This window comes from Panthera pardus, unplaced genomic scaffold (genome assembly GCF_024362965.1).
Source record: "Panthera pardus isolate Hobbes unplaced genomic scaffold, ASM2436296v1 HiC_scaffold_17, whole genome shotgun sequence".
In the NCBI taxonomy this organism is placed as follows: Eukaryota; Metazoa; Chordata; class Mammalia; order Carnivora; family Felidae; genus Panthera; species Panthera pardus.
The window spans coordinates 106,474,389-106,546,477 of record NW_026526732.1 but is presented as its reverse complement, the minus strand read 5'-3'; the positions used below and the strand labels follow the sequence as shown (position 1 = coordinate 106,546,477).

Here is a 72,089-nt window from a genome sequence, read left to right as displayed (position 1 = left end):
AATGAAAATAAGAAAGAATAGTAATCAATGAAATTGAAAAGAGAAAAGCAAGATAGAAAAATCAATGTAACCAAATGCTAGTTCTTTAAAAAATAATTAAAATAATAGGCCTCTAGCAATACTGACAAAGAAAACTAAAGGGAAGATAGAAATTAGAAATATAAATAATAAAATATCAGAAGCAAAAGATGTCAGCTCTTACCATTTCTATTCAACATTTTACCGATGGTCTTAGTGCAAAAACGAAAAAAAAAGGTTGAAAAGGAAGAAGTAAAACTTTCTTTATATTTGAAACATAATGTTGCCATAAAAATGCCTTTGGAATCTACCAAAACAAAACAAAACCTACTTGAAATATGCTGTGAGGTAACTCAATCAGAAGAAGACAAATACCATACAATTTCACTCATACGTGGAATTTAAGAAACAAAACAGAAGATATGGAGAGGGGGAAGAGAAATGAGAAGGGAAATAAACCACAAGAGGCTCTTAACAGAGAACAAACTGAAGGTTGATGGAAGAAGGTGTGGGGGGGAGGGGCTAGATGGGGAATGGACATTAAGGAGGGCACCTGTTCGGATGAGAACTAGCTGTTGCATGTAAGTGATGGATCACTGGACTCTATTCCTGAAGCCATACTGCACTGTATGTTGCTAACAAGAAATAAAAAGACAAGACAAGAAGGAAAGGAAGGAAGGAAGAAGGAAGTAAAGAAGGAAGGAAGGAAAGAAGTGGAAAAGGAAGAAAGGCAGACACTAGTAAGAAAAATTAACAAGAGGACACCCAAAGAAAGTTGCTTAGGTCATACAGACAAACTGTATTTGGAACTGATGTCTTTGAGAGATAAGACTACCATTGATAGTCTGAAAATTTTGATGTTGGTGAATCTTCACAAGAAGGACAAGTGAAGAGAGCTACACGCGCCCTCATGTTAGATGCGTTAACTGATGGATGCCAGGAACTGTGGCATTTCTTAATTGTATGCAGAAAGGCACACATTTTCTATTTCTAAGAGTTGGAGAGGTGTTTTTTTTTTTAAATCTAACCAGAAAATAAGATGTTCTCATCTTAAAACTCGAGGTTTGGTGAGATAATACACAAATGCATTGATTCCCTTCTTCCAGACCCCGCACCCTATGCTGTAGGTAAAGGAGAAGACTATGGGCTCACTTCCGGGAAGTTGTGAACTTGGTTAGGCAAAGAGCCTAAACCCCTGACCAACTAAATAACATATTTTGCATACTTGTATTGTTTTATTTTTTTAACTTTTTTTTTTTACTCATTTTTTGAGAAACAGACACAGAGTTCAAGTGGGAGAGGGGGGAAAAGAGGAGAGAGAGAATCCCAAGCAGGCTCCTCACTGACAGCACAGAGCCTGAGGTGGGGCTCGAACCCACAAACCGCCAGATCATGACCTGAGCCAAAGTCAGACACTTAACTGACTGAGCCACCCAGGCACCCCTGTATTGTTATCTTTTAAATGTATGTGCTTGAGACTAATACAAAATTAGTTCATTAAAATACGTTACTGGGGAAAAAAAGAAAAATTAACAAGCTTTCAGTAGATAATATTATTACACAAAATCATTTGTGTTCCTGTATTTCTATACACCAGCAACAAACAGCTGCGAAATCAAATTTAAAGAAGAGAACCAGAAGCAAGAGCATAAACACAAACCATAAAATATTTTGGAATCAGTTTCACCAAAACGACATGGAAGCATCTCCACACTGAAGACTAGAAATCAGTGCTGAAGAATTTAAAAAGCACAAGTAAATGGAGAGATAAAACATGCTAATGTGCATCACGTAACCTAAACTGGGATGACGTGGATCCCAAGGGGGTAGACATTGGCTCTTGGGATACAAAAAAATTCTTAGATGTCACAATGACTCATGTCCCTCCAAAGGCCACAGTCCATGAACAACTACACAGTATATCTGAGATATGAAAATGTCATGGGGATGGGATGATTAGGGGGGAATAGGGTAAAGCCTCCTTAGGGGGATAATTTCAAAAGATCAGGAAACACTGCTCTATATAAAGTCTCTCCAAATTGATCTATACTTTCAATGCTTATAAAACTCCAGCAGGCTTTTGAGTAGAAATTGATAAATTGGTTTTAAAATTGATTTGTAAATACAAAGATACTTGGAATGACCCAAACATTCTTGAAAAAGAACAAATTGGAGTATTTAAACACCTACCTCAAGACTAACTACAGAGCTACAGTAAGCCTGACCTGACTATGTGGGGTCGGTAGATGAATAGATCATGGGACCAAAAATAGAAGAACTTGTGTGGGAGAGAAAGAGTGAAAATCAGCTTGAAATGATGAAGGAGAAAGCAGCCTTGCAATTATTCATGCCGAAGGGCAGACACGGATACGCCACCTGCAAAGTCAGCAGGGCATACAGGAGCATTTCAGGGGACGGCTGCTTTCTTCTCAGGAGCACCCAGATTTACTACACCATCTCTGGCTGGGGCACCTAACTGCTAAACAGGCCTGGCCACAGGAGAGCACCGAGCCTCTTGTAAATTCCTGCTTCTCCCAAGCCCTTCTCCACAGCACACCCCATTTAGAAATCACCCCCGCCTCCCGTAGACCCTGCTCAGATTTCTTCAGATGGGAACCACACCTTACCAATGACACTTGCTTCCTTTCTGTGGTCAAGTTTGATGCATACTGGTTGCTCTGGAGGGCCCTCCCTCACTGCAAATCAGTAAATCTGATTTTTGTCAGGCTACAGGTTACACCTGGTGGTCTTTGGCTGGCTAAGCTTAAATAGAACAACATAAAGCATCCACATAGAACAAGATATATGTGCCCGATTACCTTTTACCAAGGTGTCAAGATAATGCAAGGTGGAAATGGTAGTCTTTTCTGCAAGGTGTGTGGCAATAACGCAACAAAACACAGGTATGTTTTCAGAACAAAAATAATAACCCTCAACATTACATCAACCATTAATTTGAGTTGGATCATAGACCTAAATATAAAAGCTACAGGAAAGTACTTTGTGGTTCTATGGTGGGTGAAGATGTCTTAGAGTACAAAAACCCAAAGAACTAACAGTCAAGGAAAGAAAAATATGATGACCAATTGGAATTCATCAAAAGTAAACACCTTTGCTTTTTAAAAGACACTATAAAGGAAAATGGAAAGCAAGCCGTAGATGAGGAATTGGATGAAATAACTGGGAATATGAATCCTGAGCCCTGAGTGGGGAAGGGTTATTCACAGTTTCTAAAGGAGATAAGGTTGTAAGAAGGCAGTTGCTAGAACACCGAACACACAGGCTGCAGACAGTTGTCAGATGAAGACAGGGGGTCTGCACAGAGGCACGGTAGGAGAGGGCCGCAGAAGGGACAGGTGCGCAGGGACAGGTGGCCAGCGCAGGCACTCCGCCAACACCAGACAGGACACAGATGGGGAATCAGGACACCGGCTAGAGGCGTGAGCCACTCATAGGAGCAGGAGAAAGGTGAGGGATGGTGGCCCCTCCACCCTGAGCCTCTTCTCCCCACCTGCCAGCCCCCTACTCCCTACGTTGCAAGCGGCTTCTTCTCCTCACCTCCAAGCCTCTGTCCTTATCTGTCATTTTTTCTCCCTTTCCTGTATTTCTTTCCTGCACCATTTTGCCTGTCCACGTGTCTTGCCTTCATGTCTGTCCCCTACATGGTGATAACACAGAAAAAGCAGAAAGTTAGTACCTTCACTTTTAACACATGTAATTTCTACTCTCTTGTCTAACTATAGCTACTATGCAGCAAAGAGTTTCTATTCCCCCCAAAATCTGAAGTTACCTTTCTGTATACTTTTCTCTGATTCTGTGTTCTAAACTTTAGATAAAGATTTCCTGAATTCAAAGTACCTTACAATATAGCGAACTGCCGTGGGGGCTTATTTCTAGAAAAATTCCTTTAGCATATCCCACTTCTGGGACAGAGTAAGGAAGATAAACTGGAATTGAGAAACCATGACTATCTTCTTTCCAGCATGAATATGAATGGTCACGGACCCATGCAGCTGGTGGCTCACACAGCACTGTCAAAACCACTGTAATGTGAACTCAGTTCTGGTTACAACGCTTTCTTAAGAAGAACGTAATACAGAAAGAAGAGCCAAAAGCATGACTTAAGTAATAGGAAGAGAAATATAACGAACGCATAGGAACATTAGGAGAAAGCGTTTCACATTCTTCAACATGTAAGAGGTCGTACAAAAAGGAAGGAAGCACCAGGACGTGATGTCCACCAAGCACATATTGCGTGAAAGAGTGGCATCGTCTTTAGGATGAAGGATTTGGGAATGGACAGTCTCGCGAAGAAGAAAAGATCTAAAAAGAGCAACATCCATGTCTCTCGCACAGGACTAGCTGAAGCTCAAGAATACGGTCACTAAGGCTTCATTGTGTCAGCTGGTCACCCTCTGTCCCCAGGCTGCAGTGAACTTGTAGGTTGAGTTTCAGTACAGACAGCTGCTGGGAAAAGCTAATTATCTGATACAAGAATATTGGTTACAGGTGAGTGAAAGTTACATCTCAAAAGAAGGGACGGGTGGCTTCCACCTTCTCCCCAACACCTTCACGGCCCCTTTGATGTCCTTATTCCTCAGTGTGTAAATTACAGGGTTTAGCATGGGGGTAATGACACTGTATAACACAGAGATTAGTCTGTCTTTCTCCAGTGAGTATGTTGAGATGGGCCGCACGTATGTGAAGATGGCGCTGCCGTAGTACAGAAGGACGATGACCAGGTGCGAGGCACAGGTGGCAAATGCCTTTTGCCTCCCCTCTGAGGAGCGGATCCTCAAGATGGTAGAGATAATATAGAGGTAGGAGAGGATGATACCCAAGAAAGGAGCCCACCCGATGAAGACCCCAATGGACAGCAATGCCAACTCATTGACAGAAGTGTCCCCACAAGACAACAGCAGCAAAGGGGGGATGTCACAGAAGAAATACTGAATCTGGTTGTTGCCACAGAAGGGCAGGTGGAAGGTCAGTGCTGTGTGCACCACTGAGTTGAGGAAACCCCCAGTCCAACACGAGGCGGCTAAGCGGCCATACTGGGCCCTGTTCATAATCACTGAGTACCGTAGAGGTTTGCAGATTGCAATGTAACGGTCATACGCCATGGCTGCCAGGAGGAGACACTCTGATCCCACAAAGAAAATAAATGCAAAAAGCTGTGCCATGCAACCCAAATAGGAAATGCTCTTCTTCGCTGACAGGAGATGCACCATCATCTGGGGGACGTTGGTGGTGGTGTAGCAGATGTCAAGAAAGGCCAAATTCCTCAGAAAATGATACATGGGGGTGTGTAGATGTGGATCAGCCACAGTCACCAGGATAATGAAGATATTTCCTCCCAAAGTACAGATATAGGTCAGAAAGAAGATGGTGAAAAGTAAAAATTGTAAATCAGTTAGATCAGAGAATCCCAAAATGATGAATTCAGACAGAACTGTTTGATTCCTTCCTTCCATGCCGCTGCCTGGTTTCCTTTTGGGGATTGGGCAAAAAGAAACACTGGCTGCAGTAATCATGTACTGCAGCAGCAATGGTCTGCAAAACAAGAGAAGAGTGTTACAGAGGACAGTCATCCCAATGACTTCAGATTCCAGCCCAGAACGGCAGCGTCCTCCAGAGCTCAAACCTACCACCACACACAGACATAAGTGTATCCAGTGTTTCCCTTGTAAATAAAACCTCAAACATACACAACACAGGCAACATTTAATTAGAATAAAACACCATAAGGGGCACCATACATCCTAAGAGCCCTGTGTTAACAGTAACGGGTCAGGTCCACCTGCATCGTCTCAGTGAGCTGTGAACACAGTGTGTGCAAGTCTCCAGACAAAACCCTTCATTTCTCCACTAAAACCCTTTACTGGTGATTTGGGTTGTGTCCTCCTAAGCAATTTTCGGTGCATAAATATTTTTTAAAAACATTTATTTATTTTGAGAGACGGAGACAGAGCATGAGTGGGTGAGGGGCAGAGAGAGGGACATAGAATCCAAAGCAGGCTCCAGGCTCTGAGCTTTCAGCACAGAGCCTGATGCGGGGCTCAAACCCATAACCTTGAGATCGCGACCTGAGCCGAAGTCAGACACCTACCCAACTGAGCCACCCAGGCGGCCCACGGTGCATAAATATTTAAAACAAGGCTCAGACGCTCTGGAAAGCAGTGTGGAGGTTCCTCAGAAAATTAAAAATAGACCTACCCTATGACCCAGCAATAGCACTGCTAGGAATTTACCCAAGGGATACAGGAGTACTGATGCATAGGGGCACTTGTACCCCAATGTTTATAGCAGCACTCTCAACAATAGCCAAATTATGGAAAGAGCCTAAATGTCCATCAACTGATGAATGGATAAAGAAATTGTGGTTTATATACACAATGGAGTACTACATGGCAATGAGAAAGAATGAAATATGGCCTTTTGTAGCAACGTGGATGGAACTGGAGAGTGTGATGCTAAGTGAAATAAGCCATACAGAGAAAGACAGATACCATATGGTTTCACTCTTATGTGGATCCTGAGAAACTTAACAGAAACCCATGGGGGAGGGGAAGGAAAAAAAAAAAAAAAAGAGGTTAGAGTGGGAGAGAACCAAAGCATAAGAGACTGTTAAAAACTGAGAACAAACTGAGGGTTGATGGGGGGTGGGAGGGAGGGGAGGGTGGGTGATGGGTATTGAGGAGGGCACCTTTTGGGATGAGCACTGGGTGTTGTATGGAAACCAATTTGACAATAAAATTCATATATTAAATAAATAAATAAATAAATAAATAAATAAATAAATAAAAAAGAAAAAAAAATAAAACAAGGCTCAGAAAGTACATGTTCTAACCTGCTTTTTCCTCAAATGCCATATTGTCATGATTTCCCAGGAGTACAAATATTCTCCTGAATCATGATATTTGAGTTATATACAGGTCTTCATATGAATACAGCAAACTTTTCATATACCCACCCTTATCAATGGATATTTATATTGTTTTCTTTATTTAATTTGTTATGATAAGTTTTAGTAATAAGCACACTGAATTAGAATACCTGAATTGTGGGTTAGGTTACCTATATTTTAAAAAACTTTCCAAGAGATTCATTCCAATAAATTAGAGACTGAGTGATCTGAAAATTTGAAGAGCCATTTGGCTAATGCAGGATTCAGCGTCCATACGGACAGTCACCACAGGAGCCACGTGGAGGGGGTCTTGTGTCCATGTGGACAGTCACAGCAGGACCCACACGGAGGGGGCACTCGTGTCCACACGGACAGTCACGTTCCAGTTTCTAGATGAAAACACTGAGTCTCAGCGAAATAAATGTCTGGCAGAGTTATATAGCCATTGGGTGGAGAAGAAAGACAGTTTTATCTTTCTCGAGCTAATAATATACTTTCAACTGAGTGTCTAAAAATTAATTTCCCTTAACTGATGAGAATAGAATGTTCTCTAAAAATACTTTTAATATGGTTTATATTCATACACTTGGATTGTTTTCATTAGTTTCAAACTTTTTATGGCTTATATCTCTATTAATGGTGATATACTATCTGTAGTGTCTTGATGATTGAATCTAACTGGTACTAATCATCTGGTCTTTTACTTGAATATGTTTATTTGAACACTGGCTCTCAGTAGAGTTGTTATCTCCTGGCCCAGCTGTACATTAATTTAATGTTTGTAATCATGCTATTAAAGAATACTGTTCTAGACTTTGTCAGTTAATAAAAGCCCTTGGTAAAATTCAAATGGTTACACAAAGAATCCCTTAGTTCAAAAGGCTCAAGTTCTAATTCAAGAATTAGTTTTGCAGTCTGATATCAGAAGCAAATTATAGGATCTAAAGAGAGAAGTAAACTGTTTAGGAATGAAGGGGGTACTGGGTCTTTATTCAAACAGCACTGCTTCGGCCATCCTGTGCCCGCGTGCCAGGTTGCTGGTGCTGTTGTTTTCACTGCAGGCTCGTCTCCCTGTGAACTACTCTGGACATTTCCAGAAGAGTGATAACACGCCAGATAAAGGCTTAAATTTCCCTGAAGTCTCCAGGACAACTTTGTTCCATCAACAAAAGAATCCCTAAGCCCTGGTCCCTAGTCTGTCCTTTCTCTCATCCCTAAACTCTGCCTACACTTATTTTTGTAGCCCTGCCTCCTACTTCTGAGGATAAATTAGACCAACCTGCTAGGCTAACCCACCCTGCTCATTTTATTCAACAACTATGTTTTGAGAAACTACTCTCTGCCGGTCCTGGTGGTTTGTGCTAAAAATGAAAAGATGAACAAAGCGGAATTTGACCATACCTTCAGGAGAATGCATATTGGGGTTAAAAATTTAGCAAAGAGTTTTTTTAAAAATATAGTAAAAACTGTAATAATTGATTTAAAGGAAAACAGCATAAGGTCCACCCTGGTCCAGAGATGTCATCAAAAAACTTCCCTGAGAAAACATGGATTGAAATGTCAGGTATGAGCAGGGGTTAGGCAGGTCAAGGTGACTTGGGTGTGAAGTCTGGAGGCTGGAGGCAGCATGAAGCTGGGAGGCCCAGGAGCCCAGAATGAGGGGGAGGGCCAGGAGGTCCAGGAGGCGCTCTGGTGGGGTTGGAGTCATTCAGGATCTAACGGCAGAAGGAGAATAATTCAGGGACCAGAGATGTCCATGTTCCGGAAGGCCCTTCTGGCCGCTGAATGGACAATGGACTGGAAGGGGGAGTAGTGGACAGAACAAGGTCACTGTTTCAGTTGTCCAGATAGGAGGTGATAGTATTTCAGACTATAGTGGTAAGGACTGAGTCAGAGGGAAAAGAGGCAGTGGAGGGATATTAGGAGACACAATTTGTGAATTTGGGATACAAAGTGAGGAAGACAGTGAATTAGGAACAATAATCGCCATGGACATACATGGACTGACCAGTGGCTCCACAAGCCTTAAAGCCTCCCATTCTGACACCAAACACAAAAGCCCATGAAATAGCACATCATGCCCATGTTACAAGTCCACATTAAAAAAAAATAAGCTTCAGAGAGATTAAATAATTTGCCTAAAATTACGCAGATATACATTTCAGTTAGCGACCTTGAGGACTGTGCTGTGCTGACCTAGGTTCCTGGTTTGAGCGGCTACATGGGTGGCAGGGTCAGTGACCAGCACAGGGAAAGCTGGAAGGGGCCTGGCTCCAAGGGAAAATCGTGGGTTCAGTGTCAGCTGTGTGGTGTTTGAGGAAACTTTGAGATAATGCACGGAAATACGTCAGAGAAATAGTGATTGTCTTGGACAAAAGGAAAAGTGGTCCTAGAGAGACAAGCTCTAACAGGTCAGTATGACACGGTTGGTGTGGATGGGACAGCAGGGAGCAGGGAGTGAGCACTGGCTTCCAGAACTCATGGGCTGGATAAAGCAGCAGCAAACCGGGACGGGGAGGAAGGAGGAGAAAGACAGGAAGAAATACAGGCAGTTCCTTGATTTCAGTTAATGCATGACAACGGCACTGCCATCACAGGACCAACTTTCCTGCCAGACCAGCCTTCGAGGAAGGTTTCCCTGCTGGAAACCCACGTCCCACACAGCACAGGTCTAGGGAGGGAACAGGAGTCAGCAGACAGAGGGGCTCGCACCACCCCAGCCCCTTCCCCAGGTCTTCTTCTCCCTCACCACCCTGTCATCTGAGTCCCCAGGCTTGTCTGCCCCACAATCATCTGGTCCCCCAACCATGCCCTTCCCAGCCCCATGTGCTGGTGAGCTGTCCTGCAGGGGCGGGTGACATAATTCACACAGTGCTCCGTCCTGACAGGACCACCTGGAAACCACAGTATCTTTTCTTTAGTTTTTCAGGATCCACCCTTTTCATCATTTGCATCTACTGAGCCCAGCTGTCCTTCCTCCTGCCCCATTTCTATCCGCCAATCTTCATTTCCTCAAAGCTCAGCTCAAAGGTGACTGTTTCCTTCCACTGAAAATTATGTTTCCCCCTTCCTGGGAACTACAGGCTTCTGTTTAGATCTCAACTACACCCTGAGTGTATTTGTGTGACTTATGTCATCTACGTGGCCATAATCCTGGGGGACACTTGTCCTGTTTCACTCATCTGTTTCCTCACAGGTTACTTGGGGACGCAGTGGTTTCACATTGGGTAATGGATCACCACTGTGGGAATGCCAGGCACTCCAGCAGAATTTCCAAGAAAAAAAAAAAAAAAGAGAGAGAGAGTTCCTTCTCTTCCTTACACATTCATAAAGCTGTAGAACTTAGAAAAAATGTTTCACATCTGCCAAATCATTTTATTCCCATATAGTCATGAGTTATTGTTGAGGAAACTAAAAATGACAGAAGATAACTAATGCTTTTAAGCTCACACAGTTAGCAAACTAGAAAAAAAAAAAGAATTACCCTTCCTCCAAATCTGGAACAATGTCCCCCAGGTGGCACTCAAGTCACTTTACAGGTGACACCGTGGGTGTGGATCGGCCCCAGCACAGACGAGACCACGGGTCATAATTCTCCAGGTGGAGCACAGATATTTCACACAGACTTACAGGAAAACATCTCTTCCCTCTCTTATCCAAGATGAAGAAATCTAGTATAATACAAGAAAAAAATAAATGTTTCCAGGGGTTCACAGCACACCAAGGCCTCAAGGATGGCCACTGAGGACCCATAAAGAATTGCCCTCAGAAAATCCATGAGAAAGTCCCGACTCCCTTGCTTCCTTCTAACGGACTCGGTGCGTCTTCATTAGACAGAGTTCTCAAAACAGGAACCTTAGAAATACAGTGTTAACTGGCCAGGATTATCGAAGTATATTATCCAATCCCTTACTTACAACTGATTTCACACAGCAAACACAGAAACTGCTGAGCACTGCAAGGGCCTCAGAAATAATACCCAGCCCGCAGGGACACGTGAGAGAGTCTGCTTGTGATGAACCCAGGCAGTGCGTGTTTCTGACACTTGTCCACAGCACATGGCACTTTAGTCTCTTCTCTATTTTCGCAGAATAAAGACAGTACCTTTTATTTAATAAGGAGGCAGCAAACCAGTAGAGGGACCTTCTGAGTGATATCAAGTCACCCGAAAGGAAAGAAGCCCCTGGTTCGCACACAGTCAGCCTCCGTCCTCCCTGGGCTCATCACACTCCCCTTTCCACCCTCTGTCACCCCAGAGCAAGGCATGGGGGAGCGCGTCTTCAACAGAAGAGGAGATCCAGCTGGGGGATTAGAGAACACTTACTCGCCCGTGATGGAAAACATGCCAAAGGCGTGAAGGTTACCGTTCAGACTCAGAATGTGCCATGGAACTGCTTTTATGAGAACAAGGAGTGGCGATAATGATGGCCCCCGGAGACCGAATGAGGGGTCTCGTACCTGAGCGTCTCCTCGGTCCCCGAGGGCCAGTGCAGCTCGCGGGAGCGGATGCGCAAGCCTGTGACCCTTGATGCAGAAGATCCCGTATCTTGCGGGGCCCCTTCCAGAGCCTTGGAGAGACACCACCGGGACCTCTGGGCACAAGTCCTGAGACACACTCGCGGTGATTCCTGCCGCGGAGGCTCCATCCAGCAGCTCTGCTTCCGTCATAGCCCTGCTTCAGGATATCTCATGAGGAATCGGAACTGCTCCTCTTGGCCCCAGCTGACCAGTGAGAAGTTTCTTGCATCCCTTCCCCACCAGCCGAGGATATGCAGCTCGATACTTCCTTGTCACTTTGCCACAGCGCAGAATATCAGCCTCGGGCACTAAAATCCCAGGCAGATAATACAATCTTTTTCTCTGCTGATTTAAGGAGAAGCAGCCTCATTCCCTTCTGGAGCTGGGGAGGCTTATATAGCACACCCAGTCTCACCAAGGAAAGTTAACACACAGATTAACTCTGCAGCCACTGAATCAGTTCTTTATTTTTTTTTTAACATTTATTTTATTTTTGAGACAGAGAGAGACAGAGCATGAATGGGGGAGGGGCAGAGAGAGGGAGACACAGAATCTGAAACAGGCTCCAGGCTGTCAGCACAGAGCCCGACGCGGGGCTTGAACTCATGGACCGCGAGATCATGACCTGAGCCGAAGTCGGCCGCTTAACCGACTGAGCCACCCAGGCGCCCCGTGAATCAGTTCTTTAAATATCCACTTCTTTGCAAGTTGTGCAAAAGTTGGTGATGTAGAACCTTACTTTTGGTAGATTTGCTCGTTGGCTTTGAGATCCCAGCGGAAACAGAGACGTCATACCCTAACATCTTGTAAGATACACAGCACATTGTGCTAAAAAGCTTTTTTAATAAAATTGATTGAGGAACAAAAATGTCTGGAGACCACTTCTCCCTCCCAATCCACATGTTATGATGTTAAGCCATTTTCAAAGCAATTTAGTTCCTGACACCACCATGATGACTGTAGAATATAATCCCATCATTCCGAAATCTGTCCCATCACTATGCGTCACACACTTTATCACTCTGGGAAGCTAGACACCATCATCTGCCCGGACGCACCTCGTGCGAAGGGAAGTGCCCTGACAGCACAGTGAAGCTTTCAGGAAAGTGTAAATTGCACAGAATTGGTCTTCACAACGCTACCATTTCCCCCAGAGATACGTGTGCCGTCCACAGCAGCACACCAGGCTCGGTACACGTCCTTGTTGTGACCTGCCTTACTCAGGTCACCAGCAGTCTTGAACATCTCCGTGAAGACATTGCTTCCTCAGCCATTCGGTTTTCTCTCCTCTCAGCCTGCCTCTGTTTATCCTTCCTACATATTCTTGATTAAGTTTCCCACCTTTTCTTATTCCCTTGTAGGACTTCCTTATTTGTACAGGACATCATCAGCCACTTATAAATCTTAGTGTTTGCAAATAACTTCTAGTAATCTACCATTTGTGTGTTAACTGTATAATGTCTTTAATAGAAGACAAACCTTTGACTAGGTCACGATAAAATCTGTGATTTCTCAGGTTATGGGTTGTGCATTTTGAGGCTTGTTTAGGAAGTTTTTCCTCATGCGAGGTCACAAATATATTCTCTTATACTTTTATATTAACTTCATAGTTTTCAAATTTAAATTTTTGTTTTTAACCCATTCTTCTTACACAGTTCATCTTTTTTTACAGACTGGAAGTTAGAAATCTAATTTTAGTTTTCTGCATTCAGTGATCTGGTTTTTCCAAAGTCCTCCCAAACTTTCTCCATTTGTTGTAGTTCCATGATTAGTATACATTCTGTCTCCACGCGGATACCTGGCTGTCTCTGAGATCTCTGCCCCATGGGACTTTTGTTTCTGAACCAAGAACATGATTTTCTATTAATAGGCCTTATAATATGTCTTACTGTCAGGTTGGACAATTCTTCCTTTAATTTTTTTTTTCATATTCAAAAATTACCCTCATACAATATTTAGAAGTTTAAGTTCATTGTATCAACTTATAAATTATGTAGGAGAAAACTGACATATTTTAATGTGTCTCTAGTCAAAGACACATAATAACTTAATTTATGTAAATATTTTTTAAAGTTTTAATTAGATTCCAGTTAGTTAACATACAATGTAATATCAGTTTCAGGTATAGAATTTAGTGATTCAACACTTCTATACAACACTCAGTGCTCATCCCAGCAAGTGCTCTCCTTCATCTCCATCACCTATTTCATCCCACCCCCTACCTCCCCTCTGGAAACAACCAGTGTGTTCTCTGTAGTTAAGAGTCTCTTTCTTGGTTTCTCTCTTTTTCCCACTTTGCTTGTTTCTTTTGTTTCTTAAATTCCAGATATGAGTGAAATCTTGTGGTATTTGGCTTTCTCTGTGTTTTTTCATTTAGCATAATATACTCCAGTTCCATCTACATTGTGGAAAAGATTCCATTCTTTTTCAACACTAAGTAATATTCCATTATATATCTAATGGAATACACACACACACACACACACACACACACACACACACACACACCATGTCTTCTTTATCCATTCATCAGTCAATGGGCATTTGGGCTCTTTCCATAATTTGGCTATTGTCGGTAGTGCTGCTATAAACATTGGAGTGCCTGTGCCCCTCAAACAGGCACTCCTATATCCTTTGGATAAATATCTAGTAGTGCAATTGCTGTGTTGTAGGATAGTTCTATTTTTAATTTTTTGAGGAAGCTCCACACTGTTCTCCAGAGTGGCTGTATCAGTTTGCATTCCCATCAGCAGTGCAAAAGGGTTCCTCTTTCTCCACATCCTTGCTAACATCTGTTGTTGTTTGAGTTGTTAATTTTAGCCACTCTGACAGGTGTGAGGTGGTATCTCATCCTGGTTTTGATTTGTATTTCCATGATGAGTGATTTTGAGCATTTTTTCATGTTTCTGTTAGCCATCTGGATGTCTTCTTTGGAAAAGTGTCTGTTCATGTCTTCTGCCCATTTCTTAACTGGATATTTATTTTTTGGGTGTTGAGTTTGGTAAGTTCTTTATAGATTTTGTATACTAACCCTTTATCAGATTTGCTATTTGCAAATATCTTCTCCTATTCCATCAGTTGCATTTTAGTTTTCATTGTTAATTTGCTGTGCAGAAGCTTTTTATCATGATGAGGTCCCAATAGTTAATGTTTGCTTTTGTTTCCCTTGCCTCACAAGAACTATCTAATAAAGCTGCTGTGGCTGAGATCAGAGAAGTTACTGCCTATTTTCTCCTCCAAGATTTTGATGGTTTCCTCTCTCACATTAGGTCTTCCATCCATTTTGAATTTATTTTTGTGTATGGTGTAAAAAAAACTGGTCCATTTTTATTCCTTTTATATAAATCTTTCCTCATGCCAGTTCAAACAATTTAATACTTTGTCCATAGAGTTCTATGGACTCTAATCTCTAATCTCTAATAATTTAATTTATTATTAATTAATTAATTAATCTCTAATAAATTAATTCTGTATGCTATATAGATTTTATTGCTAATATCAGTTGCATCTTCTACTATATCATTATCCAGAAATTTTGGTGAACTCTCTTCTTAGTCTATTGATTCTCTTTGATTTCTAGAGAGTTCACAGCACATATAAAGTCTCATCTCTTTTTAATCATTACATAACATGTTTCTGGATCTCACCTGATAGGATGGACTAATATTGGCAAAGAAACAGCAATGGTAGTGGACATCCTAACCCTACGGGAAAGCATCTGTAGTTTCTCTATTACAGGTGATTGCTCTGGTTTGTTCACATATAACACTTAGTAACTGTGTGAAATTCCCTTTTATTATTACTTTGGTAGAGTTTTGAAGTCATAAACACATGCTGACCTTTATCAAATGCTTTTTGTGTGACAAGTAAAACAACTATAACTTTTGTTCTTTGCAGGCTCCTGATGTGTTGATTGACACTGACTGATTCTAATGTTGAGCACAGATCCCCTCTGCTGAAGTATTACTCTCATTAGAAAGTGAGCCATCCTCTCTCGCCAGAGCAGCCAGAGGCCAGTGACTGACTGACCTAGGGTGGCAAAGGCTGGCTCCCTGCCTTGATGTGAAACTGATGCTACCATGAAATTTGTATGCAGGTCTCCTCAGGGACAAGACCAATGCTTGCATCACCCTTGCTTAGCTTACCTACTCTGCCTTGCCTCCCTCACTCCACTCCTGCTAAGAGCTCGTGTCAGAATCTGCTTCTGGGAGCCTGACTGAAGATGGTGTATGGGAAGGAGCCAAGATGCGGAACAGCGTGGAAGCTTTTTGTCTGTCTCGTGTCCATGAAATACAGCCAGACCAACACTGAACCATCCTACACACCTAGAAAACTGATTGCAGGATTAACACAACAATCTGCACAACCTGAACCACAGAATTCAGCAGGTATGCAGCGTGGAGAGCTGAACTTGAGGAGCGAGAAGCCACGAAAGGTAGGGAACTACTTTTGCAGGTGGAGAGAGGACGGAGACTGGGGGGTGGGAGAAGGAGCATACGGGAAAGGCACCCATCCCCGAAAACAGCTGGAGAGAAAGTGGAAAACTGGAAACAGCTGCAGGGACTAAACTAAAAAGGGACAAAGGAGAATGGAGAAATGAGAGGGTTTAAATTCCATTAAGACTGTAAACAAGGGGAGGACAAAGGAGGCAATTCCACAGCTCGATACCTGGAGGTGCTCTGGTGGGAAGGGCGAATCCCCAGGAACAGAGTGGGGTCCGGGAGGATATGGGGCCACACGGGGTAAAGCAGTTCCACTGCTTGAAGGACATTTGGTAGAGACTGTTGAAGCCACCTGGTCCCAGCAGACCCCAGAAGGCGGCCACATTTGCTGGTGCTGGGGCAAGGTAGTCAAGGGTGAAGCCTGGTGCCTGATGTGTGTTGTGATTTTCCATAATCCCTGAAACACTGATGCTACACTGTCTAGTGAACATTTTCTGGGATGGGCTGGCACCTGGCTGCAGTCTTGGGGCACCGGCAACAATCCAGGGTGTACCCTGGGTGCAGCCAATATTTTGCAATTGCTCACTCAGCCATTGCTCGGTGAGACCCTCCCACAGAGGGGCAGAATGGGTCAAAGCCGCAGCCCTTCAGAAGTAAGGGGCTGGGGAAAATAGCCACATCTGAGACAAAACTTGGGAGACAGGTACTACCTGGGGCCTGGTCACAGAGAGTGAAAATGCGGGAAGTGTATGAGAGCTGAAGACAGAGGATGGGTGCGCAATTGCCAATCAGGGAGAACAGACTGGGTAGCAGGGTGGCACCATTTTCACCACTCCCACACATGCGCATACACACCTACCAGCACTGCAACAATCCACCCCAGTGGTCTAGCAGGGCCATAGAGTAGAAAGCAGAGCTGTTACACTGACCCTGCCCAAATGGGCCAACTTCACTCTTCAAGAACACAAGTCTCACTGCCGGTTTAATTTATGGACTATAAAGAGCTACGTAGACTGACTTCTAGGGGAAAAAGAAACAATTTCAGTCCTACATCAATCTGTTAGCAGGTTCATCTATTCAATTTTCTTTATTTTTTTTCTTTTTCTCTTTTACAATTCTTTTCTTTTTCTTGAATACAGAAAGAGGAAAAACTCATTTTTATTTTCAAATTTATTAAAAATATCTTTCTTTAATTTTATTACTATATTTTTTACTTTTGTGTAAATTTTTACAACTTCTACTTTACTTCCATCATTTTATTTTAGTCTACTTCAGTGTAGTTACCTTTTCAAATTTTCAAACAATTTCCTTTTTGTTTTCTTTTCCTTTCTTTTCCTTTTTTCTCTTTTCCGTTTCCTTTCTTTTCGTGAATACAGTAAGAGAAAAACTTCATTTTTACTTTCAATTTCTATTAAAAATATTATTTAATTTTCATTACTATATTTTTTGCTATTATGTATTTTTTTTAATTCTAATTTACTTCCGTCATTCTATTTTAGTCTACTACAATGTATTCACTTTTTTAAATTTTCAAACGATTTCTCTTTTCTTTTTTTATCGTTTTCTCTTTTTCGTTTATTTTCTTTTTTCCTAAATACAGAAAAAGAAAAATTCACATTTATTAACTTTTATTTAAAATGTTTTCCTTTAATTTTTTTCTACTATGTTCTTTACTTTTGTGTATATTTTTTCAAGTTCTATTTTATCCCCATAATCACATTTTGGTCTACTTCAGGGTATTCATTTTTTCAAATTCTCAAATGATTTTCTTTTGTTTTTTTCTCTGCCTCCATTTTTTTTCTCTAATCTATGAAACCACTTTTACCACCCAGACCAAAACACACCTAGGATCTAGCATCATCTATTCGATTTGTGTGTGTGTGTGTGTGTGTGTGTGTGTGTATGTGTGTGTGTGTTTAATTTTTAATTTTAATATTTTTTAATTTTAATTTTTTTAATTTCAATTTTTCTACCTCATTAATTCCTTTTCTCCCTTCAAAATGACAAAACGAAGGAATTCACCCCAAAAGAAAGAGCATGAAGAAACGACAGCCAGGGATTTAACCAACACAGATACAAGCAAGATGTCTAAACCAGAATTTAGAATCATGATAATAAGAATACTAGCTGGAGTCGAAAATAGATTAGAATCCCTTTCTGCAGAGATAAAAGAAGTCAAAAATAGCCACAATGAAATTAAAAATGCTATAACTGAGCTGCAATCACAGATGGATGCAGCAGCAGCAAGGATGGATGAGGCAGAACAGAGAATCAGCGATATAGAGGACAAACTTGTAAAGAATAATGAAGCAGAAAAAAAAGAGGGAGATTAAAGCAAAAAGGCACGATTTAAGAATTAGAAAAATCAGTGACTCATTAAAAAGGAACAACATCAGAATCATAGGGGTCCCAGAGGAGGAAGACAGAGAAATAGGGGTAGAAGGGTTATGTGAGCAAATCATAGCAGAAAACTTTCCTAACCTGGGGAAAGACACAGACATCAAAATCCAGGAAGCACAGAGGACCCCCATTAGATTCAACAAAAACCGACATCAACAAGGCATATCATAGTCAAGTTCACAAAATACTCGGGCAAGGAGAGAATCATGAAAGCAGCAAGGGAAAAAAGTCCCTAACCTACAAGGGAAGACAGATCAGGTTTGCAGCAGACCTATCCACAGAAACTTGGCAGGCCAGAAAGGAGTGGGAGGATGTATTCAGTGTGCTGAATCAGAAAAATAGACAGCCAAGAATTCTTTATCCAGTAAGGCTGTCATTCAAAATAGAAGAAGAGATAAAAAAAGTTTCCCAGACAAATAAAAATTAAAGGAGTTTGTGACCACTAAACCAGCCCTGCAAGAAATTTTAAGGGGGGATTTCTGAGGGGAGAAAAGATGAAAAAAAAACCATATATGTATATATATACATATACATAAATAAATAAATATCAAAAGCAACAAAAGATTAGAAAGGACCAGAAAACACCACCAGAAACTCCGACTCTACAAGCATCATAATGGCAATAAATTCATATCTTTCAGTACTCACTCTAAACATCAGTGGACTCAATCCTCCAATCAAAAGACATATCGTAACAGAATGGATAAGAAAACAAGATCCATCTATATGCTGTTTACAAGAGACCCACTTTAGACCTAAAGACACCTTCAGATTGAAAATAAGGGGATGGGGAACCATGTATCATGCTAATGGTCAGCAAAAGAGAGCTGGAGTAGCTATACTTATATCAGACAATCTAGACTTTAAAATAAAGACCATATCAAGAGATGCAGAAGGGCATTATATCATAATCAAGGGGTCTATAGACCAAGAAGACCTAACAATTGTAAGCATTTCTGTGCCAAATGTGGCAGCACCCAAATATATAAATCAATTAATCACAAACATAAAGAAACTCATTGATAGTAATACCATTATAGAAGGAGACTTCAACACCCCACTCACAACAATGGACACATCATCTAATCAAAAAATCAACAAGGAAACAATGGCTTTGAATGACACACTGGACCAGATGGACTTCACAGATATATTCAGAACATTTCATCCTAAAGCAGCAGAATACACATTCTTCTCCAGTGCACATGGAACGTTCTCCAGAATAGACCATATACTGAGACACAAATCAGCCCTAAGTAAGTACAAAAAGATCGAGATCATACCATGCATATTTTCAAACCACAACGGTATGAAACTCAAAATCAACCACAAGAAAAAATTTGGAAAGGTAGGAAATACTTGGAGACTGAAGACTACTAAAGAATGAATGGGCTAACCAAGCAGTTAAAGAGGAAATGAAAAAGTATATGGAAGTCAATAAAAACAATAATACCACAACCCAAAACCTCTGGGATGCAGCAAAGGCGGTCATAAGAGGAAAGTATATAGCAATCCAGGCCTTCCTAAAGAAGGAAGAGAGATCTCAGATACACAACCTAACCTTATGCCTTAAGGAGCTGGAAACAGAACAAATAAAACCCAAACCAGCAGAAGACAGGAAATAATACACATTCAAGCAGAAATTAATGCTATTGAAACTAAAAAAACAGTAGAACAGATCAATGAAACCAGAAGCTGGTTCTTTGAAAGAATTAACAAAATTGATAAACCACTAGCCAGTTTGATCAAGAAGAAAAAGGAAAGGACCCAAATAAATAAAATCAAGAATGAAAGAGGAGAGATCACAAACAACACAACAGAAATAAAAACAATAATAAGAGAATATTATGAGCAATTATATGCCAATGAAATGGGCAATCTGGAAGAAATGGACAAATTCCTACAAACATATACACTACCAAAAGTGAAACAGGAAGAAATAGAAAATTTGAACAGACCCATAAACAGTAAGGAAATCGAATTAGTAATAAAAAATCTACCAAAAAAACAAGAGTCCAGGGCCAGATGGCTTTCCAGGGGAATTCTATCAAACATTTAAGGCAGAGTTAACACCTATTCTATTGAAGGTGTGCCAAAAAAATAGAAATGGAAGGAAAACTTCCAAACTCTTTCTGTGAAGCTAGCATTACCTTGATTCCAAAACCAGACAGAGACCCCACTAAAAAGGAGAACTGTAGACGAATTTCCCTGATGAACATGGATGCAAAAATCCTCAACAAGATATTAGCCAGCCGGATCCAACAATACATTAAAAAAATTATTTACCACGACCAAGTGGGATTTATACCTGAGATGCAGGGCTGGTTCAATATCCACAAAACAATTAACGAGATTCATCACATCAAAAAGAAAGGACAAGAACCCTATGATCCTCTCAATAGATGCAGAGAAAGCATTTGACAAAATACAGCACCCTTGCTTGATAAAAACCCTCAAGAAAGTAGGGATAGAAGAATCATACCTCGAGATCATAAAAGCCATATATGAACGACCCAACGCTAATATCATCCTCAATGGGGAAAAACTGAGAGCTTTCCGCCTAAGGTCAGAACAAGACAGGGGTGTCCCCTCTCGCCACTGATATTCAACATAGTATTGGAAGTCTTAGCCTCTGCAATCAGACAACACAAAGAAATAAAAGGCATCCAAATCAGCCAGGAGGAGGTCAAATTTTCACTCTTTGCAGATGACATGAGAACTCTATATGGAAAACCCTAAGATCCCACCAAAAAAAAAAAAAACCTGCTAGAAATGATTCATGAATTCAGCAAAGTTGCAGGATATAAAATCAATGCAGAGAAATCGGTTTCATTCCTATACATCAACAATGAAGTGATAGAAAGAGAAATCAAGGAATCTATCCCATTTACATGCACCAAAAACCAGAAAATACCTAGGAATAAATCTAACCAAAGAGGTGAAAAATCTATACACTGAAAACTATAGAAAGCTTATGAAAGAAATGGAAGAAGACACAAAACAATGGAAAAACATTCCATGCTCCTGGGTAGGAAGAACAAATAATATTAAAATGTTGATACTACCCAAAGCAATCTACATATTCAACGCAATCACTATCAAGGTAACACCAGCATTCTTCACAGAGCTAGAACAAATAATCCTAAAATTTGTATGGAACCAGAAAAGACCCCAAATAGTCAAAGTAATCTGGGAAAAAAAAAAACAACAAAGCAGGAGGCATCACAATCCCAGACTTTAAGCTATACTAAAAAGCTATAATCATCAAGACAGTATGGTACTGGCACAAGAACAGACACTCAGATCTATGGAACAGATCTAGATCTAGAGATCTATGGAACAGATCTAGAGAACCCAGAAATGGACCCACAAACGTACGACCAACTAACCTTTGACAAAGCAGGAAAGAATATCCAATGGAATAAAGACAATCTTTTCAGCAAGTGGTGCTGGGAAAGCTGGACAGTGACATGCAGAAGAATGAACCTGGACGTCTTTCTTACACCATACACACACACACAAAAATTCAAAATGGATGAAAGACCTCAATGTAAGAAAGAAGCCATCCAAATCCTCAAGGAGAAAGCAGGCAAAAACCTCTTTGATCTTGGCTGCAGCAACTTACTAAATATGTCTCCAGAAGCAAGTGAAACAAAAGCAAAAATGAACTATTGGGACCTCATGAAAATCACAAGTTTCTGCACAGCAAAGGGAACAGTCAGCAAAACTAAAAGGCACCCGACAGAATGGGAGAAGATATTTGCAAATGACATATCAGATAAAGGGTTAGTATCCAAAGTCTATAAAGAACCTACCAAACTCAACACCAAAAAAACAAATAATCCAGTGAAGAAATGGGCAAAAGACATGAATAGACACTTCTCCAAGGAAGACATCCAGATGGCCAACGGACACAGGAAAAGATGCTCTACGTCACTCATCATCAGGGAAATACAAATCAAAACCACAATGAGATACCACCGCACACCTGTCAGAATGGCTAACATTAACAACTCAGGCAACAACAGATGTTGGTGAGGATGCAGAGAAAGAGGATCTCTTTTGCACTGTTGGTGGCAATGCAAGCTGGTGCAGCCACTCTGGAAAACAGTATGGAGGTTTCTCAAAAAACTAAAAATAGAACTACCCTACGACCCAGCGATTACACTACTAGGCATTTATCTACGGGATACAGGTGTGCTGTTTTGAAGGGACACATGCATCCCAATGTTCACAGCAGCACTATCAACAATAGCCAAAGTATGGAAAGAGCCCAAATGTCCATCGACGGATGAATGGATAAAGAACATGTGGTATATGTATACAATGGAGTATTACTCAACAAGCAAAAAGAATGAAATCTTGCCATTTGCAACTCTGTGGATAGAACTGGAGGGTATTATGCTAAGTGAAATTAGTCAGTCAGAGAAAGACAAAAATCATGACTTCACTCACATGAGGACTTTAAGAGACAAAACAGATGAACATAAGGGAAGGGAAACAAAAATAATATAAAAACAGGGAGGGGGACAAAACAGAAGAGACACAAATATGGAGAACAAACTGAGGGTTGCTGGAGGGGTTATGGGAGGGGAGGTGGGCTAAATGGGTAAGGGGTATTAAGGTATCTACTCCTGAAATCATTGTTTCACTATATGCTAACTAATTTGGATGTAAATTTAAAAAACATTAAATTAAATTAAAAATAATAATAATAAATAAACATTAAAAAAATAGATGGTGTATGGTATGTGCTGGAAGGTTGGCTTGTGCATGCACACCCTGAATGTATTACTCATGACCTTGAAAATGTAGACATCCTGACCTCTCTCTATAGTCCCGTGAAGCAGAATGTGCAGTACTGCTGTTCAGCATTCAAGGTCAGGGTCTGCAGGTGTGTCCAGCCCAGAGGGTCTCCTTTGTAACCATGAGTGAATGAGTGGCCAGCCTTGATCCCCTGGGGGTGCTGGTCATGTGAGGAGAGGACAATCTACAGATGGCTGCTGGGCTAAGTTGCTATGCTATAAAAGTTTGCTGTACGTAGATCCCAGCAGCCTGATGTTTTGTCCAGCCAGCTGCTCCTGAACTTCCTGCACAAAAGTTCCCCCAATACACCTGGGTCTCCTCACTGTCTGAGTTTTCTCTTTGGCTTCACCAGACCATCTCCCGCCCTAAGTACAGAGTCTGCTGGGATGCATTTAACATGATAACATTCTATACCCAAGACTAAGAACAAATTCCAGAAATCTCATCCTTTTCCTGTGGTTTGACAATTAACACAAAGTCCCCTGATCCCCCCAAGTCAATACCTAGGGCCTCTTGGTCTCATGAGCCCACTGTGTTCTTCTCCTCAAGTATCATTTGGCATTAGTGTAGACCACAATGTTAACACAGCATGTCTCTTTGGGCAGAGCCTGATCTTTGTTACTGGAGGAGCAAAGGACAATACAAAGAAGATAGAAGTCACAGCTCCTGCCCTTGGAAAGTTTGAACAATAATGAGCAGACAGACACAGCAGAAAGCAGCAGCATCTATGAAAAACATAGGCAATACTAAAGTGCAATTATATACACACAGAAAAATGTCTGATTTGATTAAAGTGACTTAAGTCAGGCATCTCTGCATAGAGTTTGTTAACTTACATTTAAGGGCTAACCATGGATATGTAGGCTGAAAGTCTAGAAATTTTCGCTTTCATGGAATTGATATTCAGTTAAATGATTTTTGGTGAATCCAACCACTTTCCCATCACAACTCATCCAATGCATTACTTTGGCCCTGATTAACATAAAATGTCCTTCTACAAATTAATACATTTAGAAAAAAATTAAAGAATCATATAATTTGCCACACAGCATATAACTGGCTCTAACATCCAGTGAGGACTTGAGGATCCTGGCAGCTGGCCACGTGAGCCCAGAGATGGCTGAGCTGTGGCTGACACATCTTTATTGCAGCTGGCTGATTCCCAGGCAGTCAGCTAAGCTGTACTCAGATTTTTGATCCCTAAAAATCTTGAGGTTAATAACCATTTCTTATTTTAAGCTGCTAAATTTTAGGGTAACTTTTTACTCATGAGTATAACTAATAAAAGTAACGTTCGAAACTTTTTTTTTAATTTGAAAAATCTACAATTGAAGGAAGCCATGTTAACCCAGAAAAATTAGTACAGATATAGTTGGCAACTTATGTAATATATATTGTCCATATTTACAAAGTGCATAATTAAGGAACAGTTTGTATGGAAGGTACATGCTCAGCTGTGCCCTAAATGCTTCATAAGAAAGTCAACAAATTCAGGGGCACCTGGGTGGCTCAGTCCAGCATCAACTCTTGGTTTAGGCTCAGGTCATGATCTCATGGTTCATGGGATCGAGCCCCATGTCAGGCTCTGCACTAACAGTGTGGAGCCTGCTTGGGATTCTCTCTCTCCTTCTCTCTGCCCCTCCCCTGCTTGTGCTCTCTCTCTTTCTCTCTCTCTCAAAATAAATAGATAAATGTAAATTTTTTTTGAAAAAGCAAAGAGAAAAAAAATTACACAAAAGAATGTTGTTTGTCTCAAATGGAAGTAAAAGCTGGAGAATTATATAAAAGCCAGTAGTATAAACATTTAAGGCATCTAAGTTCATGGGGAAGATAACGCCAAAAGAAACCGTGGGTGGCTGAGGAAGGAGCCATGTCTCAGACTCTTGCATTCCCTCTCTCTCTCTCTCCCCCTCTCCCTCTCTCAAAAATAAATAAACATTAAAAAATTGTAAACATGTAGCTAGTGGATAAGCTTGGAACATGAAATTGTAGACTTAGTAATACGTGGCCATTTGTATTACCACAAATTTTATTTTTTTTATTTTTTATTTTATCCCACACAAATTTTATTTTATTTTCAGATATCACAAAAATACTGAGACTTCGAATTGAATCTATACAAATTGGGGGGAAGGTGACATCATTAAATATTTCAATGCATAATATGGTTTATCTCTCCATTTTTATGTTTTTAATTTACTCTCAATAATATTTTAGACCTTTTCCCCCTAGATTTTCAAATAATTTTTGAATAATTGCTTACCTAATCTTTAAAAATGTTGTGTTTTTTTTTTATTTTAATTCACTCGTTAGGATCTTCAGTATAATGTAGAACAGAAGTATTGTTAGCAGAAATCCTTCCCTTTCAAAATTTCACTATCAAAAACCATGTATTCTGTGGGTATTATGTAGAGATTTTCTATCAGTTTAGGGAGGTTCTCTCTTAGTCCTAGATTTCCATGAATTGTGTTTTTTTATAATGAATAAACATTGGATTTATCGCATGCTTTTTCTATGCATATCAGTATATATTATATTTCTTTCTTTTGTATCCACATAATATATCACACTGATGGAGTGTTACTATTAAATCAACTTTAAATACCTGAAGGAAGGCAATGTTAGCCACAATGTGTATTTTCACTGGAATCGATGTGATCCTATTTTGTTCAGGATTTTCACTTTGATGTTCCTGGTTGATATAGGCCTGCAAGTTCTATTTCTTGTACTATTATTGCTGGTTTTTACATGAATGTTCTAATAGTTTCATTGAATGCTTAACAGATACTTCTTACTTTTTCTATTCTATGGAAGACTTGGTAAGATTGGCATAATTTTATTTTATTTTTTATGGAATTTGCCAATAAAACCATCTAATAAAACCATCCAGGAAAACCACCTGATTTTTCTTATAGGAAAGTTACAATTACAGAGTGAATTCATCCAAAGCTCTATGATGAATGCATGACTCCAGCTTTTTTATTCTTGTGTCAACTTTGGTAAGTTAGGTTGTTTTTTTATGCAAATTTTCAAAAGAGTTGACATAAAGTTGTTCATAACAGTGCCTTATATTTTTCAATTGGGGGAAAAGAGCAATTATAATTTGGAAATGACATAAATTTGGTTTTTTTTTAAATTTTTTAATGTTTATTTATTTTTGAGAGACAGAGACAGACAGAGCATGAGTTGGGGAGGGACAGGCAGAGAGGGAGACACACAGAATCCGAGGCAGGCTCCAGGCTCTGAGCTATCAGCGCAGAGCCCAAAGCAAAGCTCAAACTCATGGACCATGAGATCATGACAAGCTGAGTTCGGACGCTTAACCAACTGAGCCACCCAGGAGCCCCTAAATTTCAGTTTCTTGTTGTTCAGTGCAGATGATGCTAGCCCAACATGGGGTAGGCACACCAGACAAGCTTAAAAATCACCAGTAGTGATAAATGCACACCGAGATGTAAAGAAACCACTATACAAAAATTTTGACATTCATTTTTCCCTCAGATCCTAAACTACATTTGTTTCCTTTATTTTTAATGAACCAGATATGAAATTTTATACTAACAAATTAACTCATTTGAATAAGTTTTTTTTTTTTCATTTTCAAATAAAACTGCCCAACAAGGCACAATTGTTAAATGTGGGCATGACTGTTAGTGCGAATGCAAATTGGTGCAGCCACTCTGGAAAACAGTGTGGACGTTCCTCAAAAAATTAAAAATAGACCTACCCTATGACCCAGCAAGCGCACTGCTAGGAATTTACCCAAGGGATACAGAAGTACTGATGCATAGGGGCACTTGTACCCCAGTGTTTATAGCAGCACTCTCAACAATAGCCAAATTATGGAAAGAGCCTAAATGTCCATCAACTGATGAATGGATAAAGAAATTGTGGTTTATATACACAATGGAATACTACGTGGCAATGAGAAAGAATGAAATATGGCCCTTTGTAGCAACGTGGATGGAACTGGAGAGTGTGATGCTAAGTGAAATAAGCCATACAGAGAAAGACAGATACCATATGGTTTCACTCTTATGTGGATCCTGAGAAACTTAACAGAAACCCATGGGGGAGGGGAAGAAAAAAAAAGAGGTTAGAGTGGAAGAGAGCCAAAGCATAAGAGACTCCTAAAAACTGAGAACAAACTGAGGGTTGATGGGGGGTGGGAGGGAGGGTAGGGTGGGTGATGGGTATTGAGGAGGGCACCTTTTTGGATGAGCACTGGGTGTTGTATGGAGACCAATTTGACAATAAACTTCATATATTGAAAATAAATAAATAAGTAAATAAATGTGGGCATGAAAAACGGGCCAGCTCAACAGTGTAATATTTATTGGCAAACATGATTTTAAAGAGTCCACTACATGCTTTCTTATATTTAAAGCTGTGTAAGACTCATTTTAGCTTGATCAGTTGGGGACAGGGCACCAGTCAAATAATTCATGAAGCTAGCTTGTGTGTTTGGAATGAAATTATTTTGTAAGAGGTAAGTAAAAGATTGAATTTTATCCTAATGGAAAGGAGGATGAGTTGAAAATACTTTATTTCCAAACCATCATCTCTATTAATTCTTCATTCCAGACTTCTGCATTTCCATCAGTCTCTGCCTGTGTGATGATTCCACAATCTTCTTCCAGCAGTAACACTTCCCCTAAGCTTGTCAGTGTGAGATGTGACTCTGCCTTGGTGCCGTCTAACCATTATCGGCCTTGTTGAAAAACTCAGAGTTACCTGTGGATCTGCCTTTACACTCTGTATCTTTCATTTTTATAATCATCATGGTAAAATTTCTGGCAAATCAGTGGTACATTGATTTCTTTCATTACATCTTGTATTTCTTCTGGGTGCCAACTGAGAGAAGGTAGGAAAGCCCCCACTTCCTTTGTTGTAACAACACTGTCGCCATTTTTGAGAGATGGATTCTTCTGTTTGGTCACAGATCAGCCGCCATATGTGCAGAGGAAAGACAAGGGGTCAGACAAGTTCAGGGGGTTGAGTACCTGTGTGTATACCCCTGCTACTGCTGGGCACACTATTGCCACCCTGGAAGCAACCTGCATGCTCCTTATGTGAGCAGAAGCATTCTTCATTCCTGATATTGATTATCCTGACTTCCCTCACTATCACTGATCAATCTTGCCATGGATTGTAAATTTTATTAGCTTTTTTTAAAAATTTGAGTACAGTTGATACGCAATGTTCCATTATTGTGAGGTGCACAGCATGGTGATTGACAGGCTCACACATGATGCTGTGTCCACCACCTGTCTCCAGACATCACTGTTACAGCATCACGCACACATTCCCTACCCTGTGCCTTTTACCCTGTGACTTATTCATTCCTAACTGGATGTCTGAAAAAACCAACACTTCACTTTAATTGTTAGTATTTTTATTCTTATATTCATTCTTTCAAATTTTCTACCTTCTTTAGGTTTGATTTCCTCTTCCTGTCTAACACATTGAGATGGATATTTACATCATACATTTTTGGTTTTTCCTCAATTCTAATATATGTATGTAAGGCTATAAATTCCTCATGAGCACACCCATAACAGAATCCAGTAACTTGAAATGTCATTTATCTCTCATTCCAAAATGTTTCCTAATTTCCAATGCAATATTATATTAACCCATGCATTGTTTAGATGTGTAGCCCTTAATTCCTAAATAAATATTTTATTTTTGTTGTTGATGACTAACTTAACATATTGAATGCCTTCAATTCTCTGAGTTTGTTAAAACTTTTAATTGTCTAATGTATAGTCAATTTTTACAAATATTCCACGTGCCTTTTGAAAAACACATACTCTGAAACATTGAATTTAATGTCCTATGATGATCATGATGAACTCATCTGTAATTATAGTTCAAATTTTAATCTTTACTCGTTTTAGTCTGCTTGTCTTAACAGTTACTGAGTGAAATGTAACATTTTCACCATGTAATTGTAAATCTATGTATATTCGATATTGGTGTTGTAGATTGTTTATATATTTTGAAGCCACTTAAAAACAGGAGCATACAACTTTAGAATTGTTTCATTTTACAGATGAATTAATACACATTGATTTTTAGTGATCCTCTTTATCCCTGGGCATGAATCAAGGTTATCCAGAGAATCAGAATAGAGTGTGTGTGTGTGTGTGTGTGTGTGTGTGTGTGTGTGTGTGTGTGTTATTATTTTATATGTCTCTATCATCTATCTATCCTGTCACCTATCTACCCATCTATCTATCATCTATCTATTGATAATCTATCACCTCTATAACTATCATCTATCTATCTATCTATCCATCAAGAAATTTTTCATAAGGAATTGGCCAGCGTCATTATGGAGGCCATCGAGTCCACAACCTGCACCCAGTTCAAGTCTGACAGCCAGCAGTTTGCACTGATATCCCCATTCAGTGGCTCTCAAGCAGGAGAAGTCTATTGCTTAGGAAGAGTCAGCCTTTTGTTCTTTTCAGACCTTCAGCTGGTTACATGAGGCCCACCCACATTACAGATGTCAGTCTACTTTACAAGTCTACCAATTTAAATGTGAATCTCATACAAAAACACCTTCATAGAAACATCCAGCATATTTGGATATATTGCCAGCTATCTGAGAAAACCATGGCCCAGTCAAGCTGACACATAAAAATAACCATCACATTCTGATAATACCATTTTCCTAAAAATTGTGTTCTGCTATAAATATAGATATACAACCTTTCCTTTTGTTAATATTTGCATGATATAACTTTCATTTTCTTTTACATTTAGCTTTTCTGCACCTTTCTGTTTGGGATGATGTAGCTCTTGTAAGCAACATCAACTTGTCAGGGATTTTTTCCTACCAGCCTGACACTCTGGCCTTTTAACTGAAGTACGTCATCCATTTAAGTTTAAAGTAAGAACTGGTATTTGGGAGTTTAAATCTACTATCTCATTTTGTATTTTCTTTCTGTCCCTTGTCCTATGTCCTTTTCTTTCCTTTGTTCCTCTCTTTTTATAGACTTTGAATTATTTACAACCTTTATCAATTTAGAAGCTATACATTCTTTACCTGGTCATTGGTGGTTATGCCTTAAACAAAAAATCGCATCCTTGGTTGATAAAACTCAGTTGTTAGTTGGTATTTTACCCCCCTCCAGCACAATACTTTGGGACCTTCTAATTCCACTTAGCTTCTCCCAACAGGAGAAGGCTATTGCTGTAACGGATATTAATTCTATAAGTAATTCAACCTTCACAGTATATTACCTTTATTATTTTATGCAGTACATATTCATTTAGATTTACCAATATATTTAAATTCTTGATTTTCTCATCCTACTTAGAAACCATCCACTTGTGATCATTTTCTGCCCTGTTTGCTACTAGTGAGATGTCAACTTGTATTTATCTGAAATTGTCTTTATTTAACTTCCATTTTTGAGAATACTGCATTATGTAGAAAATTCTAGGATTCTAGTTCTTTTTTTTCACCCACTGAAGGTATTATTTTCCTCTCTTAAAAATAATCTAGTCTGTTGTTACTTTTGAAAAAATCATCTTTCAATCTTCCTATGGTTCTTTTGCAGGTTATTGTTCTTGTTTTTAAGTTTTCTTTTGCCACACTCTTCTTCAATCTCAAGATAATATGTTTGTGTATAGAATTTATTATTTGTCATGCCTGGGTTTACTTGGGCTTTTTAAGAAGGGATTAATGTTTTCAAGTTTGGAATATTTTTAAGTTTATTTATTTTTGAGACAGAGAGAGAGAGAGAGAGAGAGAGAGAGAGAGCACAGGGGAGGGGAAGAGAGAGAGAGACACACACAGAATCCAAAGCAGGATCCAGGCTCTGAGCTCTCAACATGAGTCTGGCACGGGGCTTGAACTCACAAAAACTATGAGATCATGATCTGAGCAGAAGTTGGACACTTAACAAACTGAGCCACCCAGGTACCCCCAGTCTGGCATATTCTTAACCACCATCTTCAAATTTTGCTTAAGGCATGTTCTTTGTTCCGTGTGCAGTACATTCTTTGCGCTTTGTTCTTGGTGACATCCAGTTCCTTGAGTTTTGCTACAGCTATGTCTAATCTGCTATTAAATCCATCTGCTCAGCTCCTAATTTGAGTTCTTAAAATTTTCCATTCTGGGATTTCTAGTGTTTCTTGTCGTTGTGGTTATTTGTTTGTTTTCCAAATCTGAAATTTTATTTTTTATGGTTTCTAATTCCCTGAATTACCAAATTCTGGAAATGTTCTCCATGAACATTGTATGTTTTTCATATAGTCTGTGGGAGTACAGAGGACAGGAGAGATAAAGTAGGGCAAGAGCAGTGCGTGCTGAATGCAGCACGTGCTGAACACAGTACCTGCTCAACCAAGGGAACACAAGACGTGCTGGAAGAAGCAGAAGGGTTTTTCTTTCCAGGATGAAATGCTCAGGTTACTAAGGAAGGTTGAGTCCACCTTTACCCCTTACTTTGCCCCGTGCATTCTTCGTGAGTTTGCCAATGTATATGCATAGACACTCACATAGTTAAGTCATGGTATGTCTCACATGATATATTAACTTATGTTTCTCCTTTCATTTCCACATACTATTGTTCACTCCCCAATAAATACAAGAGAGCTACCCAGCCCTCTCTTGCTTAAGGAAGTTTTTCTTGGTGCAGTCCCTCCAGCCTCTCATCATTTCAAACCATCTCGACTCTGAGTAATGCTTTCAGTCTTGTGTCGCACCAAGCAGTGTGACAATAGTCTGTGGCCAGTTGTTCAATAAATACTAATAACTGAGGTTAGGTTTCTGTTGTCCATTTTCATGCTGATTGTTTTCATTTTTTCTTATCTACTCATACATCTACTTATCCCTGATTTCTTTTTGTTAGTGGACAGTATGATGACATCACTTTCCAGTAATACACTATCAGGTATTCACCTGAATATTGAAGTCCTAGTCTGATCTGAGGATATTATATTTTGTTGAATGCATTTTCTTTATTCGCTGAGATGAACGTACAGTTTTAAACCTTCATTCTGTTAATGTGGTGCATCACATTTACTGATTTGTGTATTTTGAACCACCCTTTCAGTCCAGGGATTGATCCCATTTAATAATGCTGTATGATCCTTTACAAATGCTGTTGAATCCCATTTTCTAGTATTTTACTGAGGAAATCCCTGTATTTATCAGGGATATTGGCCTGTAACTTGTTTGGCTTTGGTTGAGGTTAATGCTTGCCCGTGAAATGAGTTTTGAAGTGTTCCCTTCTCTTAGAATAATTTGAGGAGGAATGACTTCTTATTTAAGTGTTTGACAGAAATCTGTAGAGCTGATTGATCTTTTGGGGGAGGGTTTTAACCCTGCTGTAATCTCCTTACTCATCATTGATCTGTTCAGATTAGGGTGTGTTTTTAGGAATTTTTTCATTTTTTTCTAAGCTATCCAAAGTGAACAACTGTTCATAAGTCTCTGTGTATTTTTGTGGTATCGAGCTTGTCTCCCCTTTAATTTATACTTGTATTTATTTGAATCTTCTCTTTCTTGGTTTATCTAGGTAAAGGATTGTCAACTTTTGGTTACATTTTCAAAACCCAAAGTTGTTTTGATGACTTTTATGTTCTCGTTAGCGTCTGTCATTTACAGCTGACCTTGGACAACATGGGGCTTAGGAGCACAAACATGTAAATTTTGACTACCCCAAAACTTAACTGAGCAAACTACATAGGAAAGCATAGGAATAATTTTACCTGCCTCATCCCATTACACATCCAGAGCAGCTTGATGCTAAGAAGGATCACCTCAGAGACATTTCACCACTTGGGGAAAAAAGAAGAACCCCCGAGAATCTGTCCTGTGTCCCCCCTTTGGCCCATCCATCATTGGAGCTGCACTGCCATCTGCTACTGCTCTGTACATTTCTGATAAGCTGTTAATATCCAACATGGATAAAGAACTCAGAGAACTGGAGATCCTATGATCCATTTTCCATTACCATCAACCCACACAAGTCAGATGCCCTTAATTTTCATTTCAACCTTGCTGCCTGGTATAGCATCTTGTCTGATGGATACTCTGTTAATTACATATCTAAGGAAATGTGGTGTTTCTACCCACTAAGAATTGGTTAGTTATAATAGGTCAATATCAACATACACCCTTCTTCCATCTTTTCAGTCTAATCAGGACCTCAGTGGATTGTATGATGCCCATCTGCATTCGTTGGGGGGGGGGGGGGACCTTCTTGGCTCAGCTTCTCAGCTTACCAGGTCAGACACTTATCTCTTTCAGAAGCACCCTCACACAGACACACCAAGAAATAACATTCTACCAGCTCTCTGGGCATCCCTTAGCCCAGTCAGGTTGACACATAAAAATAACCATCACAATGTTCAAAGTGTACAGTGCCAACCAAAGAAGGTTGCTTGGCCATGGTATCCTTTTTATTAAGGTTCTGTTATACAGGTGTGACTGACAGAACCACTGGCCACGTAGCTGAGCTCAGCCTCCAGCCTCCTTCTTCTCTGGAAGTCAGGTTTGTATCACCATGACTCAAAGCTGCAAACCTCTAGCCATATGGTTGGTGTTTCTGGCAGGACCAGCCCCATCCTGAAGCTGTCTTGGGGCCCATATAAGGTCATCTTATGAGCATAAGCCCAGGTGTGATCCAAGTGGTTTATGAATAACAAAGACACTGTGTCACTTGGAGAATTCTGAGAGTTTTAGAAGCTCTATTTCAGAAACTCAGGACAGAGAGCACATAAATTCTTTATTATATCATATGTGCCCATCCCATTTGCTCCTCATCCTTCCTACCTCCTTTTAGTTCTCAATCCCATACTATTATCCTTACGTGTTTACTTACGGGTTTGCTTGTTGGGTGGTCCCCATTACACTAAACTGATTTTCACAAGACTGTGGAGTTTTTCTCACTCCTGTGTTTTCTGCCCCTACTACATTGTCTGATATAACATACGCTCAATGACCATTTCTTAAGTAAATCAGTGAATAAATACTGAACCAAGAATGATTATACATAAATAAGTGCAGAACACAGTGACAAGTGCTACAAATCCCTGAGAGAAAAACAAATCAAGTAGACCATTCACCACAACGAAGGGATGACTCTTAATGGACATCAGACGTCCGCCCTGTTAGTCCCAGAGGTGCTCCTGGCAGTCTTTCAACAAAACTTCCTCCTGAAGATCTTCTTCAGAGCCAACCACACTTCCTTATTCCTAAGAGTGTATATCAGTGGGTTCAGCACTGGGGTGACTGCGCTGTATATAACAGCCACCATCCGATCCTGAACCATGGAAGTGGCTGAGGCTGGACGGATGTATGTGAAGCCCACAGGCCCATAGAAAAGACACAGCACCATGAGGTGTGAAGCACATGTGGACAGAGCCTTGTGAAGTGTGCTGCAGGACTGATGCTCAAACAGAAGGAAACCAACGACATAGAGGTAGGAGAGAAGAGTCAGGAAGAAGGCATCCATGGAAATCCCACCTGTGATGATGGAAATAAGCCATTGATTGACCTGCGTGTCACCACAGGCCAGTTCCAGGAGAGGCTTCACATCACAGAAGAAGTGGTGGAGTTTCAGAGAGTGGCAGAAGTTCAGGCGTGCAGTCAGGACAGAATGCATCAGAGCATAAAGGAAGCTGGTGAGCCAGGCTACGGCAGCCAAGAGGACACACACCTGGTGGTTCATGAGCATGGCATAGTGAAGTGGGTAGCAGATGGCCACGAATCGGTCAAAGCCCATAATGGCCAGCAAGATGGCCTCAGAACAGCCCAGAAAGTGGAAGAAGTGTAGCTGAGTGATGCAGCCTAGGAAAGATATGACCCTGCGAGTGGACAAGAGGGTTAGAAGCAGCTTGGGCAGTGTCACTGAAGAATAGCAGATGTCCAGACAAGAAAGGTTTCCCAGGAAGAAATACATGGGGGAGTGGAGTTTGGGCTCCAAAATAATGATCACCAATATAGCTCCATTTCCAACCAAGCTTATCATGTAAATGATTAAGAAAAGCACAAAGAAGAAAGGCTGCAGATCCTGAACACTGGTCAGGCCAAGTAAGAGAAACTCACTCACTGTAGTGACGTTCTCCATTGCCTGGGGAGCAAATGTAACAATAACAGTGAGTTAATTTTTCTGAATTTTTAATTTTACATGATGGATGTTAAGTAAGGCAAGATTACTATTTGGAAGACCCTAGGAGTGAGCTACAATGTAAAGAATATTTAGGGGCAGTAAAGCTAAATTTACTTACAATAAAATTGAAGATTAACATACCTCATAAATTCATATGTAGTAAAATGACATTAGATTAATAAAAGCAGCTATAAAGAGAACTTTTTAAAGTAGGAGATGTGAGACATGACCATAACCTCACAAATATATTAGAATCCAAGGTTGGGCAAATTTAAGACACACAAGTAAGGGGAATTGTTGAGCTTATAATTCCAGGTTCTGGAAGCAATGCAGATATAGCCTTGTGAGGATTTTTTCCCTCTTCTTCTAAGATACATAAAAGCCCCAGGAAACCAGCACCTTCCTGACCACCCAAACCTTCAGTAAAATTAAGAGATGCAAAGCCCAGAAACTTCAAATATTGTGTAAGGAGAGGATAAAAACACACAATTAGGATCAGTAATCACAAGATTGAAGCCTGGCAGTGGGGCTGTTGATGTAGAGAAAAACTGGAAATAGTGAGAAGTCCTAACAGTGGGAGAACTTTGAATATACCCCAAATATTTTAGCCCAAAAAGAAAAGTGCTCCACACTTAGCAGGAATTTCTACAAGGGAAAAAAATTAGAAGAAGGCAAAGCATAAACCCTGAGGAAGAGAGAAAAGGCACAGGAAGTATAAGAACAAAGAAACCCTTGCTGTTTGTAAAATAAAATAATCACCACCCTGTTAACTGAAAAGTGGGCCCTTGACCTAAGGAATTGGAAAAACTTATACTTACCCACCCACACTGAGAGTCTCCTGCTGATTACTGGTTCAAAATATCATAGTCCAATGTAAGCTCCCAACTTCAAAAAGTGACAGAACTAGTGAAGACAGTCAAATCCACCACAGAATAAGAAGCTTTAACATACCTCTCTGTATGCAGACAGAAGAATTAGCCAAGAAGTCAGTAAGAATATAAACATCTGAACAACATCATTTACAAGTTTGATTAACATATATAGAACACTTAACCCAACAAGAAAAAATTTACACACACACAAGCAGAGAAAACACAAACTAAGAGAATTCATCACTACACTAAATATACCCTAAAAGAAGTTCTTGAGGAAGAAGTAAGGGATACTAGACAGAGGAATGGAAATGCAGAAAGAGACTGAGAACTGCAGAATGGGTGCACATCTGGGCACACACAAGGGAAAACAGACTCCAGACAGGTGAGAAATACTATATAAAGCAAGAGTGATTATGACCTGTGGATGTTCAAACTGTATAGAGTACAATGCATGAATGAAAAACAAGAAAAGAATTAAAATTATTTTCACACATAACATTTAAAAAATCAAGCATAGGTTGAGTCTTTACCAGAAAAAAAAAATGGCTGGCTCTGTTGGTGGAATGTGCAACTCTTGATCTTGGGGTCGTGAGGTCGTGAGCTTGAGCCCTGCATTGAAGGTAGAGATTACTTTAAAAAAAAATCTTTAAAAAAAAAAAAGCTTCAAAATTTTCAAAAGATGGAACCATCCAAAGACTGTTCTTTGACTATGGTGGGATTAGAAAACACTAAAAAGATATCTAGAAACTCACTAAATGCTTCAAGTTAGGCAATACACACCAAGTAATTCACAGATAAAAGGAGAAATAGGCATTAGAAAATATTTTTAAGTGAACGATAATGAAGATAAGACATATCAAAGCTCTTGTTCTTCAGCTAAAGGAAGAAATAGAGGGGAGTTTTTGGCCTTGGATTCATATGCTAGAAAAGAAAAAAATATTGAAAACCAATACCTTAAACTTTCATTTTAAGAAGCCAGATGGATAAAGGAAGGATACTAGCAACCCAAGTCTGAAGAAAGTAGAAGGAAAGGAATAATAAAAATTACAACATGAATCATAGAAAAGAGCACAACAGAGCAAAGTCAATGAAATAAAAACCTAGAAGTTTGAAAAGATTAGTGAAAGTCAATGTCCAATGTAAAAGTCATCGTGAACACCTTCATGCCAATGAACTTAACAATGCAGATGTAACTTACAAATTAATTCAAACCAAAAGTGGATTACAAAACTTCCAGTAACAAAGAGGAAATGTGATTGATAACTCTATAGGAAACCAGAGCTGCTATTTAAAATCTTCCCCAAAAGGAAACACCAAGTCCATATTGCACGGGCGAATTCTACCAAATAGTTAAGAAAGAAATAATAGCGACTCACACAAATTCTTCCAAATAAAGAAAAGGGTGAAACGCCTCAACTTCCTTTAGAAGGCAGCATAACTTTGAATATCAACACTTTGAAAAGGACTGAACAGAAAATTGCAACCTCCTGTGTTTCATGAACACAGGTGCAGAGTCCCTTTCTTCCTGTCTGCTTGGTGATCCTGGGTGTGAAGCCACCTCCTTGGGCATCTGGGTTATTGCTCCAGTCTTTCTACTCTTGCCCAACCCGCCATTCTCAGCAGCATCCAGGAGTACTCTGCTAAATATAAGCCTAATGCGCTACACCGTCTAGTGATTCCCATCTTATCAGAGTAAACATTCAAAGTCAGTACACTAACCTGAGTCTATTTCCACTGCCCTTGTGAGTGTTCAGCTGCCCCGGCTCACTGCTGTTCCTGGAACACACCAATCACACTCAGTTCAGGGTCCAGGCACAGCTGTCCGGGTCTGGGCACTCTTACACTTGTGAAATCTGCATAACTAATCCCCACACCTCTTAGTCTTTGCCCCACAGGCACTCCCTCAATGTAGATTGCTCTGATTGCCCTGTGTTAATTTACCAAAAAATGAGAAAAGCGTACTGTGTCATTCTTCCCTGCTATGGTGTCACCAATGGCACTCGTCCTACACTGGTACATTGGATTTTATCATACATGTTGTCTTTCATCCTCAACTTAACTATAAGCTCCAAAAGCAAACAAACAAATAAACAAACAAAAACTATTGTCCATTTTATTCACTATTGCACCCCCCAGCATCTAGAACTGGAAATTTTTTTGTTTTTGGTGCTGTCTCTATATTGATTGAATTAACTAGTAGATTATTATTACCAGTTCAGTGTTTGTCAACAATTAAAATTACCCCAAAGAGGTCAGATCTGTGCTTTACTAAGTCCAGTAATCTACAATATACCTGCAGTATTCCCCTGAATGTGATGCTATGTCACAAAGGACTCCTCCACTTTATCAGAGCCCCCAGCAACACAGAAAGTCAGGAATGGATATTTGCAATCAAGTAAATGGTTTTTAACCACGTAAGGCCAGTTGTTGTTTTAGCAAATCACCTTTATCATAAACTGACTTCAAGGACACTAGTGATTCTTAGTGATTATTTAGCATCAGTAAACAGTTTTAAATTTTAAATAATTATATGATTAGCGAAAGGACACAAAAGTCAAGGGGCTGTTTTCCATGGATGTGGACAATAGGAGAAATATTCTAACTGGAATTATTAGTAGCAGAGGGAAGAGGGTTCATCTCAGGAATCACATATGTGATTGAAGGACATTGTAACCAGGATAAACATCAGGGATTTGAGATGTACCCATGTGAAAACACATGATTATACTATAGTTCTGAAAATTATTTTCCTTTTTCCTGAATGGTCACACCATCCATCCTCCACTAACAATAATACTACTGCAAAGTTATGTAACTATCTGACACAAGGTGCAATGTAGCACTCTAATGCTAGGACTAGAACCTGCCACATACATTAAGACATTACTCAGTTAATTCTTTTCTTTCTCCCTCACTTCCTTCTTCCCTTTATCTTCTCTCTTTGTAAAACACACACTAAGAAATTCTATCAAAACATACACCTATACTTGATAACAATCTACTCTGAAAAACACTGTAACAAAAAAAGTAAAAAATACACACACAAATTGATTAGGGAGTTTGAAGCTTCACAGCTGATGACTTGTTCTGGGAGCCACCTAGTGTGTCCCACTCTGATTTTCACAGCCTATATTCAAAGAGTTCCCAGTTATCCCCACCCACACCTTCCAGGCACCCTGACCCAACATCAGAAAACCATTCTCTCAGCCACTTTGCCCTGTACTTCTCTCTGCACGTACCTTACAATGACATAATGTCTGCTCAGAATTCAGAGATCAGATGTCTCTCTGGTTAAATTATCAGAGACAGTTCTGGCTGCTCAAAACTTCTTATGTCCATTTTTATTACAAACAGCTTATATCTAAAAGATTGAATCTCAGCAAATTTCATCTCTCATTCTAACCAGAGAACAAACAGACTAAATCTTGGAAAACCTCCCCAGTGGCATCCTGGGAATTAATGTCTTGGGGTTTTTCTCTCCAAAGACTTATTCTCTCCATATTTCTATTCCCATAAATATCAATTTATGTGGGGGGGGGGGGAGGGAGGTGGTGTGATTATGAAGCCACTACATTGATTTTTTTTAATGGCAAAATGCATACGGGGTAAGAAGATTTAAGTAACTGCTGCCCTAGCATCATACACCATGGAGACTAGAAAACAGTGGAACTACAATTTTAAAATGTTGGCAGAAAAAAAATTGTCAACTCAGAATTCTATATCTGGTCAAAATATTCTTTAAAAATGAAGGCGAATTGAAACATTTTCACTTAAAAGAACATTAAAAGGGTCCATCACCGAGAGACCTGTGATAAAACAAAGCTGAAGGATGTACTTCAAGCTAAATGGGCACGTGTCCCGGTGCAAACTTGAACTTCCAGGAAGAAATGAAGAGCAACAGAAATGATAAATATGGAGTAACTATGAAAGACACTTTTCTGTGAAAAATTGAGTCCTTTTCCTCTAAGATTAGGAACAAGAGAAGGATACCCACTCTCACCACTTCTCTCCAACATAGTACTTGATGTTGTAGCCAGAACAATTAGGCAAGAAAAAGAAACAAAAGGCACCCAAATAAGAAAGGAAGCTGTATAATTGTTTCTCTGCACAGATGACATGATCTTGTAAAGCAAAACAAAACAAAACAAAACAGACCTACAATGCCACCCACAAAAAAAGTGTTAGGATTAATAAATGAATTCAATAAACTTGCAGGATACAAAATCAACATACAAAAATAAGTTGTGCTTCTGTACACTAATAAGAAACTATCTGAAAAAGAAATGAAGAAAACAATCACATTTACAATGGTAAAAGAATAAAATACTCAGCAATATATTTAACCAAGGAGATGAAAGATCTGCACACTAAATACTATAAAACATTCACAAGAGAAATGGAAGAAGAGACATAAATGGAGAAATATCCCATGTTCATGCTTTGGAAAAACAAATAATATTAAAATACTCATACTACACAGAATGATATATAGATTCAACGTAATCCCTATTAGAAATCCAATGGCATTTTTTAAAGGAATAGAAAAAATAATCCTAGAATTCATATGAAATCAAAACAGACTCTTAAGAGTCAAGCTGATATTGAGAAATAAAACCAAAGCTAGAGGTGCCATACTTCCTGATTTCAAATTACATTACAAAGCTCTTGCAAACACCACGGTGTGGTAGTGGCATAAGAACAGACCCATAGATCAATGGAACAGAATAGAGTGCCCAGAAATAAACCCACACATACATGGTCAACTAATCTTCTACCAAGAATAAAAGCAAATGAGTAAAGGACAGTCTCTGAAATAAAATCCTGGGAAAACTGGATCTCCACATATAATTGAATGGAGTTGGATCCATATCTTATACCATATACAAAAATCAACTCAAAATGGATTGAAATTTAAACACAAAACCTAAAACCATAAAATTGCTACTAGAAAAATAGGGGAAACCCCCTTGACATTGGCCTTGGAAATTATTTTTTTGGATGTGACACCAAAGCACAAAAAAACAAAAGCAAAACTAAACAAGTGGGACTATGTTGAACTAAAAAGCTTCTACCCAGCAAAGGAGACAATCAAGAAAAGGAAGAGGCAACCTACAGAGCAGGAGAAAATATGTGCAAATCCTGTATATGATAAGGGGTTAATATCCGAACGATATAAGGTATCCCTACAACCCAGTAGCAAAAAAAAAAATTAAAAATTAGCAAAGGACTTGAATAGACATTTTTTTTCAGAGAAGACATACAAATGACCCACAGGTATATGATAAGCTATCTAATCTACTAACCATCAGGAAAATGCAAATCAAACCAGACTGAAATATCACCTCACATCTGAATTAAAATCCATGCAATTGCCTTTCTTTATAGATGTATGTTGTGTTCCCTGTTTTAAATTTAAATAGCATGTGAACCAAATATTTTATAATTTTTAAAAAAATAAGATATTTTTGTCCTTCTGAATTTTATTGTGTGTACAAGGCTGTTTTTATAAAAATGTGTCCCAACCTAAGAAGCACAGAAGCATCAGATCATACAAAGTAGAGTTATTTTCAGGGGCACCTGGGGGGCTCCAGTCACTTAAGTGTCTGACTTCTGCTCAGGTCATCATCTCAGGGTTTTACAAACCCTGAGCCTACATCAGGCTCTCTGCTCTCAATACAAAGCCTGTTTAGGATCCTCTGCCTCCCTCTCTCTCTGGCCCTCTGCCACTCGCATGTGTGTGTTCTCTTGCTTTCAAAAATAAACATTTTTTTACGTTAAAAAGAAGTAGAGTTATTTACAGAGATTCCTTAAAGAAGATGGGAACATGCCACATATTTAGAGGTGAAGAATACAGACAAGAGTATAGAGACTATGGCATGGTCTTTTCCAAATGGAGATAAATCAGAATTTGTTCTACACAGTCAGCGAAAAATCTGAAATGTCCCTTCAGAGCTGAACTTAAGAGAACCCATTTCATACTGATGTACACATTTCTCTGGAGGTCTACATCCCTCAGGCATAATGCAGAATTTAAGATGTTTATTAAATTGCTGTCCAAATTGAAGTGAATGAGTCATTTTATGGAAACTAAATTAAGACATAATTATTTGTGTAGTCTCAATAGAAAAATGTATTGGCAGTGATGAAAACAAGGAGAACTTCTACATCCTTAGAAAATTTTCTCAAGATTTTGAAAGCACAGTGAAAATAAGAAGGAAGGTGACAAAAGAAAATGACTTTGAGACAAATGTAGCAAGAACCAGAAATGCAGGCCAACAGATAGTTCACCATAGGACAAAAGCAAAATGGAAGAACAGTAGAGTAACTAAAGAATATATTTGACACAGATGTTAAATAATCAAAAATCATGTACATGTGGAGACAAGCATTATATTTGTAGTTATATCCATGAGCTTCAAATTAACTTGTTAAACTATTTAGAAAAAGTTTCAAACATACAGAAAAGACACAAGTGTTTCAAGAATAGGAAGGGGACAAAAATATATAGTAACCCTTTACTTTGCCCCTTTGTTTAATCATTGAAATTAACTTTTAATTAGAAATGTTGGCAAGAAGCAATGAGATTGTATCACTAAGAAGCTAATTTTCTATTATTAATCATCACAGAAAAGTAAACACTACAGTTCAAGGGAAATGAAATGTGAAGGTTGCAACCTTTTCTCCCACCGCTTTCAAGGCCTTTCTGATGTCCTTATTCTTCAAAGTACAGATGACAGGATTTAACATGGGAGTGACAACACTGCAGAGGACAGAGACCAGCTGGTCTCTCTCCAGCGACCATGTTGAGACGGGCCACACGTATGTGAAGATGGCACTACTAGTACAGAAGGACAATGACCAGGTGCGAGGCACAGGTGGCAAATGCCTTTTGCCTCTCCTCTGAGGAGCGGATCCTCAAGATAGCAGAGATAATATAGAAGTAGGAAAGGATGATACCCAAGAAAGGAGCCCACCCAATGAAGACCGCAATGGACAGCAATGCCAAATCATTGACGGAAGTGCCCCCACAAGACAACATCAGCAAAGGGGAGATGTCACAGAAGAAATACTGAATCTGGTTGTTGCCACAGAAGGGCAGGTAGAAGGTCAGAAGTGTGCACTCCCTTGTTGAAGAACCCCCAGTCCAGCATGAGGTGGCTAACCGGCCATACAGGGCTCTGTTCATAATCACTGAGTACTGTAGAGGTTTGCAGATTGCAATGTAACGGTCATACGCCATGGCCCCCAGGAGGAGACACTCTGATCCTTCTAAGAAAATACATGCAAACAGTTGTGCCCCACACCCCCCATAGGACATGCTCTTCTTCTCTGACAGGAGATGCACCGTCATCTGGGGGACGTTGGTGGTGGTGTAGCAGATGTCAAGAAAGGCCAAATTCCTCAGAAAATGATATATGGGGGTGTGTAGATGTGGATCAGCCACAGACACCAGGATAATGAAGATATTTCCTCCCAAAGTACAGATATGGGTCAGAAAGAAGACAGTGAAGAGTAAAAATTGTGAATCATTTAGGTTGGAGAATCCCAAGATAATGAATTTGAACAGAGTTTGGTTTTATCTTTCTTCCTCTTGAGAATGAGAAGCCTACAAATTGTGTTATTCAAATGGTGCAAGAGTGAAATCTGCAAAACAAGAAAATATAGCTTGATAGGTAAAACAATCATCATCTCTATCAGCATAAACATTGAGCATTTAGCATCCACAACAAATCACAGAGGCATGCAACAATCATCACCAGAAACCCCCATACTCAAAATTTCCTATGAGACATCTCTCTTCAGGACATTAGGAACATCTTTACAAAAATAAGTAAATATTTAAAAGCCCACATGGGAAGTGGCAGGCCCCTTTCCTCACTCTCCACCATGTTCTGGAGATGGTTGGTGAATATCCATCAGACAGTTTGTATGAGCTGTGGGGTCATTTGAGTCTCTTCCTGAGAAGCTTCCTTGTCCTTCTTATCCTCTTAATCCTTCATGTCACTGAGTGCTAATTTTTTGTATATATCTTTCCAACATTTTCCTATGCACATACATTCAAAATAGAGATAAGATTATAGTTTTGTATCCTACAGCATATTATGACATTCCTCCTGTCATTAACACTCTTCTACAATATGGTTTCTAATGGCCACATTTACATCCATCATATGGATGCACCAGACTTGCATAGAGCCAAACATTCATGACCCAAATAAATTAACTATTATAATAATGATTGCAGCATATTATGACTCAGAGAGGAAATACAAAATAAAACACTGAGTAAAGTAAATAATGCTTGGTATAGGGTTAGTGCTCATAAAATCAAAATCCATTGGTCTTTCCCATTCCTAAATTTCTCCAGATCCATGAAAAGTTTGAATTACTCTGATTCAAATGTTGGAATTTATAAGCATTCACACACAAAATAAAGGAGAATGTTAAACCTGGATTTCTTAGATGTAAGATAAAACTTTGTTTACACTACATACTTAAAATTGTCAAAATAATAAACAGTAAAAAAACTGGGTAGGATATTTGTTTTCAAGGAAACAAAGTAGATTCTAAAATGATCATTGGTGGGGCGCCTGGGTGGCGCAGTCGGTTAGGCGTCCGACTTCAGCCAGGTCACGATCTCGCAGTCCGTGAGTTCGAGCCCCGCGTCGGGCTCTGGGCTGATGGCTCGGAGCCTGGAGCCTGTTTCCAATTCTGTGTCTCCCTCTCTCTCTCTGCCCCTCCCCCGTTCATGCTCTGTCTCTCTCTGTCCCAAAAATAAATAAAAAACGTTGAAAAAAAAAATTTAAACTGCATCAGGTGGGAGCAGTCAGATCTGTCTGGATTTGCCCCCCAGGCCACAGTAGGGCAAGGAAGAAAAAATAAAAATAAAAATAAATAAAATGATCATTGGTAATTCAAGGCCAAATAATAAATTTTATTTGGCTTTTTATTTGTAATTGTTTAGTTTTTTTTCCCTAAGTTAACCAAACTATTTGTTTCCATAACACACACTATAAACAATTGAAGGCAGGAAGAACATCATAAGAAATATTGTTGAAATTGAGGTTCAGTGAGAGGAATCAATATGGCAGAGCAGCATGGAGACCTTGAGCTGCTCTTGTCCCTGAGACACAGCTATATCAACACCAAACCATTTTGTACACCTAGGAAACTGATCTGAGGATTAACACAACAATCTACATAACTTGAGCCGCAGAACTTGGCAGGTATGTGGTGTAGAGAGGTGAACTGGGGAGAGAAAAGCCGTGGAAGGTAGGGAGTTTTTTTTGCAGAGAGAGGACAGAGAAAGAAAAAGGAAAGGGGAGAGTGTGGTGCATCAATCATGCAAGAAAAACACCCCCCTGAAAGAAGTTGGGGAGACATTGAGAGAAAGAGTGAAAACACTCATAGGGGACTGAACAAGAAATCTGTTTCCCAAAACCAGAGACAGGAAAGAAAAGAGAGGATTTCAATACCACCAGGATTCTATAAACAATGGAATCTGAAGTTTCAGAGCTCAGTGCCTGGTGGTGCTCTGGTGAGGAAGCAGGGTGAATCCCCAGGAGCAGATAGCAGGGTCTTAAGGGTCTGTATGCCACAAGGGGAGAAGTGGTTCCCCTGCTTGGAGAGCACCTGGTAGAGGTCATATGGCCTCCCCACAGGCAAAGGTCCTGAGAATGGCCACATTTACTGGTATCAGGACAAAGATACCAGAGTGTGGTGAAACCTGGTGCCAACTGTGTGTTGTGATTTGCCAAAATCTCTGAACCTCTGCTGCTGTGCGATCTCATGAACATTTTCTGGGGGGAGCCAGCACCAAGCCATTGCTCAGCGAGACCCTCCCCCAGAGACTAAGCACAGGTCTAAGCCACAGGTGTCTCTGAAGTGTGGAGTTTTGAAACAACCCCATCTGAGAACTCTGGCAGGCAGCTTGGACATGGACAGGGTAGAGGCGAGGAGTGGATGGAGGCCTGAGACAAAGGAGGGGTGCTTGATCACAGGTGGGTGAGTTCGAAGTTCCTATGACAGAGACTAAGGACCTGGGTGAAGCCATTACCACGTCTCCTACACACGCACATGCACATACACACACATGCATGCCACACTGGCCACTCCGGTAAGCTAAGCAGTACCACACGGTGGAGAACGCAGCCATTATACCAAGTCCCACCCAACTGCACCCTCCAAGCACATCCCCTAGGAGACCAGCACAAGTCACACCACCTGCTTAGGGTATGGACTACAGAGTGCCTCATAGTTTCAGTTCTAGAGGAAACTAGATGTAATTTCATTCAGGTTTCACTCTGTTTGCTGGTTCATGTATTAGTTCACTTTCTTTGCTTCTGTTTATGCTTTGTTTTCTTTTTTCTTTCTTTTTTTCCTCTTGGTTGAGTACAGAAAGAGAAAAATTTATTTTGATTTACTATTTTTTACTTTATTTTTAATTTTATAAATTTTTTATTCTATTTCATTTTATCTTATTTTATTCAGTTATATATACTTTTTTAATTTTTAAATATTTGTTACCTTTTTTTCCCTTTCCCTTTTTTCTCTATTCTATCAAGCTTCTTTCAACAAGCGGAGTAAAACACACCTAGGATATAGCTTTCTTTATTTAATTTTTTGGTTTTTTTAAATTCTTTTAATTTTTATCTTTTCTTTTATTGATTTTTTATTTCCCCAAAATGTCAAAATGAAGCAATTCACCCCAAGAGAAAGAACAGAAAGAAATGGCAGCCAGAGAATTCATCAACACAGATATAAGCAAGATGTCTGATATAGAAAACCACAATTATAAGAATACTAGCCGAGCTTGACAAAAGCATAGAAAATAGCAGAGAATCCCTACTACAGAGTTAAAAGAAGTAAATTCTCACTAGGCCAAAATTAAAAATGCTATAACTGGGATGCAATCTCAAATGGATGCTATGACAGCAAGGGTGGACAAAGCAGAGAAGTGAATCAGCGATATAAAGGATAAAGTTATGGAGAACAATGAATCAGAAGAAAAGTGTGAAGCAAAGGCCAAAGATAACTATACAAGACTTAGAGCACTAAGTGACTTATTAAAAAGGAATAACATCTGAATCATAGGAGTCCCAGAAGATGAAGAGAGAGAAAAAGGGGCAGAAGGTTTATGTGAGCAAATTATAGCTGAAAACTTTCCTAATCTGAGGAAGGACGCAGACATCAAAATTGAGGAAGGACAGAGAACTCCCATTAGATTCAACAAAAATGACCATCACCAAGTATATCATAGTCAAATTCACAAATTACACACACACACACACACACACACACACACACACACACAGAAAGAAAGAAAGAATCATGAAAGCAGCAAGAGTAAAAAAGTCCTTAACCTGCAAGGGAAGACAAATAGGTTCACAGCAGACCTATCCACAGAAACTTGGCAGGCCAGAAAGGAGTGGCAGGATATACTCAACATGCTGAATCAGAAAAATGTTATCCAGCAAGGCTATCATTCAGAATAGAAGGAGAGGTAAAGAGTTTCCCAAACAAACAAAAACCAAAGGAGTTTGTGACCACTAAACCAGCCCTGCAAGAAATTTTAAGGGGGATTCTTAAGTGGAGAAAAGGCAAAACAAAATAAAAAAGACAAAAAGCAACAAAAACTAAAAAGAACCAGAAACACCAAGTCTACAGGCAACACAATGGCACTAAATTCATCTTTCAGTATTCACTCTAAATTTAAAAGTTTTTAATATTTTTTTATTATTTATTTTTGAAAGAGGGAGGGAATGTGACTGGGGGAAAGGCAGAGAGCCTCCGAAGGAGGCTTCAGGCTCTGAGATATCAACATAGAACCTGATGTGGGGATCAAACATACGAGCTGTGAGATCATGAGCTGAGCCAAAGTCCAACACTTAATCAATTGAGCCATCCAGGGGCCCCTTTCAGTACTCACTCTGAATGTAAATGGACTAAGTGCTCCAAACAAAAGACACAGGGTATCAGAATGATTAAGAAAACAAGACCTATCTATATGCTGCCTACAAGAGACTCATTTTAGATTTAAAGACACCTGCAGATTGAAAATAAAGGGATGGAGAACCATCTATCACACTAATGGTCATCAAAAGAAAGCTAGAGTAGCCATACTTATATCAGACAAATTAGATTTTAAAACAAAGTCTGTAAAAAGAGATGGAGAAAGCATTATATCATAATTAAAGGGTCTACCCAAAAGAAGACCTAATTGTGAATATTTATGCTCCCAATGTAGAGGAACCCAAATATAAAAATCAGTTAATCACAAACATAAAGAAACTCATTGACAATAATACCATAATAGTAGGGAATTTCAACACCCCACTTACAACAATGGACAGATAATCTAAACAGCAAACCAACAAGGAACAATGGCTTTTATACAGGATGGACTTAACAGATATACTCAGAACAGTTCGTCCTAAAGCATCAGAATACACATTTTTCTCGAGTACACATGGAATATTCTCCAGAATAGCTCACATAATGGGTCACAAATCAGTGTTCAGCAAGTACAAAAACATAGAGATCATACCATGCATACTTTCAAACCACAACATTATGAAACTCAAAATCAACCACAAGAAAAAATTTAGAAAGACCATGAATACTTGGCGATTAAAGAATATTCTACTAAAGAATGAATGGGTCAGCCAAGGAATTAAAGAGGAAATTAAAAAGTCCATGGAAAAAAATAAATGAAAACACGACAGTCCAAAACCTCTGAGATGCAGCAAATGCAGTCATAAGAGGGAAGTATATAGCAATCCAGGCATTCCTAAAAAAGGAAGAAAGGTCTCGGATATAGAACCTAACCTTACACCTAAAGGAGCTGGAAAAAGAACAGCAAATACAACCCAAAACCAGCAGAAGGGAAATAATAAAGATTATAGCAGAAATCAATGATATCAAAAAAATAAATAAAACAACAAAACAAAACAAAACAAAAAATAGTAGAACAGATCAATGAAACCAGGAGCTGGTTCTTTAAAAGAATTAGCAAAATGATAACGCCCTTGCCAGAATAACCAAAAAGAAAAAGGAAAGGACCCAAATAAATAAAATCAAGAAAGAAAGAGGAGAGATCACAACCAACACAGCAGAAATAAAAATAGTAATAAGAGAATATTATGAGCAACTAAATGCCAACAATTTGGGCAATCTGGAAGAAATGGACAAATTTCCAGAAACATATAAACTACCAAAACTGAAACAAGAAGAAACAGAAAATTTGAACACACCCATACCAGTAAAGAAATTGAATCAGTAATCAAAAATCTCCAAACAAACAATAGTCCAGGGCCAAATGGCTGCCCAGGGGAATTCTACCAGATGTTTAAAGAAGAATTAATACCTATAGTTTTGAAGCTGTTTCAAAAAATAGAAATGGAAGGAAAACTTCCAAATTCTATGAAGCCAGCATTACCTTGAATCCAAAATCAGACAAAGACACCACTAAAAAGACAATTACAGACCAATGTCCCTGATAAAAATCGATGCAAGAATCCTCAACAAGATATTAGCAAACTGGATCCAACAATACTTAAAAGAATTATTCACCACAATAAAACCAGATTTATTTCTTGGATGCAAGGTGGGTTCAATATTTATAAATCAATCAATGTGTTACATAACATTAATACAAGTAAAGACAAAAACCACATGATCCTCTCAATAGATGCAGAAAAAGAACTTAACAAAATACAGCATCCTCGTGTGATAAAAACCCTCAAGAAAGTAGGAATAAAAGGAACATACCTCAATATCATAAAGGCCATATATGAAAGAGCCATAGTTAATATCATTGTCAATGTGGAAAAACTGAGAGCTTTCCCCATATGGTCAGGAACATGAAAGGGATGTCCACATTCATCACTATGATTCAACACTGTGTTTGTAAGTCCTAGCCTCTGCAACCAGACAACAAAAAGAAATAAAAGGCATCCAAATTGGCAAGGAGGAATTTGAACCTTCACTCTTCGCAAATGACATGATACTCTATGTGGAAAACCCAAAAAACTCCACCAAAAAACTGGAGAAATGACATGAGTTCCTCAGTTTCAGCATATAGAATCCACATACAGAAATTGGTTACATTTCTATACACCATTAATGAAGCAGCAGAAAGAGAAATCAAGGAATTTATCCCATTTAAAATTGTATCCAAAACAATAAAATATTTAGGAATAAATCTAACCAAAGAAGTGAAAAATCTATACACTGAGAACTACAGAAAGCTTATGAAATAAATTGAAGAAGACACCAAGAAATGGAAAAACATTCCATGCTCATGGATTGAAAGAACAAATATTGTTAAAATGTCGATACTACCCAAAGCAATCTACACATTCAATGCAATCCCAATCAAAATAACACCAGCATTCTTCATAGAACAAACAATCCTAAAATTTGTATCAAACCAGAAATTACCTTGAATAGTCAAAGTAATGTTGAAAAAGAAAACGAAAGCTGGAGGCATCACTATTCCAAACTTTGACCTGTATTACAAAGCTATAGTTTTCAAGACAGTATGGTACTGGCACAAAAACAGATCAGATCAATGGAACAGGATAGAAAACCCGGAAATGGACCCACAAACCTATGCCCAACTAATCTTTGACAAAGCAGGAAAGAATATACAATGAAAAAAAAGTTTCTTTAGTAAATGATGCTGGGAAAACTGGACAGCAACATGCAGAATGAAGCTGGACCACTTTCTTACACCATACACAAAAATAAACTCAAAATGGATGAAAGACCTAAACATAAGACAGGAAACCATCCATATTCTGGAGGAGAAAACAGACAACGACCTCTTTGACCTCAGCCACAGCAACTTCTTACTTCACATGTTTCTGGAGGCAAGGGAAACAAAAGCAAAAATGAACTATTGGGACCTCATCAAGAAAAATGGTTCTGCACAGTGAAGGAAACAATTAGCAATACTAAAAGGCAGCAACCAACAGAATGGGAGAAGATACTTGCAAATGACATATCAGATAAAGGGTTAGTATCCAAAACCTATAAAGAACTTAGCAAACTCTACACCCCCAAAAAACAAATAATCCAGTGAAGAAATGGGCAGAAGACATGAACAGACACTTTTCCAAAGAAGACATCCAGATTGCTAACAGACACATGAAAAGACATTCATCATCACTCATCATCAGGGAAATACAAATCAAAACCACAATGAGATACCACCTCACACCTGTCAGAATGGCTAAAATTAACAATTCAGGAAATGACAGATGTTGGTGAGGATGCAGAGAAAGGGGACCCCCCCCCTCTTGCACTGCTGGTGGTAATGCAAACTGGTGTAGCCAGTCTGGAAAACAGTATGGAGGTTCCTCAAAAAACTAAAAATAGAACTACCCTATGACTCAGTAATTGCACTACTAGGTGTTTATCCAAAGGATACAAAAATGCTGGTTCTAAGGGGCACATGTATCCTAATGTTTATAGCAGTGCTATCAACAATAGCCAAAGTATTATGGGGCTCTGTGCTGACATTGTGGAGCCTGCTTGGGATCTTTTATGTCTTCCTCTCTCTCTGCCCCTCCTATACTCATGCTGTCTCTCTCTCTCTCTCTCTCTCTCTCTCTCTCTCTCTCTCTCTCTCAAAATAAATAAGTAAAACTTAAAAACAATAAGAAATTTACATAATGTGTCCAGATACACGGTAAATAAATATCAAGTGCCTTTTAATATATCAGAAATTAGTCAGGAAATATGATTTTTAAAATAACACTTTGACAATAGCAACCACATACAAAATAGACCCTAAAATAATGTCATAAAAATGTGTATGGCCTACATATGCCATACATGACAAACTTTGATCAAAATGACAAGTTTACCAAAGAAGGCTTGAATAAATGAAGAAATACATCCTCTTTGTGGATGGAAAGTCTTAATTATATAGAAATGCCAGTTGTACCCCCACATTAATAAATACATTTCACACAGACACACACACACACACAGATAATAACCAAAGAATGGAAAAAGTCCAAATGTCCATCTACTGATGAATAGACAAAGAAGATGTGATATATATACACAGTGGACTATTACTCAGTGATGAAAAAGAATGAAATCTTGCCATTTGGAAGAATGTAGGTGGAACTAGAGTATATTATGCTAAGCAAAATAAGTCAGTCAGATAAATACAAACATCATGATTTCATTCACATGTGTAATTTAAGAAACAAACAATATAAACATAGGGGAAGGTGAGCAAAAATAAGATAAAAACAGAGAGGGAGGCAAACCATAAAAGACTCTTAGAGAACAAATTGAGGGTTGCTGGAGGGGAGGTGGCAGGGGATGGGCTAAATGGGTGATGGGCATTAGGGAGGCCACCTGTCGGGATGAGCACTGGGTGTCATATGTAAGTGATGAATCACTAAATTCTATCCCTGAAATCATTATTACACTACATGGTTAACATAACTTGGATTTAAATTTAAAAAAGAAATTTGAAAAAACAAATTAATATTAGGTCTGATAGTCTTGTGTTTTAAAATTATGGGACAATAAAAAACACAATGAATCAATATGAATTATTTTATTTCTACTTAACTTCATGGATGCCATGCATTGTTTAAGTGTTATGAAAAATAAGCTTTTTATAAAGGAAATCTCTCATGAGTTAATCTACAGGGGACAGTGCTTGGCTGAATTCCATCTCATTGGAGAACTGAATGGACAATAAAGAAACAGCAATCCCAAAGCTCTGGCCCAGAGCTAAGGAAAGGTAAAAACTGGTTTCCAGAATTTCTATCAATATTAAAATGACATATCTCATCTGAATTCATTTACACAACAAATTTTCCTTTGCATCATCTGAATGTTCTGTCCTGTATACAAACAAGAAACTACCATCTTGAAAGAATCCCATTGTGAGAAGTCTTTTGGTGGTAATCACTAATCAGTGATTTCTCTAGGACAAACAGCACTGCACTCATCACCTGAAAAAAAAACAAAGGAGGCAGAAATCCTAGCAAACCTTGTCTCTACACTTCCACATGGTGTACTCCCTCCACCCCTTCCCACACTGAACTGTATGTGCTAACCTGTGGCTGTGTGTGCAGTCGGCCAGCATTCAGAATGCTGGGCATCATGCTTGGTGCTGGAACTCAACAACATACCTGGACCAGCTTTCGTGGACCACCTTTCACAAGCAGAATCTGTACTTCCAGTTTAGAAGGAGGTTTAAAAGTCCTTTAGTCTGGCCACTGGAATACCTTGCACAATTATTTTCTAGGTGATAATCCAGCCTAAGATTGAGCTCTGCATGGATGGAGCACACCTAGTGCTAGAAAGGGTGTGGGTCACTGGCTTTAATCTCCATCGCTGGCAGGACAGCTGAGCTCAGGCACCTCCAGCTCCTAGCTGTGTGAACACTAACAAGTTATAACCTTCTCCTCCTGAGGGAAAATAACAATACCTTCCTCAAAATAAAATTGTGAGCATTGAGTGAAGTGATGCATTGAGCCCCTAAGGAAGTGTAGAGTACATCATTATAACAAGAAATGGTAGACATTACTATTTCTGTTGTTATGTCATGTATTTGGTCCTACGTCCGCCCTTGGAAACCACAGGTAAAGTTTGCTCCCTCTTCTATATAAAAGACTTGACTGCGTGAAACAGTGACTCTCCAGACTACACTGGTACATTTCATTTCTTTGATTTTCATATAATATGGACTTGATAACAGTCATTTAGGTGCTAGCAAGTCAGTGTGCCCTACCATCCAGTAGGATTTTGTCCTTTCACTGTCATGGACTGAGAGACTTCTCTCGTTAAAAGAACTCAGAAAGTCAGCATCACAGATGAAGCAAACACCTCTCCTGCAGTGATCAAATTAGCTGCTAAAGGAAGCTTCACAGTTTACGTGTGCTTGGGCTGCCCCCACCCCAAGCGAGGACACAACCTTGTCTGCCTCCCTAAAATAGAGCTCCATGAAATCCTTAATTTCTTATCTTCCCAACTGTTACCTACAGTTTTCCAAAAGCTATAGTTGAAGAAGATCATAAATCTATGAGTTAAGAGAAAAGAAGAGAAGCAGTAGGAAGGGGAACAAGGAGAAGAAAACCAATAGTTGCCTGTAGTAGAACAGAAAGTACAGGAGTAGATGTCAAAACTCAAATCCCTGACCCCTATATGACACTGCTTTTCCTTTGCCTTCAGAATTTATGTTCAAGAAAATCCTGCTGAGGTTCCTTGAATTAATTTTATTAATATGGTAGGATTTCCCCCACACACACAATTTCTCTTTTAATTTAAACTCTTAGCTTATTCCCTATGGTTTCATTTCTTAGACTGAAATTTTGTCTTCCATGATCTGTATTCATGCAGATTGATGGCTGTTTTTCAGATAAAGTGACAAGGAAGTTTCATGTAAGTAGGAGGCCTTTGTGATAGCTGTCATCAGAATTCAACTCATAAGCACTAGTGAGGAGCTGAACTCCCCTGTATCCCACTCTGAGAACCAGATTTCGCAGTTTAGGCAAAATTATGCATTTCATTTATTTAGAATAAGAACTTTCATAATAACATAGATCTAAGATATGTAAGCTATTACTTGACAGACATGAACCTGTCCATGTTTGTTCATTGACACTGACTGACAATGAGATCAATGGGAAAAGCAAAGGCCTGACGTGTCATCAGTTCAATATTTTATAGTGTCTCTACCATGTGCTGTGCACTATTCTATGTGCTGGGGAGACATTAGCGAACAAAACAAGCAAGCATCTCTACTCCCATACAGTTTACATTATGGGGAGAGAAGATAGATAATGAATAAATAAATTATATAGTATGTTAGAAAGTAGACTAGGATCAGGGAAACTGTGAATGTTGGATGTAGTTTATAGCATAAACTAGGGTCACCAGAATAAGTCTCATTGAAAAATGACATTAAGCAAAGACATGAAGGAAATGAAGGGTTGGGGAGAAATGGACTGTATTCAAGGTAAGGAAGCAGGGGGAGCAATGCAGCCAAAGAAGGAGAATGGCTGGTGGAATTCAGTCCTAACAAGGAGGTTGATGGAGCTATTTCAGAGCTAGTGGAGAAGAGTGTAGGAGGAGAGGATGTTATCAGAGAGTTAATAGGAGTACAAATCTTACTGGATCTCCCATGCCATTGTAAAAACTTTGGCTTTTTCTTCAGAAAATACTTTCAGATTTCCCACTAATAAGTATCTCTGGGAATAAGTCTCTGAGGTCAAGAAAGCTTCCTTCTTCAGCCCAGCCACTTGTAGTCCCAAGAGAAATGCAGATTAATAATGTTCATCTCCCAAGCTGTATCTTCTCTACCTTCAGACACAGTATCACCAATGCAGTCAAAGGGTCTGGATCCTCTAGAATGTCATACTTTCTCAGTAAGATCATTGGGGAGAATACATATTTTTAAGGGCAACACTCATGGGGTGGAGATGAGGGAATCTAGGTGGTAAATATGGAAGGTAGCACCTGACAGAGTAAGGGGCTCAGATTTCAGAGAGGAACATAGTTGATGGAAACTCTGTCCTTGGGTCCAGATCTGTACTTGTTTCCAAAGCAGTATGTCAATCAGTCCCATTGTAAGAAATACCTTATGTGGTAAAGCTACCAACAGACATTTATAAGGACATATCTGGCAGGAAGTTAAATAGATGAGTCTAGAGGGTTGAAAAGATGGTGGAATTGAAAACACAATTTAGGAGCTATGTTTTTATAGATATTTAAAGCCTGGAACTGGAAGAAAGAGGCCAGAAGAGGCCCAAAAGTGAATAAGAAGACAGAGGAGGAGTCAACCAAGGAAGCTAAGAGAGAGTTCATCAGTGATAGCAATGGCAGAGCGTGGCAGGTCCTGGGAGCAAGGGGAAGAATGCATTTGGAGTAAGAAAAGAGGAATCAACCATTCTAAATCTTGCTGAGAGGTCAAGTAACTTAAGGACTGAGGACTGAGTGTTGGTATAGATGAGAGTATTTTCAGTGGCATGATTAGGGCAAAAGCATGATTGAGATTTCAAAAGAGCATGGGCCATAATGGACAGTGAGTGATGGAGGCAATTAACTTTTTGAAGGATTTGCCATAAAGCATAGAAAAGTAGAGGAATAGTTGCAGAAGGCTGTGGGGACAGGTTAGTTTATTAGGGATATCATCCATCTGAGGCTAAGGTTTTAGATGGCTGAGACCTCACAATTTTAGATAGTTAGGATCTTACATATTTTAGATGCCCAAATATTATTCAGATAACCCAAGATGAACTGGGATATCTGAGATTCAACATGAACTATATATTTTCCAGAAGAATTACTCAAAGTGGCTATAGTAGCACTGAGATTATTCAAGCAAAATCATCAAGAAGATCCAACCCGGGGAAAGATATGGAAACATTGAGAGGTATGGCCATATCTGGACAAAAGATGTGCTGTTTGTAACAGAAAAAAGAGTAAGGGAAGACTTAATCTTGTAAGAGAAGGACATCTTCCAGTTTTCATTTTTTTAAAAAGAGTTGAAAAAAATAGAAAAACTCATATAAGTATGGAGAATAGGATGCCCCACATTTTGAATTCAATTCAGCAGACAGGCAGGGTCAGCATTGCCTGAGGTTTGAGTGAGACAGAAATGCAAATTCTCATGTTTCACTCCAAAACTAAAGACAGTCTCTGGGGTGGAGCCCAGAAACCTGTGACTTACCTGGCTCTCCAGGTGACCCTTAACCATGTGAAAGTTTCAGAAACTCAAGTCTCAAGTACATAAAAAATGTTCTACATAAAGAGGGAAAAGATTTGTCCCTTTACACTAGACCACTCATCTATCAGAATACTTTATGATTAGTAGAAACAAGGAGGTAATTAGCACATACACAGAAAATGAAAAGGACACTGTAGCAAACACTTAGAGAGCAGTCATGAAGCAATAATCTTGAAACAGACCATACGCTCAGATGTGGGCTGGTGCTATACAGAACTACTAAAAAGAAAACATCATTTCTACTCCCAAGGTATTTACAATTGTTAAGAGAAAATATGTCATAAAAAGTAGAAAACACCTTAAGACAATATCCACTTAAGGGCTAGATCATCCTGTTTATATATTTCAAAAGATATAAAATAATGAGTGTTAGAATACTTGAGAAATGTGGTGGTGAAGGCAGTACATTTTCCACTGAGACCTGGAGATATTTGGACAAGAAGGAAAGACATCAGGAGAGAAGAGGCCTGGGGCTTTACGTCAAGGAAAGGACATGTAAGAAGGTAGAAGTGACCACGAGGTGGGCAGCCCAGGAGAGAGGGCACCGGGTGCTGGTGAGCAGTGGGAGCCCTGTTTTATAGGTGGGAGGGTCCTGCTGTGGAAGTTCTTGATAAGCAGGCACAGATGGACAGATGTGATGCAGTAGGAAATGAGATGTTAGAGGAGCCTGAGCATGGCAGGGCCGGGCCCAGTGCAGATGCTTTCAGCATGAATCACAGCAATCAGAGGGGGAGGTAAGGTGCTGATGGAATAAGCTGGGAGTGAGCTGACAGAAGTCCATAGGAGGTGACTGTGAAGATGGGGAAGACAGAAAGGAGCAAGACTTTGTAAGAAAATAAGTGTCAGAGCCCTTGGTCTGGATTTGCAGGATGAAGGAAGCAGATGCATCAATGTTTTCAGCCCACATCCTAGGAGGATACTGGAAGAAAGAACTTTTATTCACAAAGCGTTGACATGGAAGGGAACCACTTGGGAAGGACAGCATATTGCCCTCTCTGGCCTTCACTCTCCAATAATTAATATACTTGTTCACTTTGAGGCAAACTCAGTCTTTCATACGACAAACACTGGGCATTCAACAGAGAAGACAACTAGATGCGGTCTCTGCCACAAGGCACCGTCTGGTCTTAAGATGACTCCACCATCAACTAAATACCTTCAATAAATATTTACACAAGATGAATGTGATTACACCTCCTACATCACAACTGTAGTGAATGCTACAAAGATGCTATCACACGAAATAAAAGGTAGGTTTGGTTTAATCAAAGAAGCAAAGGAAATCTCCCAAAGAAAGTTACCAACGCTTTGAGGTAGGGAGATGAGCACAGGGACTCAGGGAAGGGAGGCCACGCAGCTGGGGTGGCAGGGAGCAGAAAATGCGTGATTCAAGGTGAAGTTGGTGAGATGCCACAAGCTCAATAAAAACTGAGCTCTGTAGGACATGGTTGGAATTTCTGAATTTTCAGAATACCAATGTCCTCCAGACACTTATTTGTAAACAAGGAAGTGATATAATCAGATTTTCTTTTTTGACAAGATTTTGGCTGCGCTGTGGAGAACACACTGATGGGGCAAGGGTGGGCATATTAAACTCTTTAGAGGCTCACTGTGCTTCAGTCACGACTGTGGAGATGGGCAGGAGCATTTACTGAGCTCCCACTGTGTGTGAAGCCCTAAACTAAGAGATGCAGCCTCTGCCTTCAAAGACTCATGCTTTTGTGATACAGATTCACAAACAAGTATTTCTACCATCCCACAATCCCAGTTTCTCTTTTACATGCAAAGAACTCCAGGAAGCCTCGCTGTTCCCTGCCTTCTCTCATCTCTGTGCCTCACACTGTGACCCTTTTTGACGTACAGCTCTTGTACCTCCCATTGCTGTTCTAGGTTTTCGCTCATTCTCCATATCGATTGTTCAGGGGAACCCACTGGCAAGAGACAGGGTCCAGCGTTCTGTCTTCCTCGGCTCCCGATAGTGAGCAACTCCCCCTCATGATGGCCCCTCTCTTACAGCACACCAGGACCTAGAATGAACTGCAGCAGGACCCCGGACTTTGTCCTGGCAGGGCTGTCCAGGGGCCCAGGAAACAGGCCAGTCCTCTTTGGTGTCTTCCTAGTACTCTACCTGGTAAGCCTCTTAGGAAACGCGCTCCTTCTGCTGGCCATCGGAGCTGACGTGCGCCTCCACACTCCCATGTACTTCTTCCTCAGCCAGCTCTCCCTGGTGGATCTCTGCTTCACTTCCACCACAGCCCCCAAAATGCTTGAGGATCTATGGACCAGCCATGGATCCATCTCTTTCTCTGGATGTCTGTCCCAATTATATTTCTTTGCTGTTTTTGCTGATATGGACAGCCTGCTTTTGACTGCCATGGCTATCGACCGCTATGCTTCCATCTGCCATCCTCTGCACTACCCACTGCTAATGACACCTTGTAGATGTGGGCTGCTGGTGGGTGGGTTGTGGGGAGTGGCCCATTTTGTCTCTCTGGTGCACATCTTGTTTCTATCCCAGTTGTATTTCTATACTAACCAAGAGATTCCCCACTTTTTCTGTGATTTGGGTCCACTTTTTCGTCTTTCTTGCTCAGATACCCACCCTAATGAGATCCTAATGATGCTTCTGACCGGATTGTTAGGAATTGGCCCTCTCCTCTGCATCATAAGCTCTTATACCCATATCTTCCAGGCTGTGGCTAGGGTTCCATCGGCACAGGGGAAAAAGAAAGCCCTGGCCACATGCAGCTCCCACCTCTCCATGGTCATCCTCTTCTACAGCACAGTCTTTGCCACCTACCTGAAGCCACCATCAACCTCTCGCTCTGTGGGGGCGCTGGCTGCTGCTGTCATGTATACCCTGGTAACTCCCACTCTCAACCCTTTCATTTATAGTCTGAGAAACAAGGATGTGAAGAGTTCACTGAAAAGGGTTCTGGGCATAGAGGGTTCATGGGATTATGACTAATCCCCATAAACAAGCACTTTGGAGAAAATCACTCTCCATATCATATTTACAAAGCAAGTCGGTTAACACTAAGGCTGGAATAGAGCATTACATAGTCTATGGGAAAGAACACTGAACTAGAAGTAAAGAGAACTAAAATCTAGTCCCACCCCGGGGTGGGGGGTGGGGAGGTTGTTTGTTTCTTTCTTTCTCTAGATAGATAGATATAATGGTAAGGATCTTCATTATTAATCTGTTGATAGAAATGGCAATGATAAAACAGTGGCAGTAGGGATGGCAACAGATGATCAATTTTTGATAGTATTAGTGTTAGAAAGCAATTTAAAGAACAGTTAATCCAAGATAGATAGATAAATAGATAGACAGATAAATGCTTATATGAATACAGCATTTTTCTTTCTCTGAATGTCTACCCTTCAGCTGGATACTGGCTGCCACTGAACAACAGCATATTGAGGGTAATACACACACACATACAACATAATAAAATATATATATTTAGGTATATTATATAGATATGCTATACCTAAAGGGGTTTTCCCCATATAAGTTTTATTCATGACTTTAGTTCTGTAAAAATAAAGTTGTCTACAAATTAGTCAATGAATAGATTCTTCTTTCTCTCATAGACGGTCATGGTTGCTGCAGAGAAAGGGTTATTACATCATGTGATAAGTGATGACACTCTAGGGGTGCCTGGGTGACTCAGTCAGTTGAGCATATGACTTCAACTCAGGTCATGATCTCACAGTTCATGAATCCAAGCCTCATGTCAGGCTCAGTGCTGAGAGCTCAGAACCTAGAGCCTGCTTCAGATTCTGTGTCTTCCTCTCTCTCTATTCCTACCCCGGTCACACTCTGTCTCCCTCTCTCAAAAATAAATTAACATTAAAAAAAGAGAGAGAATACACTCCAGTTCAGTCACTATGACATGTCCGCTGGTCTCTCTCTACATACCATGCACGACGTTAAGGCAGAGAATACATGTTACATCTCTTTGTGGTGCTCCTGTGATCATGTGGTTGCACGTTATGCATTGTGTAGTGCCTGATGATTAATTCTGTTCAGAAGAACAACTCAAGCTACAATGGATTAGAAAGAACCCTAAATTGGGAAGACTAAACTTGACATTCTCAGGCTGGGGTTTCTGTTCAGCAATGCAGATGACCAATTCTTAGCCTGGACTTACTTCCTGGATCATCTAGAAGTCAATCCTGTGTTTTCATATCCAACCTAATGACCTGTCATGGCATATATTCAGAAGTTATTTTGAAATGAATGAATAGACAATCTGAGTTCACATCCCTTCTGGCTTCCCAAGCAGTTTCTCCTGGTCCCCAGGATCTGTGAATACAGGCTTTTTTCTTTCCCTGAATGTCCCTCCTTCAGCAGGATATTAGATGGCACTGAACAATAACTTATCAGAGGAAAGCCAACCACTGGATGTTGTGAAGGTGAACAACAGAGGTCAAAAGTCCACTAAAGGATCAGGAAGCCAGTAAGGGTAACAATAATCCAGGGAATCAGTAGTAAAATGTAACACCAAGTTCATTCAGTGCTTAATTGGAGGACATATTATAGGATTCCTGAGAACCAGAACCAAAGCTGAAATCTGGCCTGGGAATATTAAGTGAAGATAAAGGAGAATAGATGGATACAGAGAAACTTTACATCATAAGAATTGGTTTCTGAGAGCTAATAGAACCCCCTTTCTGAACTGTCTTTTGATTGTTATTGATAGTATATAACCTTGGCTAAAGGTAAGATGGGAAGAATAGAATTATGTCTCCTAAATTAAAAAACAAAACAAAACAAAACACAGACATATGACTTGTGTACCTTCCTCCATGAGTTGTGCATTGGTAAAGATCCACACTTGTGACCAGGGATTTTGGAACAAGGAGTTGACAGTAGCTGTCACTAGTCACTTCTCATGCCTGTCCAGCACCACAGCACCCATTACTATCCACCACCATCATTTCCCTCGTTACCTTTCAACAAAATATAAGCTAATTCTACACCATCTATTGAGCAATTTACTATGAAGAAGTTATTGTGAGAAGCACTGAAAAGGGTGATCCACTGGCACCACTGAACCTTAGATAGAGGTGCACTGTTTATTATCATAACAGTCTAGTAAAGTGTTTTCCAGAGCTCTTCCAGAGCTATTTTGGTCAGTCTGTAGTTGCTTATTGTTTCTGTTGTGTTTTGGCGGGGGCTGAGCATTGGGACCATCTAGCCCTCCATCTAACTGACATTATACCTTTTCTTTACATTGTATAAAAGAATATCCTATGTGATATAACGTATAATGTATTGACCTCATTTTAATGATGAATATTTTTAATATTTCCATTGTTAGAGGCACTCCAAAGAAAGAAACCTTCAAAAGTTGTAAATCAAGGTTAAATTAATGTCCTGATAATGTCAGTACTACTATATTTATCCATCCAAATGTTAATTGTAACTCTGCATGCCTAAGTTTCCTCTGAGGCTTCCTTTTCTATGTGTTCAGTTTAGGTTAACTATATATCAATAAGAATTGTTCTCCCTTAAAAGAACTTAATGCATTCCCAAATCCCCAACTAGGAATCCCAGATAAAATTCACTACTTCACTACAAAATATGTTCCCTCCTTATTCCTTCATTGAGCAAGATCTCATCTGCTCTGCCTCAGATAATGAGAACACAGAAGTCTCCTTGCAATGCCTCTCCCATGCTGTGTTCGAACCTGTGCAAAGGGAAACACATTCAATCCTCACTTTCTGTGATCTGATGGCATAATACAGTACTAATCCAGAATCATTTGTCCAGAACAGGCAAATAGAACAGTGAAACTCCACATCTACAGGCTGGAAGGTTAAGAATCTCACGATCAGAGACAGCTCAAGGATACACACTAAATTATCCTTAAAGGTTTTATGTTAAATAATAAGAAATTATTGGATTTGAGGACAAAAGACAGTTAAATATTAACATTACATACGGTTCAACCTATACATGGGCACAGATTATTCTAAATGTTTCATTCTAACTACAGCCATATGCTGAGTCTCTAACTGTTTTGAAAAGAATTCTTAGAAAATGTGATCTTTTAGGAATTATTTCAGTGAGTGCTCTTCCATAAACCACCTGCCCCATTTCCAGGGCATTAGCATTCACTAAAGTTTTCCATCAGGCTTCTCTTCTTTGGCAATCTGAAAGCGACTTTGTAGCATCCTCAAAGAAAAGGTTTCTGTGAAGCAGCAAATCCTAATCTCTGAGTGTCCCGACTTCTTCAAGCTGAGTTCCCTTTACATGAAAAACATAAATGCCAGACCTTGCTTTCATGAATTTTCAGAATGAAAAGACCTGAGGTATTCTTTCAGTTTGGGTGTCATATATCTATTCCTAATAATTTTCCACCCTAAAGCCTGAGGCACACCTTGTTAAAAGTGTGGGGCCCACCCACACAGCCTTTGCAGATACATCTGGGCTGCCTGTCCTGGCAGCAGTCCTCCAGGTCTCAATTAGCAAGTACAACACTGTATATCTTCTTAAAATACACCACGCATCCGCCAGGGACCAAACACTATCCAAAACAGGAAAAGAGAGCCACTGCAGACAACTGAATTGAAGGAAAAAGAGGCAATAATGCGACAGAGCACATGGAACTCACACCAGAGACACTCCATGGAAGTGCCAGCTCCTGGGAAACAGGAAACGCCGCACTGCGGGCACTTCAGGACTTCCTCATAAGGTAAGTGCCTACAAGAGCAGGAAATGCTTTGACTTTACTAACATACAGAAATAGACACAGAAAGTTAGAAAAAAATGAGATGACAGAAAAATAGATCCCAAATGAAAGAATAGAAGCAAACCACAGCAAAATATCTAAGCAAAATAGATACAAGGAATATGCCTGATAGATAATTTACGGTAATGCTCATAAAGATACTCACTGGACAGGGTGGGAGCCAAGATGGTGTAACAGCATGGAAGTTTTTGTGTGTCTCGCATCCATGAAATGCAGCCAGACCAACACTAAACCATCCTACACACCTAGAAAAGTGATCTGAGGATTAACACAACAAACTGCACGACCTGAACCACAGAATTCAGCAGGTACACGGCGAAGAGAGGTGAAGTGGGGAAGAGAGAAGCTGCGGCAGGCAGGAAGGTGCTTTTGCATGCAGAGATAGGACGGAGATGGTGGGAGAATACGGAAAAGCACGCATCCCCAAAAGCAGCTGGAGAGAAAGTGGAAAATTGGAAACAGCCACAGGGACTAAGCTAAAAAGGGAGAAAGGAGAAAAGAGACGGTTTAAATTCCATTAAGACCATAAACAGGGAGAGTGCAGAGTCTGCAACACCACAGCTCAATACCTGGTGGTGCTCTGGTGGGAAGGGTGAAGCCCCAGGAGCAGAGTGGGGTCTGGGAGGTTCTCAGGCCACACAGGGAGAAGCAGTTCCACTGCTGGAAGGCCATTTGGTAGAGACTGTTGAAGCCAACTGGTCCCAGCAGACCCCAAAGAATGCCCACATTTGCTGGTACTGGAACAAGGTCTTTAAGGGTGAAGCCTGGTGCCAGATGTGTGTTGTGATTTTCCATAATCCTTGAAATGCTGCTACTACACTATCTCGCAAACTTTTTTGGGGGTGGGCTGGCACCTGGCTGCTGTGTTGCATCCACACGACTCCTGAAACAATGCTACGGGCACCAGTGACAGTCACAACAAAGTTTATTACAATGAGAGGCAAGGCCGACCGATTGGGACCAACACTCTTGATAAGCATGTGGCCTCAAACAGCCGGGGTACAGAGTTTTTAAAGCCGATCACATCGTTTTATCATTATCTGGGAACAGAACAGAGAAACAGTTCCCAGATTAGTTAGAAACAGTTGCCAGATGAGTCAGAAACAGTTATTGAATGAGGTGATTATTTTAGACTTTCTGCCGCTAAGTTGCAACCAGTGGATCTCCTTGACCTTGTCTTTGATACTTTTTTTGAGCTTTTGTTTCCTTCATTGGTAAAGCCTGATTCACAAGAGTATGAAGTATGATTTACAAGAGTAAAAGCAAGGCTGTTATCTTTTGACCTTCAGTGTCAAAACAAAGTTGTTATTTTTCAAGCTAAGTGTTAGCCTTACACTACAATTTAACCCTTATAGCAGGCTTGGGGCACTGGAAGCAGCAGGGACCAGCAAACGTTCCTGGGTGTGGCCAGCATTCAGCCATTGATTGGTGAGAGCCTCCCACAGAGGGGCTGAACAGGTCCAAGCCAGAGTCTTTAAGACGTAAGGTGCCGAGGAGGAGCCAAGATGGCGGAACAGCATGGAAGTTTTTTGCGTGTCTCGCGTGTGAAGCTTTTTGTGTGTCTCTTTTGTGTGAAGCTTTTTGTGTGTCTCACGAAGAGCTGAACTTGGGGAACAAGAAGCCATGAAAGGTAGGGAACCCCTTTTGTGGGAGGAGAGAGGCCAGAGACTGGGAAGGGGGGAGCATAGAGGAAAAACACCCATCCCCAAAGCAGCTGGAGAGAAAGTAGAAAATTGGAAACAGCCACAGGAACTAAACCAAAAAGGGAGAAAGGAGAAAGGAGAGGGTTTAAATTCCATTAAGACAGTAAACAAGGGGAGCACAAAGGCTGCAACTCCGCAGCTCGATACCTGGTGGTGCTCTGGTGGGAAAGGTGAATCCCCAAGAACAGAGTGGGGTCTGGGAGGTTCTCAGGCCACACGGGGAAAAGCGGTTCCACTGCTGGAAGGACGTTTGGTAGACATGTTGAAGCCACCTGGTCCCAGCAGACCCCAGAAGGTGGCCACATTAGCTGGTGCTGGGGCAAGGTCATTAAGGGTGAAGCCTGGTGCCTGATGTGTGTTGTGATTTTCATAATCCCTAAAACGCTGCTGCCACACTGTCTTGTGAACATTTTCTGGGAAGGGTTGCCACCTGGCTGCAGTCTCGGGGCACCGGCAACAACAGGGTCCAGTGGGCATTCCTGGGTGCAGCCGACATTCGGCCATTGTTCATTCGGCCATTGCTCGGTGAGACCCTCCCACAGAGGGGCAGACTGGGTCAAAGCCTCAGTCCTTCAGAAGTAAGGGGCTGGGAAAAACAGCCGCATCTGAGACAAAACTTGGGAGAGAGGTACTGCCTAGGGCCTGGTCACAGAGAGTGAAAACACGGGGAATGGACGAGATCTGAAGACAGGACAGATGCATGATTGCTGCTCTGGGAGAACAGACTGGGTAGCTGGGTGGCGCCATTTTCACCATTCCCGCACATGCGCACCTACAAGCGCTGCAACAATCCACCCCCGTAGGCTAGCAGCACCACCTAGGGGAGAGTGGAGAGATTACACGGAGCCCTACCCAACTGGGCCAAATTTGCTCTTCAAGAACACAAGTCTCACAGCCAGCTTAATTTATTGACTATGAAGAGCTACATAGACTGACTTCTAGGGGAAAAGGAAGCAATTTCAGTCCTACTTCAATCTGTTAGCAGGTTCATCTATTCAATTTCTTTCTTTTTTTCTTCTCTTTTTCCTTTTTCTCTTTTACACTTCTTTTCTTTTTCTTGAATACAGAAAGAGGAGCAACTCGTTTTTATTTTCAATTTTCATTAAAAATATATGTCTTTAATTTTTATTACTATATTTTTTACTTACATGTAAATTTTTTCAAATTCTAGTTTACTTCCATCATTTTATTTTAGTCTACCTCAGTGTACTCACTTTATCAAATTTTCAAACATTTTTCTTTTTTTTCTTTTTTTCTTTCTTTTTCTTTTTTCTTTTTCCTTTCTTTACTTTTTCTTGAATACATAAAGAGAAAAGCTTCATTTTTACTTTCAATTTCTTTTAAAAATATTTTTATTTAATTTTTATTATCATATACTTTTTTCTTTTATGTAATTTTTTTTTTCAAATTCTATCTTACTCCCATCATTTTATTTCAGTCTACTACAGTGTATTCACTTTTTCAAATTTTCAAACGATTTCTTTTTTCATTTTTTTCTTTTTTATCTTTTTTTCTTTTTCATTTCTTTTCATTTTTCTTAAATACAGAAAATTAAAAAAATCATGTTTCCTTTTAATTTTTATTAAAAATATTTTTCTTTCATTTTTTTCTCCTATATTCTCTAATTTGGGGTATATTTTTTCAAATTCTATTTTACCCACATCATCTCATTTTAGTCTACCTTAGTGTATTCATTTTTTCAAATTCTCAAACGATTTCCTCTTTTTTCTCCCCCCCCTTTTTTTTTCATTTCTCTAATCTGTCAAACTACTTTCAACACCCAGACCAAAACACACCTAGGATCTAGCATCATCTATTCGACTTGTGTGTGTGCTTCTAATTTTTAATTTTAATGTTTTTAAATTTTAATTTCTGTAATTTCAACTTTTCTACCACATTAACTCCTTTTCTGCCTTCAAAATGACAAAGTGAAGGAATTCACCCCAAAAGAAAGAGCCTGAAGACACGACAGCCAAGGATTTAACCAACACATATACAAGCAAGATGTCTGAACCAGAATTTAAAATCCTGATAATAAGAATACTAGCTGGAGTCGAAAATAGATTAGAATCCCTTTCTACAGAGATAAAAGAAGTCAAAAATAGCCACAATGAAATTAAAAATGCTAAAACTGAGCTGCAATTATGGATGGATGCAGCAGCAGCAAGGATGGATGAGGCAGAACAGAGAATCAGCCATATAGAAAACAAACTTATACAGAATAATGAAGCAGAAAAAAAGAGGGAGATTGAGGCAAAAGAGCACGAGTTAAGAATTAGAGAAATCAGTGACTCATTAAAAAGGAACAACATCAGAATCACAGGGGTCCCAGAGGAGGAAGAGAGAGAAATATGGGTAGAAGGGTTATGTGAGCTAATCATAGCAGAAAACTTTCCTAACCTGGGGAAAGACACAGACATCAAAACCCAGGAAGCACAGAGGACTCCCATTAGATTCAACAAAAAGCGACCATCTACAAGGCATATCATAGTCAAATTCACAAAATACTCAGGCAAGGAGAGAATCATGAAAGCAGCAAGGGAAAAAAAGTCCCTAACCTACAATGGAAGACAGATCAGGTTTGCAGCAGACCTATCCACAGAAACTTGGCAGGCCAGAAAGGAGTGGTGGGATATATTCAGTGTGCTGAATCAGAAAAATAGGCAGCCAAGAATTCTTTATCCAGCAAGGCTGTCATTCAAAAGATAAAGAGTAATAAAAAGTTTCCCAGACAAATAAAAATTAAAGGAGTTTGTGACCACTAAACCAGCCCTGCAAGAAATTTTAAGGGGGACTCTCTGAGGGGAGAAAAAATGAAAAAAAAAAATATATATATACACACACACACACACACACACACACACACACACATACATACACATACACACCAAAAGCAACAAAAGATTAGAAAGGACGAGAGAACACCACCAGAAACTCCACCTCTACAAACATCATAATGGCAATAGATTCATATCCTTCAGTACTCATTCTAAACGACAATGGACTCAATGCTCCAATCAAAAGACATAGGGTAACAGAATAGATAAGAAAACAAGATCCATCTATATGCTGTTTACAAGAGACCCACTTTAGACCTAAAGACACCTACAGATTGAAAATAAGGGGATGGAGAACCATCTATCATGCTAATGTTCAACAAAAGAAACCTGGAGTGGCCATACTTACATAAGACAATCTAAACTTCATTTTTTGTATTTTTTTCATTTTTAATGTTTTTTAATCTAGATTTTAAAATAAAGACTGTATCAAGAGATGCAGAAGGGCATTATATCATAATCAAGGGGTCTATCCACCAAGAAGACCTAACAATTGTAAACATTTATGTGCCAAAAGTGAGAGCACACAAATATATAAATCAACCACACACATAAAGAAACTCATCGATAGTAATACCATAATAGTAGGAGACTTCAACACCGCACTCACAACAATGGACACATCATCTAATCAAAAAATCAACAAGGAAACAATGGCTTTGAATGACACACTGGACCAGATGGACTTCACAGATATATTCAGAACATTTCATCCTAAAGCAGCAGAATATACATTCTTCTCCAGTGCACATGGAACGTTCTCCAGAATAGACCATATACTGGGACACAAATCAGCCCTAAGTAAGTACAAAAAGATCGAGATCATACCATGCATATTTTCAGACCACAATGCTATGAAACTCAAATGAACCACAAAAAAATTTGGAAAAGTAGGAAATACTTGGAGACTGACATCCTACTAAAGAATGAATGGGCTAACCAAGCAGTTGAAGAGGAAATGAAAAAGTACATGGAAGTCAATGAAATTGACACCACCACAACCCAAAACCTCTGGGACAGAGTAAAGGCCATCATAAGAGGAAAGTATATAGCAATCCAGGCCTTCCTAAAGAAGGAAGAAAGATCTGAGATACACAACCTAACCTTACGCCTTAAGGAGCTGGAAAAAGAACAGCAAATAAAACCCAAAAACAGCAGAAGACAGGAAATAATAAAGATTAGAGCAGAAATTAATGCTATTGAAACCAAAAAACAAACAAACAAAAAACAGTAGAACAGATCAATGAAACCAGAAGCTGGTTCTTTGAAAGAATTAACAAAATTGATAAACCACTAGCCAGTTTGATCAAGAAGAAAAAGGAAAAGACCCAAATAAGTAAAATCAAGAATGAAAGAGGAGAAATCACAAACAACACAACAGAAATAAAAACAATAATAAGAGAATATTATGAGCAATTATATGCCAATAAAATGGGCAATCTGGAAGGAATGGACAAATTCCTATAAATGTATACACTACCAAAACTGAAACAGGAAGAAATAGAAAATTTGAACAGACCCATAACCAGTAAGGAAATCAAATTAGTGATCAAAAATCTCTCAAAAAACAAGAGTCCAGGGCCAGACAGCTTTCCAGGGGATTTCTACCAAACATTTAAGGAAGAGTTAAAACCTATTCTCTTGAAGGTGTTCCAAAAAATAGAAATGGAAGAAAAACATCCAAACTCTTTCTAGAAGCCAGCATTACCTTGATTCCAAAACCAGACAGAGACCCCACTAAAAAGGAGAACTATAGACCAATTTCCCTGATTAACATGGATGCAAAAATCCTCAACAAGATATTAGCCAACCAGATCCAACAATACATTAAAAAAAATTATTCACCACAACCAAGTGGGATTTATACCTGGGATGCAGGGCTGGTTCAATATCCACAAAACAATTAACGAGATTCATCACATCAATAAAAGAAAGGACAAGAACCCTATGATCCTCTCAATAGATGCAGAGGAAGCATTTAACAAAATACAACATCCTTTCTTGATAAAAACCCTCAAGAAAGTAGGGATAGAAGGATCATACCTCGAGATCATAAAAGCCGTATATGAACGACCCAACACTAATATCCTCAATGGGGAAAAACTGAGAGCTTCCCCCCTAAGGTCAGGGACAAGACAGGGATGTCCACTCTCGCCACTGTTACTCAACATAGTATTGGAAGTCTTAGCCTCTGCAATCAGACAACACAAAGAAATGAAAGGCATCCAAACCGACCAGGAGGAGGTCAACTTTTCATAGTAACCATCAAGACAGTATGGTACTGGCACAAGAACAGACACTCAGATCAATGGAACAGAATAGAGAACCCAGAAATGGACCCACAAACGTATGACCAACTAATCTTTGACAAAGCAGGAAAGAATATCCAATGAAATAAAGACAGCCTCTTCAGCAAGTGGTACTGGGAAAACTGAACGGTGACAACGCAGAAGAATGAACCTGGACATCTTTCTTACACCATACACAAAAATAAACTCAAAATGGATGAAAGACCTAAACGTAAGACAGGAAGCCATCAAAATCCTCAAGGAAAATGCAGGCAAAAACCTCTTTGATCATGGCCGCAGCAATTTCTTACTCAACACGTCTCCAGAGGCAAGGGAAACAAAAGCAAAAATGAACTACTGGGACCTCATCAAAATAAAAAGCTTCTGCACAGTGAAGGAAACAATCAGCAAAACTAAAAGGCAACCGACAGAATGGGAGAAGATATTTGCAAATGACATATCAGATAAAGGGTTAGTATCCAAAGTCTATAAAGAACTTACCAAACTCAACACCAAAAAAACCAAATAATCCAGTGAAGAAATGGGCAAAAGACATGAATAGACACTTCTCCAAGGAAGACATCCAGATGGCCAACGGACACAGGAAAAGATGCTTTACGTCACTCATCATCAGGGAAATACAAATCAAAACCACAATGAGATACCACCGCACACCTGTCAGAATGGCTAACATTAACAACTCAGGCAACAACAGATGTTGGTGAGGATGCGGAGAAAGAGGATCTCTTTTGCATTGTTGGTGGCAATGCAAGCTGGTGCGGCCATTCTGGAAAACAGCATGGAGGTTCCTCAAAAAACTAAAAATAGAACTACCCTACAACCCAGCAATTGCACTACTAGGCATTTATCCACGGGAAACAGGTGTGCTGTTTCAAAGGGACACATGCACCCCCATGTTCATAGCAGCACTATCAACAATAGCCAAAGTATGGAAAGAGCCCAAATGTCCATAGATGGATGAATGAATAAAGAAGATGTGGTATATATATATATACACAATGAAGTATTACTCAGCAATCAAAAAGAATGAAATCCTGCCATTTGCAACTGTGTGGATAGAACTGGAGAGTATTATGCTAAGTGAAATTAGTCAGTCAGAGAAAGACAGATATCATATGACTTTGCTCATATGAGGACTTTAAGAGACAAAACATATGAACATAAGGGAAGGGAAATGAAAATAATATAAAAACAGGGAGGGGGACAAAACATAAGAGACTCATACATATGGAGTACAAACTGAGGGTTAATGGAGGGGTTATGGGAGGGGGGGTTGGCTAAATGGGTAAGGGCTTTAAGGAATCTACTCCTGAAATCATTGTTGTACTATATGGTAATTAATTTGGATGTAATTTTTAAAAATAATAATAATAACATAAAAGCAAAAAAAAAAGAATTAATCTAATTCTATTTCATGTCAGGAGAAGGGAGGAGGCAGAAAGGAAAATGAAAGACAATTTTTTCCTTGATTTCTCTAAAGTATACGGGTAGTATATGTGAAATACAGAAAGAAACATACAAAAGTAAATTCTGGAATAAAATACATAAATGAATTCTGGAATGGCTTTGCAAAAAATAAAAATTAAAAAATTAATTAATCTTTGAAAACCAG

At 39.6% G+C, this 72,089-nt stretch overlaps 4 protein-coding genes across 4 annotated transcripts; 1 reads left to right on the top strand and 3 right to left on the bottom strand.

Moving 5' to 3' along the window:
- Positions 1–4,538: 4,538 nt before the first annotated feature.
- On the bottom strand, positions 4,539–5,507 carry LOC109260175 (olfactory receptor 5V1-like). Its single transcript, XM_019438203.2, has one exon. It carries the CDS (start codon positions 5,490–5,492, stop codon positions 4,539–4,541), a length of 954 nt encoding a protein of 317 aa, XP_019293748.2. The 5' UTR covers positions 5,493–5,507.
- A 28,746-nt stretch (positions 5,508–34,253) lies between these two features.
- On the bottom strand, positions 34,254–35,183 carry LOC109260824 (olfactory receptor 12D3). Its single transcript, XM_019439280.2, has one exon. The coding sequence runs from the start codon at positions 35,181–35,183 to the stop codon at positions 34,254–34,256; it is 930 nt and encodes a 309-aa protein (XP_019294825.2).
- Positions 35,184–42,745: 7,562 nt separating this feature from the next.
- Positions 42,746–46,256, bottom strand: LOC109260825 (olfactory receptor 5V1). The gene is given in 3 exon segments (XM_053905316.1): positions 42,746–42,941; positions 42,943–43,706; positions 46,194–46,256. Coding segments are annotated over 3 exon segments (1,023 nt in total).
- A 12,640-nt stretch (positions 46,257–58,896) lies between these two features.
- On the top strand, positions 58,897–59,832 carry LOC109260826 (olfactory receptor 24-like). The gene has a single exon (XM_019439283.2). The coding sequence runs from the start codon at positions 58,897–58,899 to the stop codon at positions 59,830–59,832; it is 936 nt and encodes a 311-aa protein (XP_019294828.1).
- The last annotated feature ends 12,257 nt before the right edge of the window (positions 59,833–72,089 follow it).

Bases quoted from the DNA above. Each gene is read 5' to 3' on its own strand.
- LOC109260175 (XM_019438203.2), bottom strand. From the start codon at position 5,492: ATGGAAGGAAGGAATCAAACAGTTCTGTCTGAATTCATCATTTTGGGA.
- LOC109260824 (XM_019439280.2), bottom strand. From the start codon at position 35,183: ATGGAGAACGTCACTACAGTGAGTGAGTTTCTCTTACTTGGCCTGACC.
- LOC109260826 (XM_019439283.2), top strand. From the start codon at position 58,897: ATGAACTGCAGCAGGACCCCGGACTTTGTCCTGGCAGGGCTGTCCAGG.